Source organism: Pituophis catenifer, unplaced genomic scaffold (assembly GCF_029215685.1).
Source record: "Pituophis catenifer annectens isolate HBS135680 unplaced genomic scaffold, rPitCat1.0.hap2 SCAF_1, whole genome shotgun sequence".
NCBI lineage: Eukaryota > Metazoa > Chordata > Lepidosauria > Squamata > Colubridae > Pituophis > Pituophis catenifer.
Genome location: NW_027256881.1, coordinates 25,030,996 through 25,094,315, shown reverse-complemented (window position 1 = coordinate 25,094,315; position 63,320 = coordinate 25,030,996). Strand labels below are relative to the sequence as shown.

General features: G+C 41.5%; 1 pseudogene; it reads left to right on the top strand.

Moving 5' to 3' along the window:
* The first annotated feature begins 49,832 nt into the window (after positions 1 to 49,832).
* LOC139319354 (large ribosomal subunit protein eL30 pseudogene) lies at positions 49,833 to 50,180 on the top strand (annotated as a pseudogene).
* The last annotated feature ends 13,140 nt before the right edge of the window (positions 50,181 to 63,320 follow it).

The following is a 63,320-nucleotide window of genomic DNA, read 5'->3' as shown; positions in this document are numbered from 1 at the left end:
CCTTCCATACAGGTATTCATGGAAGTGTTTAATGCCGGCTACGATGGCGAGGGCTTCCTTATCGAGCTGGCTGTAGTTCCGCTCCGCTGATGACATGGTTTTGGAGAAGTAAGCAATGGGGGCTTCGGTGCCACTGGGCAGCTGGTGGCTGAGGACAGCTCCGACTCCATACGGTGAGACGTCACAGGTCAGGATCAATGGGAGTGACTCATGGTATTGGATGAGGATGCTGTCGGAGGAGAGAAGACTTTTGATTTTCCAGAATGCTGCCTCTTCTTCCTCTTCCCACTTCCAGGGTACCGCCTTCCCTAGCAGGCGGTGGAGCGGTTCAGCAATGGTGGCTTTTTGGTTCAGAAAAACATTATAAAAATTCAGCAGACCCAGAAAGGCCTGAAGCTCCGTTTTTGATTTGGGGACGGGAGCCTCGTGTATAGCCCTGACCTTGCTTTTGGTGGGGTGGATGCCCTTGCTATTGATTAGATAGCCCAGGAACTCGACTTCCTGGACCCCAACAACGCATTTGTCCCTTCTAACTCTTAGGCCCTTCGCCTGGAACCACTGTAGGGCAAGCCTGAGCCATTCCATCAGTTGGGCTTCTGAGTTTCCAGAGATTAATACGTCGTCGAAGTAAGGTACCACCCCAGGAATACCTTGGAGAAGGCGTTCCATCATTGATTGAAAAATTCCCGGGGCGGCGCTGACTCCAAATTGGAGACGGTTGCACTTAAAAGCCCCCCTGTGTGTGACGATTGTTTGTGCCTCCGCAGTCCTTTCGTCTACTGGCAATTGCTGGTAAGCCTGGGCCAGGTCCAGTTTCGCGAAAATGGTCCCGCTGCCAAGCGAATGCAACCACTGGCATGGGATATGCGCTCTGCGGCAGTGCCCGGTTGATGGTACACTTATAGTCAGCGCAGATGCGCACAGATCCATCATGCTTCATGGGAGTCACAATGGGGGTCTCCCATGCCGCATGATCAATCGGTTCCAGAATGCCCTGGGCAATTAGTTTATCTAGCTGGCCATCCACCTTAGGCCTGAGGGCAAACGGAACTCTGCGGGGCTTGAGCCGAATGGGTACAATTTTGGGGTCTAAATTGAAAGAAATGGGTTTCCCCAGAAATTTACCTAGGCTCCCATTGAAGACGTCCTTGAAGTCCTCTAAGAGCTGGTCGAGTGTGCTAGCCTGAATTTTGTTGATTCCGCCAATCGTGAGCCCTAGGGGCTTGAACCACTCCACGCCTAGTAGGGTTGGACGGGCTTCCTTGACGACGGCGATGGGGAGGTGTCCTTCGAAGTCCTTGAACTTCACCCAGATGTTGGTCCGTCCCAGGATGCCGATGGAGTGCCCTCCGAAGTCCACCCACCTCGCTTGGAATGGCTCTAGCTGTTTCCTGGATAGCCGCGGTTGAAGTCTTTTTAGCTGGTCCCAGGCTATGATGGAGTACGGTGAGCCTGAGTCTATTTCCATGGGGCATGGGGCCCCTTCCATGTAGACCGTCACGTGGAACTTGTCGGACCCCTCTGCTGCAGCATGTGCAATTGTTGTCTGGTGGATCCCTCTGCTCTTGGGGTGGCCATCGCCGTCTTGCCGCGGGTACTGGGACCGTTTGGATGTCCTCTGGTATTCGCGGTCCGTGGGTCTGGGAGTCTCAAAACTTGGCTCTGCCGCCCTGCAGGCTTCCGCAATGTGGCCCTTCCTCTGGCAGCGTCTGCAAGTTGCATCCCGCCAGCGACATCTGGCGCGAGGATGGTCCCCTTTGCAGCTGGCACAACGTTCCTCCTGTCCACCATCTTGGGGTTTTTCCCGCCGTTGGGGTCTTGTGACCTTATGGATGGCCATCTCAGAGTCAGAGTCCGACCCTGTGGAGGTCTCGTCCGATGATGGCTGTGGGTTCCTGCGGAACTTGTGGATCCCCTTGGATCTTCTCATTGCGGCTGCTACCCTATCAGAGGACTCGGCGGCTGTGGCTTCCTCGATGACCTCTTTTAGGGACACTTTCTTTCAGCTGAGGAGCTTTTTCTGTACTGTGCTGTCCCTCATGCCGAAGACGATGCGGTCCCGCAGCTGAATGTCCATGTTTTCAAATTCGCAGCTGGCCGCGATCTTCCGGAGCGCCGAAACAAATTCCTTGACGGATTCTCCTTCTACTTGATTTCTCTGGTGGAAGTCGAATCGGTTGGCCAGAAGCATGCTTACTGGGGCGTAATGGTCCTGGAGCACTTTCTGTAGCTCGGACCATGGCATCTGCTCGATATCCAGTGGTGCCACAAGGTCCATGGCCATTTCCAGGACCTCCAACCCGCAGTGCGCCAGGAAGAGAGCCCTCTTTCTGCTGTCATCTAGGTCTGTGAAGCCGCTTCCCGCCAGGAACTGCCTGAAGCGAACCATGAAGGACTTCCATTTCTCAGTGCTCGGGTTGAATGGAGCCATTGAGATTTGTGGTCCAGACATGGTAGTGACTTAGCTCGTGCTTCAGCTCTTTGCTTAAGGTGGCAGTTGGCTTGCAGCTCTTCGTCGGTTCTTCTCTAGTCCTTCGTCGCCAGTGTTAGATCAGCGCTGGAAAGAAACGCGACTCAGCTCTGGTCAGTTCAGCTCTTTATTAGAATGGTGAAAACAGACTGCTGGCAGTGGCTCCCAAGCCTCCTTATATTCTGCTCGGGCCAGCCAGCCAGCCAATGACAGCTGTTCAAACTTCCCACCGGTGGAAGTGACCAATCCCCCGGCAGATAACACCTTCCCTTGTGGAGGAAGAAAGCAAAGGAAAAAGCAGGTGAAGGAATGGAATTACAACTAAACAGCCTTTGGGGTAAGGCATAGCAGCATGAGGCATGATAACACAACTAAATCTGGTCCTTTTTTCTTTGGGAGTAAGGATGCTTCACCCGGGTTGTAGGATTCAGTAGTGCAGACCTGTTTCAGGTACTCTTAGACTTACAACCATTTGTTTAGCAACTGTTTGAAGTTACAATGGCACTGTGAAAAGTGACTTACAACCAGTCCTCACATGTATGACTGTCACAGCATTCCCTGGGCCTCATGATCGAAATTTGGGCACTTGCCAACTGGCATGTATTTACAAGGTCATGTGATCCTCGTTTGTGGCCTTCCCAGCAAGCTTCTGACAAACAAAGTCAATGGGGAAAGCCAGTTCATTTAATGACCATGTGATTCTCTTAACTGAAGTGATCTGCTTAACAACCCTGGCAAAAAAAAAATTGGGCACAATTTTATGTTAGCTGGGTGGAGAAAACCTGGAAGCTTTCAGATTCAGGTTTTCCCAGATGTGCCAACATGACATCTCTAATAAATTGGAACTTTGAGGAACCTCAGGCCTCTGAGTTTTATTTCGTTGGGGGTGTTCCTTGGAACCTAACAGTTACCTTGGTTAGACACAGAAATTCTAGTCCCAATTGTGATCATAAATTAAAGATTACCTGCAATAGGCATATCTCCTTCATCTTTTCTAATCTCTACCTATCTTGTTGGGCGACTTTTGAAAACAGGTTCATTTAGGCCTATTATTAGGCATTCCCAGAAGGGAGAGATGCTCCTGCTTATGGTCAAATTAACTCAGTTCCTCCCTCTGCTGAAGGTCAGAAAAGTTTGTTCCTTTTAAAACTAAAAAAAGTAGACCTCAGGGGAAATCATGGGAAGAGGTTGGTAAAAAATAAGGTTTGTCCATTTTTCCAGTAGCCTCCAAATTAATGTATTGAAGGAAGAAACAGCCAAATAATTGAAGTGTATGTAAGACCTATTTCAAGAGTCTATTCTTTCTTTCTTTTTTATTATTATTTTTTAAATTTTTATACCGCCCCCTCTCCCGAAGGACTCGGGGCGGTGAACAGCCAAAATTAAAAAACATACAATATAAACATTAAAATACTATAAAAACAAAATTAAATTTATATTGGCTTCCCCCAATTTAAAACCCCTTACCCATAAAATTCAGTAATTAAAAGATTTTTAACCCAGCCCGACTTGCTGAAATAAAAAAGTCTTCAGAGCCCAGCGGAAGGTACGGAGGTCTGGGATCAGTCGTATCCCTGGGGGTAGCTCATTCTTCTTCTCTGAAGAAATAAAAACATTCTACCCAGGAATTTGTGCTATTATCAGGTTGATTTATGTTCAGTGTGTTGTGCTAAGTTTAATATTCTTTATTTGTTTGTACAGTATAAATTAAGCAATTGCATTTAAATTCATTCAGGTGTGGTATTGCAGGTATATCTGAAAAGATAGGCTTTTTCCTCTAAAATATTGTGATCCATGATAATAATTTTGAAGTTCTGAAGAAACTCTGCAAATATTTTACTGCAAAGCACTCATTTGTAGTAAAATAGCACTACATTATTTTCTGCACAGAGCATTGGATTGATTCTCTTCTAGGTTGCGTTGTGTTCCAATTTTTAATCTTTTTAAAAAAAACTAAAGTTTGCTTTTATTTCTTGTGAGATCAATTTATCTCTCAAAGAAGACTGAAATTCTTTAGATTCAAATTTCTATTTTATGTAGCCAAGAGCACTATAGAAATTTTCCATATGTTTACTACTTAATTGCTGAAAAAGCAGTCCTATCACACACCAGGGTGAAGGGGAGGATGCTACTTGAATTTCCCCTGGGAGATAGATGTTAGCAGCAGAAACAACCAAGGACCACCCCCAAAATAGGAGGGATGGGGCAATATGTGAATTTCCACAGGGCTTTTGAGCAAGGAGGTTTGAGACCTCTAGCCTTTCACCCTTGGAGTTCAATTGTCTGCTATAAGGTAATAGACATGATTGTTTCTAATCAATTATATCTTCACTTTGCTTCAAAATAACCCCAGGTGATATGAAAGAACTGTGGGAACTTAAATGGCAAAGTAGCTGAGTTAGCTCATGTTCATTGAAATACAGTACAAATTATGTACACTACTGTACAAATTCAGTACAGAATCCATTTGGGTTATTTTATTCGCTTATATTTCATTGGTAAACTAATATCTAGCAGAGTTTTCCTGGGTAGTTAGATCTTTGAATTACTTCCATGTTAATCTTCCCTCATTCATTTCCCTCATTCATGCCCATGTTCATATTCATACCTGCTATCTTGTACATGTTTAACGAACTAATAAAATAAATAAATAATCTTAGTCCTGGAAACTGTATCTGATTGTAAAGTTTTAATGTGTTCTTGGCTGAAATACCGTAGTTATATACCGTATTTTTCGGAGTATAAGACGCACCTTTTTCCCCCCTAAAAGGGGGTAAAAATTTAGGTGTGTCTTATACACTGAATGTAGCCCCGCCCACCCACTGGCCCCCACCCTTTGGCCTCTGCCTTGCAGCAGTTACCTCCTTGCAAGCAAACAGCAAGAAAAAAACAGCTCCTTTCAGCTTCAGCACAGCCTAATTAGCACAAGTTGATTGAATCGGCCTCTCGACTCTCAGCTGATTTGCTCTCAAATGTTTTGCGCAGGCTCTGCTGTTTGCTACAAAGAGGTAAATTGCTGGAGCAGATTTTTTTTTCCCTGTGTGCTAATCAAGCTATGCTGAAAACGAAAATGAAAGTAAAGCAGGCTGTTTGCTGCAAGGAGGCAAAATTGCTCAGAGGCAGAGGGAGATTTCTTTTTCTTCTTTTCCTCACCAAAAAAGGTAAGTGCGTCTTATACTCCAGTGTGTCTTATACTCCAAAAAATACGGTAGTTATTTAAGCTGTAACAAAGACTTTAGCCATCCTGAAGTTAGTTGGTTTCTGTGCTGTTAATTGCTATTCTTAACTGCTGCAAAATGCTGGCTTTACACAGTCTTTCAGGCTGTGTTGGGGGAGGGCAGAATTAAGATGCCTTGAATAGCTGTGGGCTGTTAGCATCCCTGCTGGAGTGGAGGGGCTACTAGGCTCTGCTTCTACTTCGTTTTTCTGCTGTTGATTTCCTGGAATCCACACCCACTCCTCCTTCACCATCAATCACCTGCTGAGCCACATTTTATCCTGATCCTCTCAGCAACTAATTCTTCCGCCCTGACATTCCACACAAGAATCCACTTCCATCTCATACTTACTCAGCATCTTCCTTTTATCATTGGAAATGGGGTGTGATCCAATACCTCCTTTCTAGCAAAGGAATAGAAGTCATGCAGACCACTGGATGGGTTTCCCTGTAGACTGGCCTGAAATCACCTATATGGCTTCTGTTCCTAAGGTAGATCTACAACTGAAGTTTTCCCATTCCTGGTTCTATATCTTAACCATTCGATCAAGCGTATCTATTTTTTTATTCCATTCAATCGTGTCCAATTCTTGGACGCTGCCTGGACAAGTCTCTTGCAGTTTTTTTGGCAAGGTTTTTCATCCGTGGAATTGCCTCATTCCCAAGGCTGAGAGAAAGTCATCTAGTTGGCTTTGTACTCAAGGCAGGACTAGAACTCACAGTCTTTGGGTTTCTAGCCTGATACTTTAACCACTACGGCTCTTGTTGCTAAATTACTTAGCACTTTTTCATTGCTGTTTGTGTTCAGGAACTTATCTTCTCACAAGGCCTCCTGATGAACTCAAATATCTAACAAGCTGTTATATGGAACTTGTCAGACTTCCCATTAAGTCATCAATGCTTTTTAGCATCTCTATGTGACCTCTGCTTGCAGTCATCAAGAGATTTGGTATTAGTGACTATCAAAATGCTACCAATTCCCAAATTTGTTTTTCAACATCATTGTTCTCAGATTACCTCAATCTGTCTCAAAATGCCTATCTATAGGCAGCAATGGGTTGGATCAGGATAATAAATTAAGATAGAAAGAGATGCTTATCATGGGGGGGGGTATTGTTATCTGGAGGGTGGGATGGCGTTATCTGGTATCTCAGATTGAGGTCATGCCCAGGAGCCCAGCTGCAATTAACCTGACAATTCCATTTATTTTCTGAAGACAATGACCTAAAACAAGGGTACATCAGCTAGTAATTTTGAGAATGAAGAAGTATTGCAGTCTGCTCTGTATAAAACTGATGTAATATATAGTTTGGACATTTCAGTTATTTCAAAATGTAGTGGCCAGACTCTTAAATAACTGCTCTGGCCGCCTGTACAGGTAGTCCTCGAGTTACGAATGCAATGGAGCCTGCCCATTTGAATGCGAGGCTCGTTAAATGCACATGAGGTATTTCAAGGTGTGGAAAGTCATGGCAGGGGGGCTAGTGATGGAACAGGCCACCTGCCTAAGACCACCCAATGCCTTCCCAACCCACTGAAATACGTCATGCTCCCCACAATTGCTTTTGCCCCCACCCAGCCTACTGCACCGGGTCACTTATCTTGTGAAGATCTAGCAAGCAGTCTCCTCTTCAGCATTTCAGCCGCATGAGCCCCTCTGACACTCGGTTTGGGCCGCCACAGGCCTCACCTGGCACGTTGCTGGCCAAATTGTTGCAGAGCCTCTGTGGTTTTTCGTAAGGGTGAACAATTGCCACGGTGCTGCAAGATTCTGTTCTGACCTAGGCTTCCTGAGTCAGTAAAACACACAAGTAGTCCCAAAAACCTGTTTTATTTTAACAGCTATGAATTCTGTTCATTCACAGATGAGTCCCAAATAGTTGTATAGAGTCCTTCGGGATAAGGCTGATAATCACCCACCTTTATCTCCCTTGACACGCTGTCAAAGACCTAATTGGCAAAGCCACATGGAGTCCAGAATCAAACAGCTTCAGACTTTAAACTGCACAGAATTAACAAAGTTGCTTCCTGCAAAGGCCCATGTGCCTTTGCTCCTCTTTTAAGTCTTATGGGAGGGGCCAATCATCTCCAAGCCCTACTCCTGAGTCATCCCTTTTGTTTTAACTGTTCTTGCCTTCTGGCAGCTCTGCGCATGCACGCACTGGGAACAGGCTCCCCCTGTTCCTCTGCCTTGCTGAAGTCCGACTCTGGAGGCTCCGGAGGCAGCACATACCTCCCAGATGGCCCTTTCTCTGCTTCCGACACAGAGCCCTAATCTGAGCCTTCCCAGACTCCAGAACTGGCCCATGTTCCTCCCCAGCCTCCTCACTGTCCGACTCTGCTGCCAGCTCCGCAGGCTGCTGGTGGACCACAACAGATTCGTAGTTTCAAGACTTGTTTGTAAATGCTAAGGGGCGCTTATCGTGTAAATTTGAACATTCGCTAAGGGAATGCTTGTAACCGGGGGATTACCTGTAGATTTCTGGGTAAAAAATGAAGTGCTGCTGGTTATCCCCCTTAAAAATCTAAATATTTTAAGCCTTGGTTATTTAAGACAAAGCCTTTCTTTGCATGATTCCAACTGTCCTGGAAAGAGGAGTCATATTTCAGTGTCACCACCATTGGGCTGGGCCTTCTCAGTGAAATGTGTATTCCTTGCAGATTTTAGGATTTCTTAAAACTTTTCTAAGGACTCACCCTTTCTGCCTGTGTTTTTAATATTTTTAATGGCTTTCTGTCACTATGAGTTTTGATCTATTTAGTCTATTTTAAAAGTTAACATGGTTATATTGTAATGTAAACCGTCTTCAACTTGTTTAGGCAAGGTAATAGAAATAATGTTTCTCTCTGTAAATCTATATCACATTGTTCATATCAAGGCAGCCTGCTTTTTGCCTGTCATTGCTTTACTTGTGTGCTTCATTTCACACTTTAGTCCAAATGCCTGAAGGAAGAATCAGGTCTTTATTACTTCATAAAAGACCAACAGGAGTGGGACATCTGGATTTCCAGGTGATGCTTTCCCTTGGAGTAAGCAGCACAACAGAGAAGACACAACTGGTTTTCACAAAATGTCATTGCTTAATGCAGGGGTCAGCAACCTGCGGCTCTGGAGCCACATGTGGCTCTTTGGGCCCTCTGCTGTAGATCCGTCAGGTGATCCCACCACTGGCTGGCCTCAACCCTCGCCCTCCCCTCCCAGTCACTCCTCGCCTGGCCTGAGAAGGTAAGGGTGATGGCGGGGGATGGAGAAGCGGCCAGGGCAGAGACAGAGAGATAGAGAGAGGGAGGGAGAGAGAGGGGGGAGGGAGGGGAGAGAGAGGGGGGAGGGAGGGGAGAGACAGGTATGTCAAAAGGGTTTTATGGTTCCCGGTGTTTTTTAACAACTGGTTCTCTACCCTAATGACCGGCTGGGTAGGTGTGGCTAGGGGGTCATGTGACTGGTGAAAGTGAGTGATATCGAGTTGGCCATGCCCACCCAGGTTTTGTGGCTCCCGGTGTTTTCTTTTCTGTGGGAAACAGGTGCAAATAGTTCTTTAAGTGCTTAAGATTGCAGACCCCTGAATTAATGAAAGAAACCTGGAACACACCCAGCCTGTTGATTCTTCTGATACAGGCAGAAACAACTGAAGAGAGGTGGCCCAACAAATATCCTGCGATGCTGCTGGGAAGACTTTATAGATGATAACTACTGGTAGCATGTTTAATTGAACTAAGAACCTCACTGGAAGCTGATGCAGCCTGCAAAGCAGTGGTATTATATTAGCATAGTGTGAAAGGGTCAGAACCACCTTATTCTGGACCAGTTGCAACTTCCAAATACTTTGAAAGGCAACCCACGTAGAATTAATTGCAGCAATTTTTTCTATTTATTTAATTAAACATAGATGCTGTCCATCTTGCCAAAAGTGACTCTAAGTATCTTACAATCCATCCAAGAAAGTGACAAGGCATGAACTACCAGCTTCAGAAATGAGGGCAATTGGCACATAAGTTGAACCTGTTCAAAAGCCTGCATTTTAGGCTTGAATATATCCAGTTGGTAGCTTTATTTCTGTTCTGTTTTCTAATGATTCCTCACCTTTTTCATCTAACATATGTGGGGTTCATGATTTCATTTGGCTAACAAGCAAAATTCAAACCTTAGTAAGTCATTGTAAGTCTCTTTGTAAGTCATTGCCATCAGGCCATTCAACATATGAAATGTGAACACGATTGCACATTTCTTGATGGAGAATTCTATATGCAGTCTTTTCTAGTCCAATCTGGACTAGAATAGCTACATCTACTTTGGGGGCCTTTTAAATTGCAGAAATAAGGCATTGAAATAAATTGCTGCTACTTTGCCTGATATTAGCTAAATTGTATCTACTTTTGGCATCATCTGATAGTTCCCAGAAGGAATTCTGGGGACCTGAATAGGATGTGTGCAGTATGATTTAATAAACTGTCATTATTGTTGCTAAGTTACTAATATTATAGACTTACAAGTCCTAAGTTTTATGTGGCATTGATAACTGGATAATGAAACTTCTAGATATGTCATTTTGAAAACAAGTGACAGGCCTACAGAGGAATTTTCTACACAATTTTTTTTTTTTAATTTGATTTATATGCCGCCCTTCTCCAGAGACTCAGGGCGGCTTACAATGCGTTAAGCAATAGCCTTCATTCTTTTGTATATTTTATACAAAGTCAGCTTATTGCCCCCACAAACTGGGTCCTCATTTCACCTACCTTAGAAAGGATGGAAGGCTGAGTCAACCTTGAGCCTTGGAGAGATTCCAACCAGCAGAAATTGCAGGCAGCTGTGTTAATAACAGGGTGCACTAAACCCCTGTACTATCAAGGCTCTTTTTAATTTTAATAGATGTAGGATGCCTTTCAGGAATTCTACAACACCCCTTCTAAACAGTAATGATTTAGTAATCACTATGTGACCAGCTGACATAAGAAAAATTATTTCATCCTATCCTATAATATTATATGAAACTGAAGGTTGCATTTTCAGTAATTCTGTGAAAATAAGGAATAGAAGCCCAATTTAATAAACTCCCTTTTCTTTCTTGATAGTTATCTCACCCAAAGGAACTGTTTTTGTTTTTCAACACATTGAGATTTAATCTACGTAATATTTAAAATAATCCTTCCTTTCTATTACTATGGATCTTGAAGCTTTGGCTACATAACTATTTGGGGGAAATAGTAGCAAAGCTACAGGAATAATGTATGATTAAAGGGTGAAAGCATTTGCTTTCTACTTGTGCAATGGGATAACTAGGCATCTTATGTTTTTCTAGTGTATACTGGGAGGCATCTCAAAATGAGGGTTGGAAAGGTACACTTTTATTTTAATTAAGCTGTGAATTTCTGACCATACAGCTAGAGAACTAAATGAATTAGCCTGAAGTTTGCACTGTGTGTGTTGGTATCAGTCTTTCTCATCCATACAAGCTTATATTTATGAAAAATTGTTTCACATACCTCTTATTTAACAAAATTGTTCTGTCTCAGTCCTAATGGACTCTGAATGATGAACAGAAATAAGAAATATGTATTTTTGAAGGGTCTTTGTGCTTGGTTCAGAGAGCACCAAGGACCCCTCATTTCAATCCTGAGCTACAAATGTTCTCCTTTATCAATATGTATTTTTAGAAAATAATCAACACCACTAAATTATATGTTCTTAAAATATCCAGTTGTAGGCTGCAATGGTGCCCACAATAAGTTTTCACTTGCTTACAAATCAAGGTGAGTAGGGGCCACCTAGTCTTCCAGTGGGATAATATTTGACAAACTAGAACCACCACCACAGGAAAGTCATGTTTTTACACCTGTCAGCTGCATGAAATAGATTAGATCAGGAAACAAGTTCCACAGGAAGATGAGGATAATATGTTATTGAGGTAAGCTATTAACAAAATCTTGGAAATCTGCCTGTTTCTACCCTTTTCTTCTTTTTTCCCTAGGAATTTTTTTTTGGGGGGGGGGGAACCAATCTAAGTCTTCTTTTAATATTTTCCCTCCTCTCTTTTGCACTTGTTGCCTTAGTGTCTTTTGGATGGTTTCTCCAAGGTAATTTCCATGGCTCCCTACAACACCCCATATATCTTACAACTGGGGTGGCTCTCAACAGATCTCTAAATGACTGGACTGGATGGTCAGATTCAATTTAGGCAGGACAATGCCTGGTATATTCTAGCTACATAGTGTAAAGCCATAAAGGATGTGAAAATTAGTGACTTTAAAAGATGTTTTATTCTACCTATTTTCATTCTTCCTACTGGTGGGACTGGGTTACCATATCAGGGTTACAGAAATCCAGGTAATTATTAGTTCCATATCTCTTTGCTGCCTTCTGTGATCATCCCAGTATTTTGTAGCTCAGATATGGGAGATATATGGAACGTTGGACTTTCTTTCCCATCCTAGCAAAAGCTGTATCTGGCAAGCTCTTAAATGTTAAAGGTCAAAGATAAGGTATCAAACTGCACGTGTGTAAAACTTTTGTGGTATCTGTGATCATAAATTGCTCAAGGTACCTAGCTGGTTATTATGGTTTCAGACCTTCACTTAATTTTTTTTTTTTTTTAATTTGATTTATATGCCGCCCTTCTCCGGAGACTCAGGGCGGCTTACAATGCGCTAAGCAATAGCCTTCATTCTTTTGTATATTTTTATACAAAGTCAGCTTATTGCCCCACAAACTGGGTCCTCAATTTACCTACCTTAGAAAGCATGGAAGGCTGAATCAACCTTGAGCCTTGGCAAGATTCGAACCTGCAGTAATTGCAGGCAGCTGTTCTTAATAACAGGGTGCTTTAGACCACTGTACTACCAAGGCTACCAATTTTGATTTAAAACCTTTTGTTTTAAGCTTTACTATGGGCTGCTCCTGATGAGGGCCAGCAACACTCCAGGAAATTATTGACAGCATTGTCACATGTCAGAATGATGCTTTGTTGCAAGGAAGATTGATAGCTGTTGGGCAGAAAGGCCAAGTCTTGTAGAAAAATCTCAAAGGGGGAAAGAAACCCTGCTTTTCTCTCTTGCCAAGCATTCACTTATTCCAGGATGCACCTAGGTATTTCTTATTCCAGTCTTGCTTGGCTCACAGTATCATGGGTGTGGTGATTACACATTAATCTAACTTCAATGCATGGTAGTTCTTTTGCCTTGTTATAAAGTACACGAAACTGCTTACTGTTTGTTTAGTTATGATTTGCAATGGCAGCTGTAAATATTATGTAATGCAAAAACCAAATAAAATGTGTTCGACCCATGTTATCCAACAATAGAGGGGGAGAATCTATGGCTCTCCAGATGTTCATGGACCAAAGTTCTCTGCAGCCTGCCATTGATGAATGCTGAATCAGTTCAGTATCATCTAGAGCAGGGGTCTCCAACCTTGGCAACTTTAAGCCTGGAGGACTTCAACTCCCTGAATTCCCCAGCCAGCCACCCCTGATCTTATATACTTTGGAAACAATTTGATATAACAATTTGATTTCCATGATTCATTGAACTACTGAATCTATAAAACTATCAACATGTAAAATTTGAATAGAGAGCCAGTTTGGTATAGTGGTTAAGGTGCCAGGTTAGATTGCGATTTCTAGTCCCACCTTAGGCATGGAGCCAGCTGGATGATCTCAGGCCAGTCATTCATTCTTAGCCCCAGGAAACAAGACAATGGCAAACCATTTCAGAAATCTTGCCAATAAACTGTAGGAACATGCTGTTGCCAGGTGTCAACACTGATTCAAAGCATGCACAAAAAAAGTTTGAATATGAAAGGTACTTAAAATGGTGGTGTTACCATTTTACTTAATTATATTACTCCACAAACCTCTGTATAATTGCAGTAGTATAGAAATACAATAAACTTTGGTTGTTGTTATGAGTAAGCTGCTAAGTAAATGTAAAATACTGGTCTTAACAAATCAAGTTCTTCAGGCCTTGCCAAAAATTACCTTCAGGACTGCAGATTGATTTTCCTGGGAAAGCTATTTTGAGGATGTGAGGCAAGTGGAAGCTAGAGGAACTGCTTTGGGAAATTTATTATATGTCATAAATTTATAACTTCAAACTAATCACAAATGCTTGAATAACTTCTATGTATCCCGTGAACCAACATGTACTTTCTATATTAGGACTGTTAGAAAAAAATATAATAAATAAAAATATAAGTAAAAATTTGCATTCCCTTTCTTCAAGAAATATGGGTAACATACATACCTGGAAACAGATGCATCATCAGTTTAGTGATCTGCTGTTTAATTCCCCCCCCCCAATGTTCATTTTCATTTCACAACATTGCCATCTTTATTTGCTCCAATGCATTTAAATCTTGGGGAGAGGGGGAAATCAGTGGTGTAAAAATTCCAGTTTTCCTGAATTATTTAAATCATTTTCAGTAAGAACTAAAGCACTGCATTTTATAGGCGTTAATTACAAATGAAGAAGGATCTCTTTTTTTACTCCATGTTCCATTTTCTTGTATCTGCTATCCCCTGCCACTTCGGTTTCTTACCTCTGTGTGTGTGTAGTGTAAAAGCATCAAAATCACTGTTTTCTTTTCTTTTTGTTCTTTGTGAAAGAATGAGGGCTGTCTATTTGCAGACAGATGTTACATTTCTGCCTAATACTTCTGTCTTTTGACACAAAATAACGTGACAGTTTTCCAAGATAGTTGGGTTTTTTTGGCAAACCCAAAAACTAATGTTAATATAGAAGCCTTGTCCAAAAGGGGAGGGGGGGGAAGTGACAGTTGGAGAGAAAATACATATACACTACTACTACTGGACAGATTTAAACACAGCCCAATAAATAATATGTATTGCTTTAAATTTAGTTCTTCTCAACCATCAATTTGACTTCACCTGATGAACAAATGTCAGTCAGCTGGGCATTTCGATAAATTAAACTAAATACATTAATTTAGTATTTAAATTAATACTAAATTTAGTATTAAATTTACTAAATATTAATTAATTAAACAGGAAACTCCCTAGGCAAATAACTTTGCTTCTTCGCCCCTCTGTGGCTGAACTCCTGGGGTGACTCGACGGCAGGAGAGAAAACATTTTTTTGAACTTTAGCTGAATCCCAGACGGAATGAAACTAAGCCTGCCGTTCTCACGCCTTCCCAATCACCAGGGCTGAACCTTGTGGGAGGAAAAAAAAAATCAGGGCGGAAAAGTTAAAGCGCAATGCAAAGCGCAGCGCCTGGATCCCAAATCTGCCCGCTCGGTCGGCTGTTAAAAGGCCAAAGCGAGGAACTCGCCGGCGTCCTCCGGGACTTGGTCAAAGGCGCGAGATTCGCCGCGGCGCCCGCAGTGTCCTTTAACGCGGCTGCCGGCCCGAATGGCCGGGACTTTTAAGGTGCAAGTTTCTTCCGCGCAAGAGCGTTTAAGTAGCCTCTCCCTCTCCCCGCGCCTTTCACACGAGAGCGGCCTACAGGGCCGGGCCGGAAACTTTTACCCGTTGCTCTTTCATACCTGTCTGGAGACCGACAGGTGGATCCTCGGAGCTTTTCTGAGGTAGAAGTCTAAGTAACCAGGAAGTAACTGCCGCCTTGCCTTTAAGAAGAGGGAGCCTGCTGCCGTAGCCATCTCCCGGATTGCTGTAGGGAGCAAATTGCAGACCTGGTCCTCGGAAGGAAGCATCCCCCCACCCCCCCCAGCAAAACGTGAAGCTCGGGGAGCCCGGAGGATCCATCGCCGCCTCCCTTGTGGTGAGTGTTGCCATTTCTTCCGCCACCTGCAGCTTCCAAGGGAGATGAATGAACGTCTTGCATTAATGGCACTGGCCTCTCCGAAGTCAGCTTTCCCTAACGGGGTTGCTCCCTAACGGGGTTGCTTTCAAGGGTCTCCAATTTTGGCAACTTTAAGCCTGGTGGACTTCAGCTGAGGTCCTCCAGGCTTAAAGTTCCCAAAGTTGGAGACCCCTGCTCTAGGTATCTCGGTCAGCTTCCGAACCCGCTGAGGGTTGTGACCAGAGGTGGGTTTCAGCAGGTTCTGACCAGTTCTGGAGAACCGGTAGTGGAAATTTTGAGTAGTTCGGAGAACCGGTAGTAAAAATTCTGACTGGCCCCGTCCCCATCTATTCTCTGCCTCCCAAGACCCAGCTGATTGGGAGGAAATGGGGATTTTGCAGTAACCTTCCCCTGGAGTGGGGTGGGAATGGAGATTTTGCAGTATTTTTCCCCTGGAGTGGGGTGGGAATGGAGATTTTACAGTATCCTTCCCCTGCCAGGCCCACCAAGTAACACCCACCAAGCCATGCCACGCCCACCAAGCAACACCCACAGTAGAAAATTCTGTAACCCACCACTGGTTGTGATGTTACTAACTTGGGGGATCTGCTGCATTGTAGAGAAAGCTCCGTCATGGTCTACTACAGGAACCTGCTGAGGGTTGTGAGGTTACTAATATGGGGGAACTGCTGCCTTGTAGAGAAAGCTCTGTCATGGTCTACTACAGCTTCGGTACCAGCTGAAAGTTGTGGGGAATCAAAAAGTGGCTAACTTAGGAAAGACCATCCTACAGGTTATGTCTGGATGAGAATGATCTCCAGTGAGCCCAGGAGGTATTGTTGCCTGAAGCGAAAACAGAAAGCAATTTCTCCCTTCCATTCCACTTCCAGAAGTGGGGTTTTAGCCATTTTCAACACTGGCAAAATGTTAAGAGTCCTCACTTGGAGACAAAAGTTAAGGAGGTAGTTCAGATTTGACAAAAATATTTCAGTTCTGTCCTCCAAGAGACAGGAATGGCTGAAATAACCATGGGACTTTTTAAACTACTCAGTTTAAAATTCAATTATTCTGAGTCTGCAGAAAATCAAAGTACAGTAGAACAGATGTTGCTATCCTGGTTGTTGACATCTATCTAGCCTCTTTTTCCAGCCACTACCTGTGGCTTGATTTCTCTCCAAGGGAATCAGTGGTAAAACTCAACTAACTTTGTGCACTTTGAATTGGCCCTTAGGTATTACTGGAAAAAGAGAAAAACACTATAGCAAAGAATGACTTAAGCCTGTCTCAATCATGGTTTAAGGAGGAGATGAAGATGTAGGGACTAGCAGGAAATAAGTATTTATTTAAACTAACCTGCTTTGCCCTCCCTTCTCCCGTTCGTTGTTTCCTTCACAATATGTATGTTATAGCAGTTATAACATGCCTCCACTCCCATCCCTGAGTGGCCCTGGTGAATTATAAGACAGATGCATTCTTGATATTTGGCAATAAACATATTGCCCAATTTTACCTTTTATTTTGGATCAGATGGGGAGTTCATAAAGTCCAACATTCTGTTTCTTGCAGCTACCAACTGTGGATAGAGGCAGGTGATAGCCTTCCACAGATATACATAATTGTTGTTAGTCGTGAAGTCGTGTCCGACCCATTACGACCCCATGGTCAACGTTCCTCCAGGCCTTCCTGTCCTCTACCATCCCCTGGAATCCATTTAAGCTCATGCCTACTGCTTCAAGTGACTCCATCCAGCCACCTCATTCTCTGTCATACCCTTCTTTTTTTGCCTTCAATCGTTCCCAGTATTAGGCTCTTCTCCAGTGAGTCCTTCTTCTCATTAGGTGGCCAAATTATTTGAGTTTCATCTTCAGGATCTGGCCCTCTAAAGAGCAGTCAGGGTTGATCTCCTCTAGGACTGACTGGTTTGATCGCCTTGCAGTCCAAGGGACTTGCAGGATACATAATAGATATTAGTAAATATGCTGCCAGGGTATGAAAATATGGTAGGTTTGGATAGGTTCATGAGATACGCTGTTCACAACTTAGCCAACTAATCAGAGTTTCGCTAGTATTTGTATGAACCTGGCCGGTGTAGTTGGTTTACATTTCAGATTGTGCATACTTGGAGTAATCCATGGTTTAATTTATTATGGATTAATTTCATGAGAACAAAACATTATCTTGGCCTATTGTTATTAGTCAACTGGTAGTGTTTTTCTGCCTAAATTAATTTTCCAATCTGCCAGAGTATGGTGGGGTTGTAGTTCAGTTCAGAAGACACCAAATTGTAGTACGTTAAACTCTTATTATTTTTTAAAAACTAGCTAATAACATGTTTTGGAGGAGGGATTTTCATGCCTAACAAAAATCGCAATATGGAAGGGTCATAAAATATACTTTCCCCCTCATTTTACAGATGGGTTGATTTGTCCCATGATTTTCTTAGCCAAAAACGTGTGGAGAATGTGTCTGAATCTTGGATTACTGTCACAATTGATGAAAGCTCCATGAGTTGAGCTAATAATGAAGTGTAAATGTAGTGCAGTGATTTACAAATAATAAAAATGTAGTTAATCAAAAAATTACTTGCTGGTGTAGAGCAATGGATAGCAGCCTGAGTTTCTTACTTTCTTGCAGGTTTAATCTAAATTAAGTTAAATATTCTGTAATTCAACGTTTCTCATCCCAGATACATAGGGACCAGATATTCCCAGAATTCCCATGCTGCTTAGGGAATCTTTGAAGGGTTCCTTCAAATAGCTACTTCATGGGCTTTCCTCCAATTGTTAGGTTGGGAGGAAGACTTGTTGATATACATAGCCTTGTTTACTGTGATTTAAGAATGGGGCTAGGCTCTGCTGTTGTCCAAAGGTTAGCATGGAACACTGCAATGAGTGTAGTGAGTGACTTTTTTGGCTGCATTTCCACCCCTGGCTCATGTCATCAAACCAATTGAAGAAGCTGCCACCGATACATATAGCAGCACCGACACTCTGCTAAACTAATGTATTAGCCACAAGAAGTCCTTCAAGATTGACAGTGATGTGGGAAACTAGAGAAGTCTCATGCAATTCTGGAAAGGGAATGTCAGTTGAAAAACAGTCCCATTTGGGGATAGGGATGGGTAAGGAAAGGCTGACATTTCTTACACTATTGTTCAACTGTTGGCTCATCTATTCTTCCAGAAATTAAGAGGATTGTATCATTCCCACCTAAGGAGTGGAATACTGAGACAATAGCTTCTGCATTTTTGTTTTAAGAGTTATCTTAAACTGTTGGAATCTTTTTTCTGAATATCCACTCTGAAATTCTTTCAAGTTTCACCAATTCATCTAAGGGTCACTGTGTATCCTGGCCTTGCTCATGTGTCTTCATGTCTGCCTTACATATCTTTGATATGTAGGAAGGTAGGTAGATTCTCCTTGAAAATATTAATGCATCATTGCTATTTAAATATATTAGAATAGAGCCAATTAAAAAAGATTGCCAATTTTACTTTGCCCTACAGACTCATGTAAGTTAACAATAACTTAGAAAGTTTAATAGTTACTTAGAAAGTAAAATATTTAAGGTTGGATATTTACGTCTCGGTTTGAAAAACCAGAACCTAAAAAGCTAGCACTTTGGCTCAGCCCTTCTTTGAGTTTTAGCATGCTTAGATGTAAAACCATATCAAGTTCTTTCATGGGGAAATATCAAAAACACACTCTGGACAGCCTCCTCAATAAAGAGGCCTTGAAAGCATAAACCAAGCTGGTCATCGTGGTTTCCTGTTTCTTCTGCCTCTCCTAGCATCCTTCCATGAGCTTCTGTAAGGGTAGATTTCATTGATTAGTTGGTTTATATTTCCGCATAGTACCAGGGAATTTCATAAGCACCTTAAGGTCCCTCCCTTTCTATATTCATGGTTCCATTTTGGTGTTCAGTTGGGAAGTAGAAGGAAAGATGAATGTATGAATGATGGGGTTTCCCCCTTCCCCCAATGTTGGCGTTCTAACTTATTGTGTTTCTAGTGTCAAGACTGTCCAGGTTTCAGGGACTTTTTAGCAGAGTTCCTACCTGGATAACAAGTTCAATTGCTTAGAGGGATAGACTTCTTGTTGAACTTCTTCTGCCTAATTATGTGATGATGCATACTATCACATTTTTTTCATTTACATTTATATGATAAAGATATTTTATGTGAGAGAGCCAGAGGATGTTTACATAGTGATAAAGTTAGCAAATGGCATTTGTAGACTATGTACCTGTTGGATGAATTACTGGCAGGACAAAAGGAGAAATGGGATTGATGCTTTAATCTGAAAGGGGAGTAACGTATTGAAATGTTGTTCTTCTGAGAGCAAGAATAGGAATATACAACTCAATAGTTGCAATAAGGTTCAATTCAGTGCACTTTTCTTAGAAATAAAGCCTGGTGTCAAGGATGGGCTTGTTCATAGATAATTCTTACTTTCTGTTTTTGTACTATAGAATAAATTGTATTTTATCTATTAATAGCAATAGCTATTAGATTTATATACCACTTCACAGTGCTTTACAGCACTTTCTAAGTGGTTTACAGAGTCAGAATATTACCCCCAACAATCTGGGTCCTCATTTTACTGACCTTGGAAGGATGGAAGGCTCAGTCAATCTTGAGCTGGTCAGGATCGAACTTCTGGCAGTCGGCAGAAATAATCTGCAATACTGCATTCTAACCACAGCTTTACTAATGGACTTTTCTGTCTAGTAAGTCAAAATAATATGGCACTCTACATTTGTAAACTGTACCTTTCAGCATAAACTGAGGTTCTAGAAGGGAAACTGATTAAATTCCACTTTTTAAAATGATAACTCAATATAAAAAGAAATCATCTGAATATTTTAAATGATTAACTTGCTAGGTTGTGTCTTTTAGTTATCCATATAAAACCCAATAGCCATTTATTATTTTTTAATTCTAATTAGAATACATGTTTGACTGCATTTCTTATCCATTTAAAGCAGGGATCTCCAACCTTGGCAACTTTAAGATTGGCGGGCTTCAATTCCCAGAATTCCTCAGCCAGCAAGCTGGTTGGAGAGCCCTGATTTAAAGTGTACCTCTAAAACATTTAATGTGCATCTTCAAATAATTTTATGATTGCTATTAAAAATCTATACTATTAAGATTAAGATTCATCATGTAAATTGACTTTCAAGAAAGCAAATTCAGATATATTAATCAAAGGGTAAACCTACCAATTGTGTATTACTAAATTTGCTTTCAGAAACAACAGTTCAGTGTTTGGTTTAAGGGCTGAGTCTCAGGTTGGCTCAACATTGACAAAAACCAGGAAATGAGAGGCTATTGAAACCTGAATGCATATGCCCTCTGGTCAGTAAAGAAATATTGCAAGTATAAATATATAGAAGATATATATAGTTTCTTGAAGGACTCCCTGTCTTCCATTGTATTTTCTTTCAATTAGAATAGAATAGAATAGAATTTTTTATTGGCCAAGTGTGATTGGACACACAAGGAATTTGTCTTGGTGCATACGCTCTCAGTGTACATAAAAGAATATGTATATATCGTCTGTCAACACCTTCTCCTGTAGCAAGACCTGCCCTCTAGAAGGAGGTTTCCTCCAAGATCTGAATCATCCTTCTCTGCTCTTGTTTAATGTGCCTTAAAGTCTTAGCTTCTTCACTGGGATTTTTGCCAAAGGAGAGTGAAGACCATTTGCTTTGTTCTTCTCCAGTTGGTTGTCAGTCTCACCATCTCCTATTTGTTACACTATTAATATTATTTTAAATTGGTCATTATATTTGCCTTGTTTCAGTTATGAGCTATCCAGAGTCATATGGAATTGGGCAGCATTCAGATTTAATTACTAAATAAAATAAAACTGCCAGATTTATCTTTCATAAAGAATTGGTATTTCTGTCTAAACCTATTTAGGAAAATTGGATTTCCTAGGACCAGTAAAGATGTCCTAGATCAGGAGTGTCAAACTCAAGGCCTGGGGGCCAGATCTGGCCCTTGGGGATGCTTAGATCTGGCCTTTGGGGCTGCCCTGGAAACCGCAAAGGACCGGCCCACAGTGCCTCTGCCAGTGAAAATGGAGCTTGTGAGGGCCGTAGGCGGCTCTCCTGAGCTCTGTTTTTGCTGGCAGAGGATTACAGGAGGCTGTTGCAGCTGAAAATGGAGCTCAGGAGCCCATTTTCACTGGCAGAGTGTTCGAGCCACCACAGGCATCCCCATCAAGAGAGATGTCATGTTGACCATGCCCACCTTGGCCACACCCAACCCAGCCCTCCTGAGGTCAAACACAACCCTAATGCAGCCCTCAATGAAATCGAGTTTGACACCCTGCCATAGATGACCATCACTGTGCAGTGTGAAATAGCCAAACCTTACTATAGAAGTAGTTGGAAGATAAGGGGCTTGCCTTATTGCCTTAAGATTGCAGAGAGGAGCAAAAAGGATAATGAGGGGTCTGAAGGGTAAATTCTATGAGCAACAGTTATGTTTAGCTAAAAGAAGAGAAGACTAAGTGAAGACATCACAGGAGACTGCCAATACTTGAAGGGCTAACATAGGCAAGAGGATGTAGATTTATCCTCCATAGTGCCCAAAGGTAGGACAAGAATTAATGAGCTTTACAGAGATGGATCCAAATTCAAAATAAAGAACTTTATGACTATGGGAGTTATTAAGTAATGGAACAGCTTGTCTCCTGGATTCACAGGTGCACTCCATCACTGAAGATTTTTTTTTTTTAATTTGATTTATATGCCGCCCTTCTCCGGAGACTCAGGGCAGCTTACAATGCGTTAAGCAATAGCCTTCATACTTTTGTATATTTATACAAAGTCAGCTTATTGCCCCCACAAACTGGGTCCTCAATTTACCTACCTTAGAAAGGATGGAAGGCTGAGTCAACCTTGAGCCTGGTGAGATTCGAACTTACAGTAATTGCAGACAGCTGGATGTTAATTACAATGCATTAGTCTGCTGAGCTATCCAGGCTCCTTTATCCAGGCTTTTTAAACAAATGTTGGATAGTATTTTGTCTGATATAGTCTGATGATTCCTGGCCACCGTCAAACAAGATCTGTCTATCCCAAGTCCTTGGGTGGGTGCTCCCAATTCTCAACCCATGGAGCTAGCTCAGAAGGATACTGTAGATGACAGTATAGAAAGCTGCTCAGAGATCAAGAAAAACAAGAATACATGCTCCACCATCATCCTGGCTCCACCACAGGTCATCAGCAAGTATGACCAAAGCTGTCTCAGTATTAAATCCCAGTCTGAAACTAGTCTAGATAATCAGTTGTAGGCCAACCACCTTCTCTACAACCTTTGCCAAAAAGGGAAGGTCAAAGACTGGTTGATAATTATTGAAGATCATTGATACTAAACTTTTTTTAGCAGCCACAACTGAGATCAACAATTCAGTCATTAAGGAAAGCACTCACTAAGTAAACCACAACTGTGGTTATAATCTCTTTTCAGCTTTCCTTTGCTTTATAGACCTGCTAAAGTCGTAAATGCAAGTATTGATCACAAAGTTAGTTCTTAACAGTCATAACTGTGAATGGTTGCTAAATAAGGCAGTCACTAAACAAGGACTACTTGTATTCTCTATTGCTCCAGAAGGCAATAGAGCCATTGTATTAAAATTACAAGGAAGGAGGTTCAGGCAAAATATCTGGAGGAATTGGGTGCATGAACTGTACCAGGGGAATATGCTGTCACATGAAGTATGAATTCCCACTCACTAAAAATATTCAAACAGAGACTAGATCACGGGTGTCAAACTCTCTGCATCACGTTGCCATCACATGACGTTTTGCGATGTTTTTCCCATTTGCGGAGCTGGGGTGGGCGTGGCCTGCGCATGACCGGCCCGTGGATCACCAGTTTGACACCCCTGGACTAGATGATAATCTATGAGAAATACACCAGTGGATCCTGCACAAGCAGGGGATTTGGCTAGATAACTTCTAAAACCCCTTTCATTCTTGCAATCCTAATTTCTTAGCAGCCTTTAGCTCCATAGACCTGATTCGGCTTCCTCTTACTGACTTTATGTTTGTGAAACAGGAGAGAGATTTTGAGAGCATGCAGGGTGCTGCAGATTTGATATCTCAGTACACAAGTTCAGTCATTTGCTGTTCCTTTGATCCACCTTGTCATCCTTCTGAGTGGAAATATCGGTTTCTTTTTTTCATCCCAGATTGCAGAGAAAGGGGTGAGCCAACAACTACTGTCACTCTTGGGTGCAGGTATGTCAAGGATTAAAACAAAATTGTTTTCTGAAACAGAAGGGATTTGTTTTTTAGTGTTAATCTTTCTCATTAGTTACACACAGGATACCTACTTTTCTAATAGGTGCTATGGCATAGAAAGCTTCCTTTGGTCAAGTCATTCTAGTGGATCATTTGACTCCAGATTTTCAGCACTGATTAGTAGCAGCTTTCTAACTTTACTTAGAGATAAACAGGGTAGAATATGAGCCATTCTCTTCTAAAGTATTTGTTTTTCCACTGAGCTATAGCCATCTATAAATCTAATTGACTGATTAATTTGCACCGAATGCCAATAAAAAGTTCCTTCTCTTCCTTGCACTTTCCTTCCTTCTCAGCTTGCTGCTCAGCAAGCCACAACTGGGAGGGACAATTAAATCAAGTCTGTCCTGCTGGGATTCCTGCATTGCTCTCTGGCTCACCCAAACTGGATTGTCCTGTTTGTCATTTACAACACATGCCATTAGGGTGACTCCAGCAGCTTCTTCTTGGTGGTCTCTCAGTATTGTACCGCATTCTGGCATGGAACATTTGGACAAACAGTGCCTCTTCCCCCCCCCCTTTTTTTTTTTTAAAAGAGGAGCTTTTTAAAGCAATGCCAGTCCCCCAGGAATGCTGCTTGCCCTAATGTATTACATCTGTGCTGCCTTGTTTCTATTATACCTCCAATACTAATTTTCTTAGTTGTCTGTCATTTTTAAATTAAAATGAACAGACAGCTAGCTAATGGAGTGTTTAATCTCTTTCTTGGGAGAATATGCCACTATTTTTTAACAGACCAGTGCAGTGGTGGAATTCAATTTTTTTTTTTACTACTGTGGATGTGGCTTGGTGGGCATGGTGTGGCTTGGTGGGCGTGGCTTGGTGGGTATGGCAGGGGAAGGATACTGCAAAATCCCCATTCCCTCCCCACTCCTGGGGGAAGGATATTGCAAAATCTCCATTCCCACCCCACTCTAGGGGAAGAATGCTGCAAAATCCCCATTCCCTCCCCACTTCTGGGGAAAGTATATTGCAAAATCTCAATTCCCACCCCACTCTGGGGCCAGCCGGAGGTGGTATTTGCCGGTTCTCCAAACTACTCAAAATGTCTGCTCCCGGTTCTCCAGAACCTGTCAGAACCTGCTGAATAGCACCCCTGGACCAGTGGTGAGACTCAAAGATCATCCCCTAGCATTGTCTCCTGGGTCTTTTTCAACCTGATCTCAGGTGTGAAACTGTAGGATCCTCTTACTAATTCCTGACTATGAGACTGGAAAAGCCTCATTCCTTTATCATGTCCGTGCCTTTCTTTTTCTTTTTAAGTGGATGGGCACACACACACATATTTCTCCAGATTGCTGTAAAACCTCTGCAGTCACATATATTCTCAAGCACCCCTGATTTGCTGGGAATGAAGTTTTGCTGGTGGACCCCAATAAAACATTGTTCTTATGTAGTTCCATATTTACCTTGTGGGGAGATCTTTAGGAGATGTGGGTTACCCCTCCCCAATTATATATAAATGAGCATTAATGCCCACATGACACCCCTCCTGCACGAGCTGCACTGGCTCCCAGTGGTCTTCCGGGTGCGATTCAAGGTGTTGGTCACCACCTTTAAAGCGCTCCATGGCATAGGACCCGGGTACCTTCGAGACCGACTTCTGCCACCAATAGCCTCCCACCGGCCAGTTCGCTCCCACAGAGAGGGTCTCCTCAGGGTGCCATTGGCCAAGTTATGTCGGCTGGCGACACCCAGGGGGAGGGCCTTCTCTGTGGGAGCCCCAGCCCTGTGGAATGAACTGCCCCCGGAAATACGTAAGATCTCCGACCTCCGGGTATTTCGCTGTGCACTGAAGACCCTGTTGTTCCGCCAGGCCGGGCTATCAACATAATAATTTTAAATTGGGGTATTTTAAATTTCTGGGGTTTTAAATTGAGCCGAATTTATTTAATAATTTTAAATTTTTAATTGATGTTTGTCTTGTGTTTTTAAATAGGCTGTACACCGCCCTGAGTCCTTCGGGAGAAGGGCGGTATAGAAATAAAATTATACTTATACTTATTAATGCTTTGTTAAATTAGAGTATCTCACCACCCATACTGCAGTTACCAGCATTCATTCAAATTACAGCTAGAATAATACCATTACAGAAAAGAAGAAATAATAGTACTTTTAAATCCAGGGTAGGAAATAAATGAATAGGGGATACAGAGAAAATAAATTATCAGTGGGTAAGAGGATGAATGGAGCCCATCAGAACTTTTGGTGTTAGAATTGAATTGGAGAAAGATGCTTTACAGGTAGTCCTTGACTTACAATAGTTCATTTAGTGACCATTCAAAGTTACAGCAACACTGTAAAAAGTAAGTTACGACTGTTTTTCACACTTAATGAATCTTGCAGCATCCCTCTGGTCACGTGATCAGAATTCAGGTGCTTGGCAACTGATTCACGACCGTTGCAGTGTCCTGAGGTCACGTGATAGTCTTTTGTGACCTGACAAGCTAAGTCAAATAGGGAAGCCAGATTCACTTAACAACCGTGTTACTAACTTAACAGCTGCAGTGATTCACTGCAAGGAAGCTCGTAAAATGGGGCAAAATTCACTTAACCAATGTCTTGCTTAGCAACAGAAATGGGCTCAATTGTGGTCTTAAGTCGAGGTCTACCTCGGTTTTTTTCTCTGTTGAGCCCAGGAGCATCTACCCTGATTGGCAGAAAGCTCTTGGGCTTATCTGTAGCAGTGACTGTTATCAAGTCCTTTTTCATATAGGTGCCAGGAGCCAAATCGTACCTTTCTGTGTGCAAATTATGACTTCTACCATGGAGACATGGGCCTCCTGAAAACTGCAATGGGGAAGGTCTTAATTTGTGATCCTTACTTTGAGAAGAAGTTCTGCAAATATACAATAGTGGATTTCTATGAATTTCATTTGTTATTGTAAAATGCACCATGTGCGTCACACACATAACTCCCATACAAATCCTTTTGTATTGTTTTATTGTTTTTTTTTTCTTTCAGTTTCACTTCCCTCTGTGGATTTATGGCTGCTTATCTGACAGAGAACATGGAGCTCACATCATTCTTCAAACTCCCATTTTCCCAACTCATTGGAAGTTTAGGATCTGTTGCTCCCATCGTACTCATGATCCTCCTTCTGCTTCTCTGTTTTCCCTTTAAAAGGTATGTGACTGTCTTGGGATGTCATGGGTGGAGAAGGGAGAAAGAGACAATTGGCAGGCAGGATGTATATTACTGAGATAATGGGTAGGTTATCTGATTCTTAACTTGCTTTTGTATTTTAATTTTTTTGGACCAGACATTCATTCAAACTAGAAGCATGGAACGGGCAGGCATAATCATTCTTTTGACCCATTCAGATATTCCTATCAGGAGTGAAACAAATTTTGACTCAGTCAGATAATTAGTTCCGTGTTCTCTGCTTACCCCAAATTATAAACTTGAGGACCCTCCCTCTTGTAACAATTATTTGTATACCTTATTAATAATATTGTACCATTCCTCTGAAAAGAACCCAGGAGTTGAATTCCAAGCAATAAGAGTGCAGCATAATAGCAAATCAGTTGAAACATCCAGAAAAAAACAAAAAGCAAATACACATGTCAATTGTTGCAAAATAATAATGCAACAAAATATTTTTTAATGTAACATTTGTTGAATTATAGTATAATTGCTATAACGCGACAAAAGTTGCATTCAAAATATTTTGTTGCACTATTATCTCAATAATGGTCTGACTGAAAAAAATATGTCCTTAACTGTTAGCTAAAATAAATATGGAACCACTTCTGGATGGTCCTATCCTTAAGACACTGGATTTTGGATCATGTTTTCTGATAGCTCCATAATTAGAATCTTCTTGTTCAATCAGGTGATGTGGAGATAGGAAGTGTATCACCTTCCCCAATAAAAGTATTGTACAGAGTTTGTGCATTCTGATGTGTATCCCACAAATAAGTGGGGTTTAGCCCATTAAGAAGCACACTTCTTTGGTACACATTCTACATTAGAAACAGCATGTGACCTTAAAGACCAATGGATTGTGATATAAAATATTGTAAAAAGATGTTGCATCTGTGATAAAATAGGCCTTAGCGCAGTTTTTTGTTCTCTCTGGATGTGTTGGATTAATGGGCCATGCTGACTGGTAATTGTGGAATCTGCACATGTAGAAACCACTAGATTGGGAAGTTTTGCTCCGGACTATAACTTTTAAATGTCTTAACATGACTGCCTAAAGAGTAACCTGAACATTCATTCATGTGTATACAATGAAGACACTTTAGGGGATTGCCATTGAGATGAAGTATCTGCCACTTGGTTTTGCTAAGCATTGTTAGCACACTTTTCAGAACTCTTTTTGTGGGCATCATGCAATTGACTAAGTTTGTACAGTAATTAGCCCCTTATTTAGTTGCTGGATATCCTGAGTAAAACAAAAATGCAGCAGTAGGGGGGACTCTTTGCATGGAGAAAGTCTGTACTTCAGTTCCTGAATCACTTGTTGGACTGTAAAATATTCCTATTTCAAATTGTAAATTTAAATTTAAGTAAGTAAATCCAAGATTCACTGTTTGCTCAAGAAACAAATTGGACTAGTACTCTGACTTGTATATTACAGCATCTTATGCTAAGGTCTGAAGTATATTTTCTCTGTTATTATGAATGCAGTCCCTTCACAATCAAATTTTTGTGTTTTTATTCAGGAAAAAGCATCGCTTGTCAATCAGAACCAGGAAGAAGGACTTAAATATGTCTGAACTAATCGATCTGGTGAGTGTTTCTGAAACTGGTATTAAAAACTGATTGAACAAATCAACCAATTACTTCTAACCAGTGTGAGATGAATTGGAGTATTTACAGTTATAAAATGATGGCAGTTTTTCTTGCTTTTTGATCAGAGCCTTTGATTCTTACATTTATTTTACAGATTGGGAGCTGTTTTCCTGTGTGTTGCAATGAAGTTATATCAGTTGTACAAAGAAACAGGATCTTGCTGGTTGTAGCCTCAAAGCTACAGAATACATTTCCCAATGCATTTCTTATATATCTACAGGGTGGATAAAAATCAATGATTTTTTTTAAAAAAATAAAAAAAAATGGATTTTTTTTAATTTAAATCGGATTTTTTTTTATTTAAATCGGATTTTTTTATTTAAATCAGATTTTTTTTATTTTTATTGAATTCATTTTAATAAAAAACTTTTGGGGTAAAAATCTATCGTAAGATAGTTTTATATTTAAGATACATAAATAATTTAGTTTATTCAGCATGAAATGGAGCTTAGTTATGTAGCACAAGGCTGTATATTCTGTAACACTGGGACTATCGGTGAGTCAACAGCGGGTCAAAGGAGTAGCAGAGATGACAGTTGCTCTTTAAAAATTATGATTTAAATCGAGTTGATTTAAATCAAGTCTTTTTACTAGTGATTTAAATCATGATTTAAATCACTAGTAAAAAGACTTGATTTAAATCAACTTGGGCTTTTTGAGCACATGGCAATAAATCATGATTTAAATTGACTCGATTTAAATCAAATCCACCCTGTATATCTATAAGTGGAATGAAAAAAAATCCCTCAGAATAAAATCATAATAAAAATTCTTTGCAGAATAAAACCTCAATAGCAAGAGTTGGATGAACCAGTTCAGCAGATACATTTTAATAATCATGGAGAACTAAAATATATATAGCTAGCAAATATCTTTCGGAAAAGGATAGACCACAATCAAAAAAGCTCTTTTTTAAAATGACAATTTTTGTAAATCCAGAAAATAAAAACATCTGGAGAAGGGTTCTTGGTGGAAATTTTATTTCCAGGTCTCTCAAGGAAAGCACCAATCACATACCTGTAGATATTTCAGTGTTATAGTATACATGGATTCTTCAATAATTTTGTAAGCTGATCTTCCCTTTGCAGCATAGGGCCATATATAGTGAAACTGTTCAATTGTTCCTTTGATCAAAGTAGTAGTCCTGACACTTCTAACCTTCGGAAGTTGTGGGTGCTTCATCCCTGGAGGCTTTTGAGAAGAGACTGGACAGCCACTTGTGTGAAATGGTATAGGATCTCCTGCTTGGGCAGGGGGTTGGACTAGAAGGCCTTCAAGGTCCCTTCCAACTCTATTATTCTGTATTCTTAATAGTAAATTCAGGCTTCATGGAGAGCATTCCCTGTTATTCTTTACTACGAGCTTGCAATCTGTGCAGTCCTGTATTTGTAACATGTTAAATGAAGAGAAATATTAATGTTTCAGTGAAATACATGAGCCAAGAAGGTCTCAGAGGTGCCCTGGGTGTTACTAAGACTAGTAAGCTCTCTAAGGTAACGTGGCTGTGCTCGGTTTTCAGGCTGCCCCTCTCATTGGCCAAGTAATAACCAATGCAGACTCTTCTAAAAGTTGCTCTACTCTTCAGAAAGGCATGTTGGAACTATTAGTAGCCTCTAGATGGCAATAGAAACTCAACAATATGACCATCCTGCTACATCAGAGCACAGGAAGAAAGCCTCCAACTTTTTAAAAGATTAGGATATGTGCAACTAGCCAACTAGCTTATCGACATGTGACTCTGGAATAAAAACAGCAATGTATCCATTTCAGTTTTATAAGGGCAATCACCTCTCCTTTTTCCAATTTCATTCTTCTGATACTTACACTGCCACTTGTATATCACCTAATATAGGCATCATAGTGGTAAAAGAATGGATGTGTAGAATGCAGCATTTATGGGAATTGTTGTTGGGTTCAGTGTGGTTTGTCCTGATGGATGTTCCCCAGAAGAATTCTAAGCTCCTGGGCTCAAAAATGCTTCCAAATTAACTTCAGGTAGAATTCTGTCCTACTATCTTTTACTGAAAAATTATTCTAGGATGGTATTCTCTTGACCAGTAGTTGACCACTGATTAGCACTTCCTCATTGTCTAAACATCTAAATATTATTATTTTTATCTCCTTTTACATTCTTGCAACTGTTAGCAGCAGAGGAGTTGGTATCCAAGTTCCCTTGATGCTGCTGTCAAAAAAGAGTGGACTATGGTTAGAACTTAAGACTTTTTCTAAAAGTCAGTTTTTTTGTGCAGTAGCAAAAAAGTATCGCATAAGAATAAGAAAGTGGCTTGAGGAGATAACCAAACAACAAATAGAACTGAAACCGGAATCATTCCTACTAGGCATACTTACAGAAAATTATGATAAAAAAATACAATACTTAATATTACATGTCATAACTGCAGCCAGAATTGTGTATGCGCAAAACTGGAAAAATAATACTATACCATCAGAGGAAAGTGTGATAAGAAAAGTGCTAGAGTGCGCTGATATGGATAGACTAACAAAAAAAATAAAAGATAAAGGAGAAATGGAATATTATTTGGTATGTAATGTATGGTATAACTGGTTAGAGGATAGGTGCAAAAGTTAAGAAAACATCAAAGAAAGAAGACTTAGGAGTTAGAAAATAGTAATAAATCTGTATAAATATATATGACACAAAATGTATGTTTATAAATTAGTATATTAATATACTAGTATGTATAAAGGATAATGGAACCACATGTATACCGTGTTTCCCCAAAAATAAGACTCTGTCTTATATTTTTTTGAACCCTGAAATAAGCACTTGGCCTTATTGCCATGTGCTCAAAAAGCCCAATTGGACTTATTATCAGGGGATGTCTTATTTTGGGGGAAACAGGGTAGATATATAGATGTAAGGGGAAAAATGGATATATAGCGGATGTATACCGATGCGGTAATGTTGCAAAGAGGAAAACTGTTAAAAACTATTAAAAACTGTTTAATAATTTTTTAAAAAAAAAAACCTTAGACTTTTTTGCTCATGTAGCAGTCCAAAAGCAATCACAAGAAGGCTGTTTTGACTGTTTCTTGCAGAACTACAATCCCACCCAACAAACCTATTGGGAATTATTTATTTCCTTAAAAAAAGAAATCTTTTGCATATATGGCCTTGTTAAGCCCTTTGTTTAGCCAGGCTGTTGCTTGGCAATGTCCTCTTATTTAGGAGCTAAGGAGCTAAGAATCTATAACTTGACTCATTAGTCTGTTTGGTTTCTTACGCAGACAAAACTGGAAGATGGGTTGCCTCCAGAAAGGGAGCCTCTTTCAGATCAAAGTTTACACAAAGGTAAGGTGGCTGGACATGGAGTGCTTTGGATACTTAAAATAGGCTGTGTGTGTAAATAAGTACTCTTTTTGCAATACACATTGCACAAGGAATCTCATTGACTTGCAACTTCTCTCCCAAATTATTGTCATCATTCAAACATCAGAGGTATCCACATTTTTTCCCTGCCTCCTTTCTCTTCCCAACAAGAAAATAAGTATCCCAATTTTTTCAGGAGTTTTATTTTTCTCTATATTAAGCCTTCCTCAAAATACAATGACAGGAATGTGAGCTTCATTGGAGCTGGTCACTGGAAAACAGACAGTAACTTGAACTTCCCCTGAGTGAACTTTACCCCTTGTATGAGTAGATGTCATTCACTCATATAATGAAAGCACAATGTTGCACATTTCCAAGATTTATTTCTGATAAAAATGTGTGTCTTCCTTCTCTAGGCTAGAATAAGGAGTATTAAGTTAAAATTCCTGTGTGTTTTGAAACAGTTACTCAGCCTGAATCCATGAAGTTATTAATGCGAATGAAAAAAAGGCAGGAACTAAACTGAATGTGGGCTTGTCTTAAGGAAGTGTGGATTACAATAACAAATTAAAGATTATAACAAAAACACACGTAATAGATTTACTTCTGCATAAGCAAGCGCATGATTGAGCTGCAGGTGGGAATATTTTGCAATGACTAGAGCAAGAATAGATGCCTCACTCTGCTATCTGGTTGTACATAAACCTCACCTTTATTGTGATGGACGGCATTTTGGTAATAATTTTTGAAATCTCTGTGAAGTTGTTGCTTTGGTTATGGTGGCAATTAGGATTGGGAACATTGTCACTAAGCAAGGTAAAGCGTAATATTACAGGACCACTTTGCTTAGCAACAGCTGTTTTGGCATTTCCCAGTTACCAACATAGAGCAAGGATTGGGGTGGGGGGGGACTGTTACATGAGGCCCTCACATGAGTGCAACTTTCTGCTGGCTTCCCCACTGACTTTGCTTGTGAAAGTCACAAATTATGATAATGTGACCGGAGCTGCAACAATCAGAATTCTGAGTTGGCTGCAGAGTGCTTGCTTCCAGGGTGGATTTGATTTAAATCGAGTTGATTTAAATCACAATTTAAATCATGATTTAAATCACTAGTAAAAAGGCTTGATAGTACAGTGGTTTAGTGTACCCTGTTATTAACACAGCTGCCTGCAATTTCTGCTGGTTCAAATCTCTCCAAGGCTCAAGGTTGACTCAGCCTTCCATCCTTTCTAAGGAAGGTGAAATGAGGACCCAGTTTGTGGGGGCAATAAGCTGACTTTGTATAAAATATACAAAAGAATGAAGGCTATTGCTTAACGCATTGTAAGCCGCCCTGAGTCTCCGGAGAAGGGCGGCATATAAATCAAATTTTTAAAAAAATCATAATTTTTAAAGAGCAACTGTCATCTCTGCTACTCCTTTGACTCACTGTTGACTCACCGATAGTCCCAGTGTTGCAGAATATACAGCCTCATGCTACATAACTAAGCTCCATTTCATGCTGAATAAACTAAATTATTTATGTATCTTAAATAGAAAACTATCTTACGATAGATTTTTACCCCAAAAGTTTTTTATTAAAATAAATTCAATAAAAATAAAAAAAATCTGATTTTTTTGATTTTTTTAAAAAAATCATTGATTTTTATCCACCCTGCTTGCTTCACAGTCATGTGATTGTGGGATGCTGCCACAGTCAGAACTTTGAGGACCCATTGTAACTACCACTCATTCAACACAGCGGCAAGTTTGAATGGTTGCTGAATGAGTAAGTCATTAAATGAGGACTATCTGTACTGGGCTTCTTACTGAGTTAACTTTTTCTTGTCTACGAAAAAAGCTAGGAGCCCCGGGTAGAATAGTCCATGGCAATGCAAAGAATGTAACATTAAACTAGTTGTGCAGATCAAAATTAATTTTAGTAGAGAATGTGTGATTCTTCAGAATAGCCAGAAGAGTAGTTTTTTGAAAAAAATTAGGCCATCTGAACTTTGATGAACATCTCCTATAATGGGGGTTCACAGGAATCTTCTCTTAATTGGTTGGACAGCCTATCTGTGCAGTTTCCATGTATACCACAAGCATGACCTGTCCGGAAAATTTTCTCCTGTTTAGCATATTTCTGCTACTGAGATGGCTTTGGCTTCATTGTATGGCTCCCAGGAGTCAGGAATAGGCAAACCCTTTATTTGCAACTGCAAGACAGCTGACAATTGGAATGTGCCTGAGCCTTGACAGAGGATCAAGATTGATTATATCTTCCTGTTGTTTAGCAAGCATTTGTCCTTTTTATTGCTAATCATGTGTAATCTCTTTATAATGTTTGTAAAGTACAAAACAGTAAAATGGATTAGAGGTTGTGTTGGGTTTTGTTGTGTTGTTCTAATTAGGGCTTCTTCCACATGAGCTCTGGAAGTGGAGGGTCCAGAGTGGGCAGGAGGAGAGTAGACCTCTCCGTAACAAGAGGCAGTCTTTTGACCAGCTGAATAAAAGGTTACTTATCCCTTTGGTCTCTAACTATGACTTTTACTGAGTTGGCTCACACGTCTTGAATCCTGCTGCACTGTGTGGCTGTTTTTTTGGAGGGAGATCTGCTAGAATTTAAATCCAATTGACCTCTTCTCAGAATCTTTGTGTGCACTCTTCCCTTCTCTCCCTCCCACTCCCAAAGCCATTGGGATGTGATTCTTCTGTATAGTAATAGGAAGCAAGATCAGGATAAGTATGTGCTGCTATGGCCATGCAAAGGCTAAGGAGTTGAAAACTAAAACACTGAAGATTAACAGGCTGAATTATCTCTGTTTTAGGAACTGCCCACTGCTTTGGCAGAGTTTCAGACTCCTCCATTTAATCTCCCTAAGGGCCTTTCTCTCTTTGTTTCTTAGCATCATACGAACATCTTCTGGCAAGGAACATTTATTCTGCCACCATGCCTTAGCTCAAGCTTGAGATGGCCTCTCTGTAGTTAGCTGTACTGGAACTAACATATTGTCTTCCTCTTAAGTCAGCAGCAACCAGTGGCAGTTTAAGGGTGAGGGGAGCAATGTGTCATGCTTCCTGTTTGTCTTCTAGGGATGGCCCATAGAAGGCAGGATGGCCCACCACCTGTCATTTAGGCTGGTTTTTCATATACTTCCTCCCCTGGAGCCCAGGCGGCTGTCCTTTAGATCCTTTTTCTTCTGGAGGGAGATAGAACAGGGAAGAGCTACCAGGTGCTTCCTATTTAAAGCTCCTTAGAAACGCTGGGCAGCTAATATATGGTGTGGAAAGGTTGCATTGTCAAGACTGCTTTACCAGATAGCATCTTCATGCACACACAGGCTTTTGGGTGGTTTCCTTTGGCAACAAAACAGCTGATCTGTTGGCTATTACACGGAAAAGCAGCCTCTCCTGTTTTATCATGCAATACCCAATATCTGCAAACCTAGCACTTGATTTGTGTGGTAAAGGAGGCCAACTAGTGAGGAAGGAGTGTTAGTTTAGTGGTCTTTTGAAAATCCACTGAAAAGCCCACCCAGCAACTGATAGGTCGGGAAAGCTGGCTATTAAAAACCAAAGTCATTCTTGCTTTACAAACAGCCCTGACGCTACATATGTCAACTATCCAATGCCTGTAGCTCTATCAATAGAGTATGATAGCTGGCAAAACAGAGATATCTAGCCATTTGCCAAACCATCCGCTAATCACAGCAGTGTTGTGATGTTTCCTTCTGGCTAGTGATAGTGATATTAAGGAAAGGGGAGGGAAGTAAAACCACATTTTAACCAACAGCTGCACTCAACGTGCTCTGGCACACCCGAGACACTATTATCTGGCAGTAAATCAGAACCATAGAGGAAGATAAAGACGGGCAGTGTAGAGAGTAGATTTTTATGCTGGTTTAGTACTTTTGGCTCAAGGATGAGCAGAGAGCAATTTAAGAGATCTGTGGAGAAAAGCGTTCTGAAAGTTGACCAAGAATAATTGGTGACCCAGAGGGTTTTGGTGATGCTTCCCCAAATTGATTCCTTTTATTGGCTTCTAAAATAAATGTTGGTTGTGTTGGACTTGTGTGACATTTCACTTTCCACAGGAGCGTGAGAAAGAATTGTTTTCCCTCCTTGCCTTTGGCCAGCAGTGCAGGCCAGCAGTGAAAGGGGAAATTCACTTTCCTGCTGAAACAATAGCTTTTCATCCGTGAATAGCCTTATGCCTTTAAGGCAATGCTCCACAGAGATATATATCCTTCCCTTCCAGATCTGAACTGGGTGTTCAGTTTATACGCTTGCCAACTTTTGGAAAATGAGAAAGTATGATCTTTAGGAGCTTTCCTCCACCATTGTTGCTTGAAGCAAAATTCCTACATAAACAAGGTGTGTGTGTGTGTGTGTGTGTGTGTGTGTGTGTGTGTGTGTGTGTGTTTTCATATTTTTAATGGAAGTTGAAAGCACACACATTTGAAGGCACACTCACATCTCCAGGCTAGTCAGTTGGTATGATCTAAAAATGAAGGCATCTCCCGTTAAAGCTTGCAAGGAAAAAAAAATATATTAAATTAATTCAAAAGAAAGAAAGATGGCTAAACCAGAGCCACAACTATTGGCTATAAAACAACTATTTTAGATAAACTTTGTTGTATCCTTGTTGCTATATGAAATGCTTAACTTTACAGCTCGGGTTTTACAATGCTATTTTTATAGCATTGACTGAGGCTGCAGCCCTCTGAATCTCTGGAAATAAATTCTGTAGTACCCACTGAATAAATACGACATATAAATTACACTGCTAACTTGAACAGTGGTCTGCTTTGATTGGACAGGTTTTTCAATAAGAATAAATAATTCACAGTTTAGAGATACTTTGATGCAACACTCCTACTTTTGCTTCTGTCCTATCCGCGAACAATATAGTATAGCATTCTTTTCTACTACAATGGAGAAACGTAAAGGATTACAAGACAAAATGCAATGGAAAAACAGTAAAAGCCATGCTAAATCAATAAAAAACAACCACAAAAACTAAAAGCAACCAACAGATTATTTTAATCTGTTATTGAAGAGCAAGTGGCAGTTGTGGCTAGAAGAGCCTTTGCACAACTTCATGTTCTGAACCAGTTACATCCTTTCCTGGATTGTGAGGCTCTGTGCACAGTCACTCATGCCCTGGTCATCTCCCAGTTGGATTTCTGCAATGTGCTCTACATGGGGCTACCCTTGAAGAGTATTTGGAAGCTACAACTGGTACAAAACTCAAGAAGATGGATAGTTCTGGAGGCACCTTGGGTGGCACATGTGACACCGCTATTTTTCACTTTATGGGTATGTTACAGCAGCCCCACCATCATATGATAAAAATTCGGACCCTTGGCAACTGGCATGTATTTATGACAGTTGCAGTGTCCTGGGGTCACGTTATCACCTTTTGTGACCTTCTGATAAGCAAAGTCAATGGGGAAGCCAACGTAACAACTGCTGGAAACCGGAAGAGCAGCCACCCAGTGCGCGCATGTGCACCGGGCAGCTGCTCTTCTGGTTTCCGGCATGCATTTGCACACATGTGCATTCCCGTTTCAGCACTCAGTGCCGAAAAGGTTCGACAACACTGTCGTAGTGCCACCATTGGCCGGCTCTGTTTCCTGACTCTTGACTAATGGCAGAACTGATCCTGAGAGCTGCCGTCCGTTATGGAAGAAAACCTGACGCTGTAGCATGTCAAATATTTTGTTAATAGTAGGAGGATAGTTTCAAATTGTGTCATTGGCTTGATGTTGCTAGAGAAGAAAGTCATCAAGAAGGAAGGAGAAGGTTTATTCCTTTGATAAGCCTTTCCAATCAGTTGGAATTTGGGAACTGATTTATGTCTCTAACCCTTGTACTCTGATTAGATCTGAGGTGTGGTAGTGCCCTTTTCTCAGGTAAAGGAGAAAAATACAACCTAACCCTATGCTTTACTTGGGAGAAAGTCTTGCTTTTAGTGAGGTTTATCCTTTAACACATATGTGTGAAACTAGCAGTTGAATGTTCATTTACTGTGGTTTTAATAACATCCTAATTATTCTACCTGATGCATCTGCCATGCTCTGCTTATCTATTATTTTATTTATTGCATTTCCATTCAGCAGCTCTAAAAGTTCAAGGCAGAATGCTTGGATATCTCCTACAATGTTATCTCTATGACTAGTTATTTAAGGGAGTATAACTAACTAACTCAATTATCAGCTAGAGAATTGTGGATGATTTTTTTCCAGGAAAGATTGTTGTCCCACAGGGGATCTGAAAGCAATTTAAAAAAGCAAAGTTTTACAATGTAAAATATGTTATTTCCTCATCCTGTAGAGTTTAAAATTGTGCCTTTCAAAAGCAACTTAACCTAACCCATTTCTCCAGCTCCTTTCCTATGCTGGAAGTCAGAGCTGTTCGCCCCCCAATCTCTCATGAACTCTAAAATTAGTTTGCCACCTTAGGTGCAGTAAAGAATCCAAACCTATCACTAGTTTTGAAATTAGATTCATCTTCCAGTTCAAATGAGCTGAGGTGGCGCAGTGGTTAGAGTGCAGTACTGCAGCTATTTCAGCTGACTGCTAGTTCAGCAGATCAGCGGATCAAATCTCACTGGCTCAAGGTTGACTCAGCCTTCCATCCTTCCAAGGTGGGTAAAATGAGGACCCAGATTGTTGGGGGCAATATGCTATTTAATATACTGTCTTTGGTGTAAACTGCCCAGAGTCCTCGGAGAGTGGGCAACATAGAAATATGAATAATAATAAAAAAAATTAAGTGGAATATACAGAGTCCTTCCTTCCTTTCTTCCTCCCTCCCTCCCTCCCTCGCTTCTTTCTTTCTTCCTTTCTTCCTTTTTTCTTCCTCCCTCCCTCCCTCCCTCCCTCCCTCCCTCCCTCGCTCCTTCCTTCCTTCCTTCCTTCCTTCCTTCCTTCCTTCCTTCCTTCCTTCCTTCCTTCCTTCCTTCCTTCCTTCCTTCCTTCCTTTCTTTCTTTCTTTCTTTCTTTCTTTCTTTCTTTCTTTCTTTCTTTCTTTCTTTCTTTCTTTCTTGATAGAAAGAGTTAATGTTCCACTCCAGGGCTGAGCATGTTTCTTTCTTTGCTACTGTTTCCCCAGAGACTTCTACATGTCCAGCGTAACTTAACACCAAACTGCTGTTGGCTAAACAGCACAAGCCCTGTGAGACCAGGTTTGCAGCCAGCTCAATTCCCAGCCTTAAACTACAAGTATGGACACCTACTTTGCAGCAGGGCTGAATCCCCAACTCCTTGTTCTGCTTGTGAGCAGGGCAGGGAATGGGGAGAGAAGTAGGAGACAGGGTGGCTCCAAAGCCTGCAACTGTAGTGTGTCATTTGTGGGATTCAGATGTGGGGTGGACTCTATCTCTGTGAGTGTGAGTGTGTGTGTGTGTGTGTGTGTGTGTGTGTGTGTGTGTGTGTGTGTGTGCACGCACGCTTGTGTGGATTTGGACACCCAAGGCACAAAGCTCTGCCAAGTCTGATGAGTCATTGTGGTTTTCTTTGCAACTTGGCTGAGAAGACACTAGGTTATTGGGAGAGTTAAAACGGCAACAAATTTAGGGCAAATGGTCCTGGCTTGGACCAGGTGTTGTGTATTGACATGACTTCCCCACCCTGGCTGCAGAGCAGGAATGAAGACTTGGCACCATGCAGAGCTCACCCCTTTTAACTGAAAAGGAGGGAGTGGAAGTAAAACTAAATATCCCACTTGCTGCAGGAAAATGAAAAAAAAAAAAACGTTGCCGTAAAGAAATATAAAGGATACCAGTTGGAGTACAAATAGGCAGAAAGAGGGGAAAGAAGACAGGCTGATACTTGTAATCCTAATAAAGGGAGAGGCAAGATGCATATGGAAGGCTAGATGGAGCTGCATTGTGGGGATTGTTCCAGAATGAAGTCAGGAAGGAACTGAGGCAGGAAGTCAAAGTCAAGGAACAGATCAAGGAAGGGAGCTGAGGGAGATTTGAAAACTGGCATCAGAGAGCAAGGCAGGGGTCAGAGCTGAGGTCAAATCAAGAAGAAAGGACACCCAGAAGCAAACTGGCTTGGAAAGATTTTGTTGCTCAGCAAAAATTAATTCATACTGGAAGCCCTTTAGGTATTCTGGCTTATCCAGAAAATTCACGGGCCAAACTGGAGAAGAGTTGAGGGCTGGCTGGGAGCTGAGGAGATTTAATAGTCCATTAATTACTCTTCCCTTAAACTCTAACACTCGCGGCATAGGGAAGTTACAGATTCAGAAGTTTCTGGTTTGAATCCGAACAGTTCCTGACATATTGGGGCATTATTTTGGCAGATTAAACCTCTGGAGAAAAGTTGGTGCTAGTGAAGAAAGATTGATAAAATAACAAACAGCATGGGAAAATCTGTTCAAAGATAACTTTATTATGCATGGGCAGTAAAGAAGAAGGCTGGATAGTATGCTTCAACTTTCACAGAACAAGTGATTGAGGTAACAGAGATGCAATGAAGGGCTAATTTATGCACACAAGGCATTATTCCAGTGTGTATTATTTATTTATTAAATTTAACCCCCCCCCCAATTTTGTTGTTTAGGGCAACTCTGGGTGGCTTGTATTGTTGATTTCGGTTTTACAGATTATGTGAATCCAGGCACTGTGGATGATCATAGTGGTTTTATGGTTTAGCAGTATATATGAGAACCAGTTTGATGTAGGGGTAAAAGCACCAGGTTAGAAACTGGAAGGCTGTGTGTTCTAGTCCCGCCTTAGGCTTGAAGCCAGCTGGGTGACCTTTGTGAGTTGCTCTCTCTCAGCCCTAGGAAGGAGGCATCTGCAAGCCACTTCCGAAAACCTCTGCCAAGAAAACTGCAGGGATTTGACCAGCCAGTTTTCAGGAGTCAAGATTAACCTGAAAGTACCAAAAAAGAGAACTCAACAAATAGTTATGTGGTGAAAAACTATGGTTAAAACAAACAGATATTAACAGATTAACAGAGATGGAAGGGACCTTGCAGGTCATCGAGTCCAACCCCCTGCCCAAGCAGGAGACCCTACATCTGCCTCTATCTAGGATCAAACTCACAACCTCCTGATTGTGAGGCAACAGTTCCACCTCTAGGCCACCAGGTCTTGTCATTTTGCAGTAACCTTCCCCTAAAATGGGGAGGAAATGGAGATTTTACAGTATCCTTCCCCTGCCACACCCACCAAGCCACACCCACAGAACCAGTAGTAAAAAATTTTGAAACCCACCACTGCCTGGTACATGCACCAGACTCGGCCATGGCATGCCAGAAACCAGGCCATGCAAACACAGCGAAGCCCCATCTACAGGATGCTGGCAGCACACAAAATCACGCTCCCTCCTGTTTGCAGAAAAACCTCTCTCCACAGAACCGGTCCCTGGTCCCCAAAAGGTTGGGGGGAAGGGCACTGCTATAGTATGTACATTATCAGAGTGCTTAGCCGTAGGATCAAGTGAACCTCAGTATCTAACCTAAGCAATAGCACTTATAGGTTTCAGTTCTTGCAGCAATAAAGCAAATTTGCAGCAGGAATTTTCCTTCAGGAATGTTTCACAGTGAGGAGACGGGACATTTAGTGAGCAGACAGAGGGGAGAAGATGATGTTGGCCAGTTGGCACAACTACTTCTTGGCCTTCAACGAAGCCTCTGAACCTCTTGGCCTCTCTGCCTTCCTTCCGTCATGGACATCCGTCTCCTGTTTATATTCTTAATAACAGGCTGGGTCAATCAGGTGGTGGGAATCTATTTCTTTTGTGTTCCTCTCTTTAAACTTATTAAGATGGTTTGTGAATTCTAGGGCTAGTAAATTCTCATTCTGCTGTGCAGCAAGTAGTTTAGATTTTAACAGCCTTGCTCTCCCAAATTTTATCATTTGTGCACAGAGTATATTATTAAGTAAATGATTAGGCACAAGGGTGAGGGACAGACCATCATCACCAATAGAATTTGTGTAGCTGTTACTCATTTCAGTGGTGAAAGTTAAGAGATAGGATTGGGGCTCCTGCTAAATTAGGAAAGTTTTTTTTCCATATTTGTTATTGTCTTGGCAATTAACTTTTTTTTTAGACGATTCAACTGGCCAATTCTAAGTAGTGTACAAGTTTTAAAAAGTGCAAAAACAAAGCAGCATTATACAGTATAATATTGTGATAGAATAAGATGCTGTGATTTGGAAGAGAATTGTAACATTTGTCTATTGTCCAAACCATACAAATCCTGCCTAATTATGATGCTGAGGGGTGGGCCCAATTCCCTTTTTATAAAAACAGATTAAAGGACAGGTAATGGGAGAGGTTGTTAGACGAAGCTGGTGTTGTATTTGTGATACGCGGATTGAAATGCTATGTGAATTCAGGCACTGTTGGAGGAGAAATCTGCAGCTGAAGATCTGACAGGAGCAATCCGGTTAAATACAGATTAAATACATTAAATATCTTAATAAATTAAATATCTTAATAGATTAAATATCTTAATAGATTAAATTAATAGATTAAATTAATAGATTAAATATGGATTAAATACTAAATACAGATTAAATCTAGCTCAAAAACAGTAACTGTGGGTTCTGACCTAGGCTTCCTGATATAGTAAAAAGCACACAATTAGTCCCAAAACCCTTTTTTTTTATTTTAAAGGCTGTGAATACCTTTCATTCACAGCACGTGCTGAATCACCAGGACTATAAATAGTCCAACAGAAGTCTGCCATAGTCCTTTGGATAAGGCTGGTAAACACCTACCTTTATCTTCTTTGACACGCTGCCAAAGACCTAATTGGCAATTATCTTGGCAAAGCCACACGGAAACATAGAGTCAAAAACGGAGCTTCAAAGTACAAAGCGACTCCATCCACAACATTGCTTCCTGCAAAAGCCCATGTGCCTTTGCTCTTCCTTTATGTCTTATGGGAGGAGCCAATCATCTCCAAGCCTTACTCCCGAGTTGTCCCCCTTTTTTTTTTTTTTTTTTTCTGTTCTGGCATGTGTGCACTAGGAACAGGCTCCCCCTGTTCCTCTGCCTCTCTGATGTCCGACTCTGGAGGCTCCGGAGTCCGCACATAACTCCCAGATGGCTTTAGCCCCATCTCTGCCTCCGACACAGAGCCCTCGTCCGAGCCTTCCCCAGACTCCAGTACTGGCCCATGTTCCTCCCCAGCCTCCTCACTGTCCGACTCTGCTGCCAGCTCCACAGGTTGCTGGCGGACCACAACACTGTGAGACTTGGAGTCCTAGTGGATGATCACATGAATATGAGCCAGCAGTGTGTGGCAGCAGCCAAAAATGCTAATATAATCCTTGGTTGTATAAACAGAGGCATAGAATCAAAGTCACGTGACGTATTAGTACCACTTTATAAAACCTGAGTAAGACCACACCTGGAATACTGCATCCAGTTTTGGTCACCACATTACAAAAAAGATGTTGAGGCTTTGGGAAAAAATACAGAGAAGAGCAATTAAAATAACTAAAGAGCTGGAAACTAAAACTTATGAAGAATGGTTGCAGGAACTTGTATGGCTAGAGAAAAGAGGGACAAGATAGCAGTATTCAAACATTTGAGGGGCTGCCACAAAGAAGAGGGGGGTCAACTTATTTTCCAAAGCACCAGAAAGCAAGACGAACTAGAAGACCTCCAAGGTCCCTTCCAGATCTATTCTGATTGATTGAAGGTTCAAAAGGGAAGATCTATAGAGGGAATTGGCTGATGAGAAAGACTGCAATTCTTGTGGGGGGGGAGAGACTGGGAGTGAAATGAGGAAAGCTTGACTAAGGGGCAGGAATTCAAAGGAGCTCAGGAAAGAGTTATTTTTTCTTCCTCCTCTGTAGGCTTAAAAGCAGGCTTGAGAAGCGAAGGTATTGAAGCTGCCAAATGGAATGAGCATATCAAAGTAATGTTAGACAGACCCACGTGAATCAGGAAAGGTGAGGCAGCTAAGAAACTATCAAAAACTCCATATTGAAATGCCTGCCTAGTTTGTTCAACTAAGAAGACCATTATATATTTTACAAATAAACACAAAACACAAGTGGGAAAAGGACTTTTGGCTTCGGTTTGTTTGCATGCTGTCCTATATTTGTCCATGGAAAGAAGCCCAGAGAAAACAAATCTTTTCCAGTCAAGTAAGAAATCGGATTTGGAGGAGAGAGAAGAATCCATACACACAAAGGAAACAAAATGAAGGGGGGGAAAAGTAGAAAGTAAGAAATATGATCTTGACAGAAATGTGCAAGAACCATTACCTAGGCAAAAGGGATTGAAATGTTTTTTTTAAGGCCAGAGCAACAAGTTACATGTCTTCTTGATTCACTGGAGTATAAGAAGGGGGAGAAAGTAAAGCTGTTCAGACTCGCAAAATTTTGTTGTTCTAGCCAATCTCAAAAAAAGTAGCTTACCCTTTACGTAGAGTTGATTACCTAGTCCGGTCTACCAAGTAGAGCTGACAACAAAAGACATTCAAGTATAAAGTTTGAATGGACTTTTCAAGTCTTAATTTAAGAAAAAGTGTTTGTATAGGAGGGCAAGGTACCCTGATTACTAAACCTGTAAATCTCAAATCCATCCAAAGTGTCACATAGACAGCTAGAAGCTTCCTGTACTGAAAATGAATAAAAGACAGATCTGTTATGAATAAGTTGTTGGATATTACTAATGTTGCATTTGTGTTGTGTGGACTGGAGGTGTGATGTGAATCTGGAATGTAGAAGTCCTAACCCCCCCCTCCCCCATCTTCTGGATTGAGGCCGCTCTCAAGATGGCCCCCACCTGGCTATTTGTTTACAAGACTGGCTCTTCATTGAGGCATTCAGTGTGAGAGCATGAGATCCCTTCCTTTATCATGTTTGCCATTTTTTATCTTTATTTTTTTTTTATGTTTTAGTGATTTTATTATAATTTCTTTGATATTGCCTCCCAGAATCATTGAGAGTTGGCCTATGTACACTCTAGAAATTCTAAGATCGTTTAAAGGCATTTCAAATACATGTTGGAAATGCAAACAATGAGAAGGAATATTGTACCATGCTTGGTGAATGTGTAAAAAAAAAAAAAAAAACTAAAAAATTCTGGATTCAAATGCATACATTCAGAGGATTTTAAAGATTAATATACAATTGAGCCCAGAGGTCATTCTTTTGGGATTGATGGGCAAACAATTGGAAAAAGTCATGGAATTTTGTTTTAGTATATGATAGCTGCAGCAAGATTATTGTATGCACAAAGTGGGAAAGATTTACAAATCCCTACAATGGAGGAATGGTTGGTGAAGATGGAATTCACTCAGATGGCCAAATTGACTTATTTAATTAGAAAAAAGACAATATCCACATTTATTGCTGACTGGAAACCTCTTATGGACTTTATGTATAAAACAGGACAAAAAACCTTGTGATTTATGGTTTTTATGATTAGATAGGATAGATTATAGAAAGAAGACATTGGTGGGTTTCAACCGGTGTAACAACCGGTCTGCACAAGCGCTTTGCATTTCAGAACAGCTGAGGCGCGGCAATCTGCTCTGCTACGCCTATGAGCTGGGCTGTTGTTGTCCGCCGCCGGCCTGCGGAGCTGACTGCAGAGTCAGACAGTGAGGACGCTGCGGAGGAACATGGGCGGGAATCTGGGGAAGGCTCAGACGAGGGCTCTGCATTGGAGGCAGAGATGAAGCCAGGGCCATCTGGGAGTTATGTGCTGACTCCAGAGCCTCCAGAGTCTGACATCAGCGAGGCAGAAGAACAGGGGAAGCCTGTTCCCAGTGCATGCATGCGCACTGGGAACATAAGGCAAGAACAGTTAAGACAAAAGGGGCAACTCGGGAGTAAGGCTTGGAGATTGACTCCTCCCATAAGACATAAAGGTGGAGCAAAGGGACATGAGCCTTTGCAGGAAGCAACTTTGTTCGTTCTGGTTGGTTTAAACTGTGAAGCTCCATTTTGACTTTGTGCTCTGTTTGGCCTTGCAAAGCTAATTGGTAATTAGGTATTTGGCAGTGTTTCAAGGTGGGTGCTTATTAGCCTTATCCCGAAAGACTGTGGCAGACTTCTGTCAGACTATTCACAAACTGCTTGGGACTCATTATGGGCTATGAATGAACATAATTCACAGCCGTTGAAATAAAAAGAGGGTTTTGGGGACTAAGTGTATGATTGTTACTGTCTCAGGAAGCCTTGGTCAGAACATGGGCAAAAAAACGAACAAATATAGGTAGATATAGCACGCGGGCGGGAGGGCCCAGCTGACGGTCAGAGCGAATTGGTTCACTTTCAGCTCACCATCGGAGCTACCGGCTTGCCCGAACCAGCCCGAACCGGTAGAAACCCACCACTGAAACAAGAGAGACATGTTGCAATTTTATAGAAAGAGGTAAATTTATAATTGTACTTATAATTGTTCTAAAGAAAGTCAGAAGCCACAGTATCTTTTTTTCTTTCTTTTCTAGTTTGCTTTTACTTTTTTCTTTCTTGCACTTTTAACTTTCTCTTTGATTTTATCTTTTTTCTTTCTTTATATTAGTTTTTATTATTGATTTTTAATGTTCTTTCATAAAATTTTTAATAAAATGATAAAAATGTTGGGTGACATATAAGTTTAATATATTTGTATTATTATTAAAAAATAAAACAGCATTTTGTAAAGTCTCAATTGCTGCATGAGGACGCTTTTCATTAGAAGCCTGTGTGGCATAACATTCTTTTACCTTTTTTTTTTTAAGCCACCTGTGATTTTTCAACATAAGAAAATCCTGATTTTTTCTTTTTGTCCCTTACTGTTTAAGATATCTTTTGTGAATTGCAGCTAGCTACTGAGTTATCCTGTTTCACCTCCCATAATAGTTTTACCAGTTTGGGAAGAAGGACATTTTTGACATTTGTGGAGCAAAATATAGAAATGCTTGCCGCCTTTGATGTACTGGGGTGTGTGCATGAAATCTAAGTGTTAAGTAACTAGAGACAGAATGACAATAGAAGAGTTTTACTATGCTTTTAAGTTTTCACTGTTTCACATGTAAAAAACAGAGGACAATATTATTATCAAAGATAGAAAACACCAAGATACTGTTCCAGCAAAAGTGAGGCATGGTAGAATCTTCTCAAATGTTGTGTTGACTTAAGAAAATGTCAAATTCTGATTTTTATCGAAGCTGCTGGACTGGATCAGAGGGTTAAGCTTTCCCATTGCAATATTTCCCTATTTCACCCCCCCACCCTCCACCCCAGGCCAGCTGCTGTAAGCTTGTGGGGTTGGGGTGGGGGGAAGGAATACAGGAACAGCCTTTAAAGTCTTACTGGTTCAAGGCCAGCCTGCTAGACACAAATGCTCTTAGTTATTTTATCTTTAGGAGAGGAAACCTGCTCAGCAAGTCTCTTGACAGCTTCTGCAGACAGTGTTGAAACCTGCTCTTTCGCTTAAGTACTTAACAAAAGGAACAAACTCATTACAAGTATTGGCCTTCAGCCAAATGTGCTTGGCCGCTGTGGTGCAGGGAGAATTGACAACCTACAAAAGGTGCCCAGATTCTGCCCTGTGCTAATTCTTTTGCGTGCCTCCTGAAGCATGTGTTAACTGGCACAGAAGCAAAACGTAGACAAGACCCCTCTCAAGTTAGGAGGGATCATGTGGCTTGCCTCATTGGATTTTAATCCCCCCCTCAAAAGCCCCTTAAAATAGAGTTTGGCTCTTTAGCATGCTGTTGCTCTTCTCAATGGGAGAAAAGGTATATAATTTTTGACAAATACATTAGTTGTTCTTCTCTTGATCTGAGCTCCCCTTCTACAGTTTTGTTCTATGCCTCACTTTCCTGGATGATGCTCATCACAACAACTTTCCTGCTTTAATGCTTTTTTCTCTTAAGGGCCATTATACATACTTCCCTATGCGTTGTTAAGTATTTATAGGTCCCTAAAAAGAAAGTCAAAATGTCTATATCTAATCTTGATAGTAGCTAACTATTTAAATGACATAGAAAGAGGAAGACTGGTATCAATTTGAAGATTGTTTATTTGTTTATTTGTTTCGATATTGTAAGCTCCATAAATTACTGGTAATTTCTACCTTAAAATAAACATGTAAAACACATTTAAATAATCCAAAAATAATTACATAAAACGGTATGATAAGATTGTAGACAAGTTTTAAAATAAAAATAAAAGCACAGTTGGTGGCTATTTCTATATCTGTCTCTAACCATTGATTTTGTTGCCTCTTCTCCTGTCTTACTACTCTGGTGACATTGATAGACAGCATTGTAATAATATAATTTTCATCCTGGACAATTTCAAGGTCTTTCTCCCAACTTCAAACTTTTCCTTATAACTTCCTTCTTCCTCAGTATTCCATCCTTTTCTCATGTATCATTAGCCTATCAACATAGTCCATATCTGTCCACATTCCTCTTCTCTATTTAGTTCTCTAACAAAATCCATATGGATCCATCCCAACTAAGCCTAAAAATCTAAATCTTATACTTGGGAATTAGTCATCTTTTGAGAGATGCTCTTAGAAATTACAGCTTGCTGACACTTTGTAGTAGGAAGTTGGTTCTCATCCAGTTTACTGCTCCTTCCTTTTACTTTGTCCCTGCTATATCCTGAAGCTTTTCTCATTTATGGCAGCAAGACTGTTCTGGATGGCCTAACAAGATTTTATTCATTTTGTGCTGGTCTCTTGAATGTGTTTTATCAAAGCCAACCTGCACATGTCTGCTGACTGGGTTGGTTGCAGGAGGGATCGATCCTTTGGGACAGAGGACGGTGCATTTCTAATGTGTATTAAATTGCCTAACCCATCTCTTGTAAAAGCATCTCAAGCAATGTATAATTAAAGTAATATTTTTCTGTACAGGTAACACTTTGCCTAGTCACCAAGCACAGGAGCAATCAAATGGATTGTCTTCAGAGCTTCAGCAAGGAAATGCAGACTCTCCAAAATACACAGAGGTAGTTAACTCAAGCCAACAAACAATGGAGAAACTGAACATGAACCAACAAAGGAACTTGAGTCCACAAGCACCAGGTTCCAACGTACCATCCCCAAGCCCACTGCAGTTCAGGAAACTCCCAGTGACTCCCAAAGAGGCCTGCCTATCTAGAATGTTACCATTGACACAGAACCTAGACAACCTAGTTTACGAAAGCATTGGTATTAAAGAACAGGAATTATATAGCAAGGATAGGTTGGAAGGAAGGACAGACTGTCAGATGGCAGCTAATGATAATCCAATCTGTGCCACGACCAATGGATTTGGAGCAGGGTCTGCGGTGCTTGCTGGGAAAGATTCTGAAGTTGCAGGATCCAACAACGTGCATATGCAGTTGTCTCCAGCTCAGCCATGCCAGGAGTCATATGGCCAGTTGCAGGAAAGGGCACCTGAGAAAGAGGCCCCTCAGGCTCAGCTTGAGCCTGACTCAAGGAGACTAAGTGCCATGTATGCTCGAGTGTGCAAGCGAACCAAGGCATCTCAGCCAGTGCAACCTGAAAATCGTGATGAGCCTAAGGAACAAGAAGAGGAAGAACCACCACCCATTCCAGAAAAATGTTTTGAGCACATCTATGAAAGCTTGAAGGTTTGTGGTGAGATGCAGGATGGGGGCTTGTAGGTGCATCTCTTTCTAAACTGGAAGGTGTACTGTATGTTCTAATTGGGCAACTTTTAAGTGTCATCCATTATGCAGAAAAGTCAGTTATGTACATTCATATGGTATTCATAAATCTCTGTGGTATATCTGTGCTAGTGAAGAGTTGTCTGAAATGTAAGCTTTTTTTAAAAAAAAAAATAGTTCAAATTGCTACTATTTTCCATCTTCCCAAAAATCCTGGTACTGGAAAATTCTACCCTCTTCTTCCACTTTTGTAGCAAACACTTTTTTCCATTCTGACTTCCCTGGGCCTTTTTTCATTGCCCGGCCAATTTAGAAGCATTCTTCTGGCAACGGCAGGGCCAATGTGAGCTGGCAAGATGGTGGCCACCAAAACGCTGAAGAGGTCTTTAGAGTTGATAAACTCAAGACTTCAGTTGGTTCCAAAAAGTGTTAAATATGAACTTGGATATAAACAAACTCTGAAAATGATTTGGCAGGGCAAAGCCAGGTTAGTTATCCTAATCAAGAACTGTCCTGCTTTGAGAAAGTCAGAAATTGAGTGCTATGCTATGTTGGCCAAAAACTGTTGTGCATAACTATAGTGGCAACAATATTGAACTGGGAACAACTTGTGGGAAGTAGTACAGAATATTGCACTTGCTATAACTGACCCAGGTGACTTTGACACGATTAGAGGCATGCCAGAACAAAACAGCGAGAAGTAAAATTAATAAACTTAAATTCTGTATAATAAAGCTGGCTATAAATCTAAAATGATGTTCATCATATGATAATACCCCTGAACTCATTTCAACCCCTAATTTGATGGATGTGGAAGAAAGCTGATAAGGACTGAACAACTATGTGCATAACTGACTATATGTTCTTGACTCACCTGTCTTTCATCTTGCAATTAAGGAAACTAGCAGGATTGTTATCAGTAGTGGGTGGAGCTTGCAGCTTCATAGAAAGCAAGAGTGAACTGTACATTCAAGGTGGGAAGCAGTCAATTTCAGGGGTTTTTTAGCAGCTTGGTACTTTCTGTGAGTACAACCCTCTTGTCATTTCCACAAGGGAGGATGCTGTGGACTCCCCAAAATCTGGGTCCTTTCTTGGAGAATACATTGGGAACGATAGGTTTTATAATCCCAAACCTTCCATAATCTGTAAACATAACCCGGATGATGGCACTGGCATACAGAACACCCCAAAAAGACTTGGGAAAAGTAGTTTTAAGTAACTCTAAACCGGGGTTTTTAATGTGAGATTTTACATCCCTACTCAGTTGTGGCTCTCCTGTTTGAATATATATGTTCAGAATTGTCCTACACTCTGCCACAATTTAATTCCCAGAACTCATAAAGAGGGGAGAGGGAAGAAATCATTTGAGTCTTGGAACATACATTCAACTAGCTACACCTTTGGGTAATTATTTTGCTCACTCAAATGAGAAACTGCATTATACAAATGATAGGGGACATTTTGCATTCTGTCAAATTGTAATATTCAAGATACACCAAATCTATTGCATGTGTTTTAAATATGTATTTAATCTATTTTTTTAAATAACTTATCTTCACTTTTTGCATTGACAAAGGAATCAAGACAGCTAATAAAATTAAAGTGGATTTGAATACCAGCATTAGTAGCTTGATTGTTGTTTGTTTATTCATACAGTTTAAAGGCCACGCAATTCCCAATTATTATGGGGGTGGGGGTGGTATCACCAGACCAAGGAATTCATAAGTGTTCCAAAGACAAAATATACCTACTGCACAGGGAAGGCACACTGCTTAATTACTTAGTGGGACCTGAAGTACATCCACTTTGTCCAGTCTCACTGGATGATCAGAAACAACTGGAGACAATTGGTTGCTCAATCAGGCCATGAAAAGCTTTATGGGAGAGAAGCAGCCCCCACAATGGGACAAAAATTTAAAAATTGGCAGTGTTGCAAAGACTCTGCTACCTGAGTCCCAAGGGCAAAACCAACAGGTAGGTGTCCAACCCCAGCACAGAGAGCAACTTTCCAACACCAGTATGGTTTCAAGATGGATGAAATAGGCCCACAGATGTCTCCACCCAGCCTGGCAGTGCTGCCAGGTCACCAGAAGTCTCTAGCTCTTTTTCAGGGACCTGTTCACTGTCCCCCTCACTGGACAAAAGCATCCAAAGAGTTAAATCAACTACCCTGGCCAAATTTCCTACCCTGGTACTAATGGGACAATAGAAAGTCTCAGACCCACACCTCACAAAGCTGGCAATCCTGCTCTAACCAGCCACACACTGCCAGTTGATGACTGTGAACCTTTCCTAATCTTCCTGTGTTCACCACATATTCAGCTGGCAAGGAAACCAAGTCATGCTCAGCTTTAGACCTCAGGACACTCCTTCAGTGGCTCACCAGCATGCTCCCTGCTCGCTTCCACAAAGTGGCTGCAATCCAGTGCAAACGTAAGCATGGTCCCTGGCATTACATGCTGGTTTCCAACCCAACTCCTTAGTCTTTCTGATTATCCATACCGACAGTCCCAAAGATGGTTTTTCAAGACGCAACTAGACTTTGTTTTTTTCATTGAAGATGCTTTGCTTCTCATCCAAGAAGCGAAACGTCTTCAAAGAAAAAAAACGGAAAGTCCAGTTTCGTCTTGAAAAACCACCTTTGGGACAACCATGACCTGGATGACTGAGAATCTCCATAGACATGCATATTGATAGTTACAAAAGAAAGGAAGCTATATGTGCACGAAGGTTCAAGCATTATGGTTCTATAGAACTGGTTCTTTACTCGTTTCTCTGCATATCACAGCACTCCATCATGTTCCTGGTGGTGCTTTTGATTAGAGCAGGATGTTGGCTAGGCCTCTTCAACTAAAGAAGGTGACCCAGATCCTGTAGTTTGAGAATTGCAAGGAAGGTCGGTGATGGCCAGCTGCTCTTCAGGCAAGACTGTCTATGAGGCTGCCAGTTTTGTTCAAAGTGTTACTTCCATTTAGTTGAACAGATTTATTCAGTAAAGCATTTGTAGTGAAGGCAGACTGAATTATATTTTAAGTAGCTGTATGAAATAGAACAATGGAGTAGAACTATGGCAAGTACTCTTAAAAGTAATTTAGATCTCAATATTTGTAAAAATCTAGATTATGCATTGAGCTTTAATAAAGTTCAGTAAATTCAGACATTGGCTAACTTCTGGGTGGCTAACTCTGGCTGGCTCACAATAAAGACAAAGAAATACAGTTTTAAAAAAAGAGAACAGGATGGCAAAAATAGTAACACCTACACAAACATCTCTAAAGGTCAGCCATCAACCACCTCAGCTCAAGTCATGGCAGAAGAGATAAGTTTTTAAAGCTTTCTGGAATTCAAACATAGTAGGAGCCACATAGATTTCCTGGGGAACCTCATTCCCAGAGTGCAGGTGTTATAACAGGTAAGCATGTTTCCAATGTTCTTATACATGGCATCAATTTCATTGATCAAATGAACCCAGAGTGCATCAATGCTATTGACTCAAACCAGCCTGGCCAACGTCTGGTGAGATAGCCAATCCCTCAAGTAACCAAGTATTGTCCCATGTAGGGGTTTATAGGTCATGACTAGCACCTTGGATTGCACTCAATGGCATATGGGCCACCAGTGCAGCTCACATGTCACATGAGCATACCAAAGCACACCCAAAACTGCCTGCGCCGCTGCTTTCTAGACCAGATGAAGCTTCCAAGTGGTCCTCAAGGGCAGCCCCATGATTAATGCATTGCTGCAATCAAGCCATGAAGTGACTGAAGGGTCTCCCAAATGCAGGAAAATATTTTAATGCATTGGAATTCAGTTTTCAGATTTCAATTAATAGTAGAAATAGACTTGCAAAGAAGTGCTGCCAGTTCAACAGCTAAAGTGAAATAACTGTACTGAAGTAAAATAAAAGTGTTTCCAAACTTGTTCTTTCTCTACTTCCTCTTCTTCTTTAATGGAGGGCCTACTTTTCATTTAGTCTTGGTGACTGCCTGGACAGGTCCATGTCGTTTAGTTATCAATATCCTAGATGTGGTTTATCACTGCCTTTTTTGCAAAGATGAAAAAGAAAGCAACTGGCTTAAAGTCACCCAACTGGCTTCATGCCTCAGCTGGGACTGTAACTCACACTTCCAGTTTCTGGCCTCATACCTTAACCACTATACCAATCTGGCTCTCCTGTGTAAGTAAATCATAAAACTTGAAACTCTTATCATCACTTCATTCACAAGCTTCCATTATTCTGGCTTACTATAATTTTAAGCCACACTCCTTTCTGAATTTTTTTTCTTGTAGATGCACTGTGCTGAACTCAGTGAGGTATCCCAAGTTACCAGAAACACAATTTTTAAAAAATTGCTTATTACCTCAGAGCAGGCCATAATTTTGAGGCAAGTGCTTATTTGATGAAAGTTTTGTAGTATGCTGTGCCTCGAATAAAGGGCATCTGACTGGGGATTTCTGGGAGTTGAAGTCCACACAACTTAAAGTTGCCAAAGGTGAAAAATGATAAGAGCATTTGCACTATATGCAAAAGGTTCCTACTCTAAAAGATTTTAGGTAACAGAAGTGGAAGTACCTCTATCTAACGCTCTATCCAACCCTGGGTTAGCAGAAACAGCTTTCAGATTCCAGCCAGGTTTATATACTATAGTTGTTTGAATAAGCTTTTAATAAAACACATTTGGCTGGTTCACGCAGCACAATTTGCCATAAACCACGGTTTGTATAAAACAACTGGATTTGCAAAACAAGCCCTGTTTTAACAGATTAACAGAGTTGGAAGGGACCTTATAGGTCATCTAGTCCAACCCCTCGCTCAAGCAAGAGAGACCCTATACCATTTCTGACAAATGGCACTCCAATCTTTTCTTGAAAGTCTCAAGTGATGAAGCTCCCACAACTTTCGAAGGCAACTTCTGTTCCATTGGTTGATTGTTCTCACTGTCAGAAAGTTCCTCCTCCTTTCTAGGTTTATGATCATTTAAGCTTTGATGCATGAAGCAGCTTTATATATTCATAGAAAAATAAATTTTGTGGGGGGAAAAGGAGCAAAAACTTAGCACAAAGTCTTAGACTAGTTTTTTTCCTGATCTAATATTTTTCAGAGAGGTTAAACTATAGTTTCTACAGTACCCAATGACCACTATACTTAGTATTTTGGAAGCTGGAGTTCACTACAGGGAAGCACTTTGAAAGGTATTCTTTCCTCCTTATGTTTTTTTGTCCCTCCCATTTTTTTTTTCCCCTGCAGGGAGACACTTACAGTGACTCTTCCAGAAAACTAAGAAACAGGAATCAGATAGAAAACTCCAGCCCAGTCTATGACCAGCCATCCCATTCTTTGTAGAGCCATGGGGCCTAAGCAGGGACAAAAGAAAAAAAAAAAAAAACCTTCCAGAACTGGATATCCAAAGGGATTCTGGAGTTGAAACAGGAAAGTTTGGTCACAACCCCCATTATGAAATGCCTAGGTATTAGCGAATCTAGAAGATGCAGTTTCCACAAATGTTCAAGATCCACTTAGAAAGACATACCACCCTATAGCTTTTATTGAAGACTTTGATATTTTGGGGAATGAAAGAGAAGAACATGCTTTCTCAACCATAGCAAGCTATGCCTGGTTCTCTGATCTTCTCACATTGAATTGACAATGTGATTCCATCTAGTAGAGGGATGGAACCAGGAGTGAAATCCAGCAGATTCTGATAGGTTCTGGAGAAAGGAGCCTTGGTGGCGCAGCAGACTAAAGTGCTGTTAAGTAGCACTTAGCTGCCAGCTGCCTGCAATTACTGCAAGTTCAAATCTCACCAGGGTCAAGGTTGACTCAGCCTTCCATCCTTCCGAGGTAGGTAAAATGAGGACCCGGATTGTGGGGGAAATAAGCTGACTTTGTATAGAACAACACCGCTTGGGGGGGGGGGCGAAAGCTCTACTAAGCAGGTATATACAAAAGTATGAAGGCTATTGCTTAACACATTGTAAGCTGCCCTGAGTCTCCGGAGAAAGGTGGCATATAAATGGAATAAATAAATAAATAAATAAATAAATAAATAAATAAATAAATAAATAAATAAATAAATAAATAAATAAATAAATAAATAAATAAATAAATAATAGGTAGTGGAAATTTTGAGTAGTTCAGAGAACCCGCAAATACCACCTCTGGCTGGTCCCAGAGTGGGGCGGGAATGGGGATTTTGCAATATCCTTCCCCTGCCACGCCCACCAAGCCATGCCCACCAAGCCACACCACGCCCACAGAACCAGTAATATAAAAAATTGAATTTCACCACTGGGTGGAACCTATTGTAATTTCCAGAGTGTTTTGCACAAATGTATCTAGAAAACAAGAGCAGCTTGGTTTTGACATCTTCAAGAGACTGGATGCCTTTTTATCTTCTCCCCCCCACTCTCCTTTTCCCTCAGTGCTTAGACATATAATGTAATTCTTTGAATATCATGACTAATTCATAATGTGGAAATTAAATAGCAGAGCCAGCCAAATATTCATCTTTGTCGGCTATGTATTTTGGGAATTAATGTTTTTAATATGACTAATCTCCTGAGCTTTGTGTACTGATGTACTCTCACAACAGGTGTCAGCGATCAGCTGTTCAAGGCCTAATTCTCATTGATGTCCTGGTGACCTGTCTCTGAACTGTATCACTTCAGATTATAGGTGGGGGCTTATGTAATTAATTGAACCATGAAATTTTTGTCATTGTTTTATTCCTTTCGAATAAAACTTCTCAGGGAAAATCCTTCTCATTCAACATGCTAGTCTTCTATTATTTGAAAGAAAAGGCTACCTAGAAGGCCTTTGGAAACACATTGGCACTAGCAATAAATGTGGGTCGTTTTTATAAAAACACTGACATTTTATGTACTGTTTTATTGATATTTGCACTGTTACCGTTGCTCAGAAACACCGTTTGCCATTTTGAGCCAATCAGACTGATGAGCTACAAATACATAATTTACAAGTAAATAAAACCCTGCATTTTACTTGAATGTTTCTCAGTTAAAATTAATCTTTGGGACTAGTACCTGAAATCTGCAGTGGTACGCTGCAGAGAAAAAATTATTTCGATGAGAATTAGGAAATTAAAAGGGAAGAGCTATTTCCAATGAAGGATTTAATCTTTCTTTCAGCTGGATAGCTAACTAGAAGATGTTTGGCTAGATTCATGTGTGGTTAATAGAAATACTTTTAATAGAAAAGAGATCACTGAAGATAACTCAGTATCTCATGGCTATAAAAGTGAAGAGTTTTGCTCTTCGTATTGCTATGGCACAATTACTATGCCTCCTAAAGCATAATAAATTGGTTCTTTGCTTAGTTTTCCTGAAACAGTGCATCACATGTAATTCCATTTATAGAAAAGCAGAACTGATGAAAACTAGATTGTGTATTTGTAATTCCTCAAAAGGTCGTAAGGAAGGTGCGGTTAGTCTCCAAATAATTTCTATTTTGTTGGCTAGACCCAGGGCAACACAGACAAGTGCATTGACTTTGATAAGGCAATGAACAGTCACTCTCCCCCAAAAGGTTGCCTTACATTTGCATCCTGGACTTGATTTTTGTCTCTGGACAGTGGCTGAGTGATCTCGAGATAGGGGACATAGCCATCGAGCCCTTGTCATGGTCGGATCACTCTCTCCTTCGCCTTGATCTTTGAACCGCTGCTCCCCGCCGCAGGGAGGCGGAACCGATAAGATGGTACCGCCCCAGGCGCCTGATGGAACCTGATAGGTTCCAGATGGAGCTTGGGCCAATGCCTGAGGTCCTGGCTCACGCCTCGACTGGAGACTTAGTGGCCGCCTGGGATAGGGCGGCCGCTGGAGCTCTGGATCGAGTCGTGCCTTTGCGGCCTCTGACCCGGCGCCGATCTCACCTGGCTCCTTGGTTTACCGAGGAGCTGAGGGAGATGAAGCGCCGGAAAAGACGCCTAGAGAGTAGTTGGAGGGCCAGTCGCACTGAATCTGACCGGACACTGGTAAGATCTCATATTAAGAATTACCTAGTGGCGATAAAAGCAGCGAAATGTACTCATCTTGCTGCTCTTATTGCGTCATCAGATAACCGCCCGGCCGCCCTGTTTAGGGTGACCCGCTCCCTGCTCCACCAGGAAGCGAGGGAGGACCCCTTGGAGGGAAGAGCCGAGGACTTTGTTCAGTATCTGTATGACAAAATCACTCAGATTCGGGAAGATCTGGACTCCGACTGGGTAGATCCAGTGGGGATGACGGAGGCAGGTCCTGAGAATGTTATCTGGGATGAGTTTGACTCTGTGACCCCTGAGGACGTGGACAGGATTCTGGGTAGACTGAATGCGACCACATGTTTGTTGGACCCGTGCCCCTCCTGGTTAGTGCTGGCTTCCCGGGAGGTGACGCGAGGCTGGCTCCAGGGGATTATAAATGCTTCATTGAGTGAGGGTGTCTTTCCCGCCGCCTTGAAAGAGGCGGTGGTGAGACCTCTCCTCAAGAAGCCTTCCCTGGATCCGGCAATATTGGCTAATTATCGTCCAGTCTCCAACCTTCGCTTTGTTGCGAAGGTTGTTGAGAGTGTGGTGGCACGACAGTTTCCCCGGTACCTGGATGAAACGACGTATCTAGATCCGTTCCAGTCGGGCTTCAGACCTGGGTTCAGCACGGAAACGGCATTGGTCGCGTTGGTGGATGATCTCTGGAGGGCTCGGGACAGAGGTTGTTCCTCTGTCCTGGTCCTATTAGATCTCTCAGCGGCTTTTGATACCATCGACCATGGTATCATGCTGCACCGGTTGGAAGGGTTGGGGGTGGGAGGCACCGTACTATGGTGGTTCTCCTCCTTTCTCTCCGACCGGTCGCAGTCTGTGTTGACAGGGGGGCAGAGGTCGACCCCGAGGCCCCTTATATGTGGGGTGCCACAAGGATCGGTCCTCTCGCCCCTTTTGTTCAACATTTATGTGAAGCCGCTGGGCGAGATCATCCGTGGTTTCGGGGTGGAGTACCATCAGTACGCTGACGACACCCAACTGTACATCTCCACCCCAGACCACCCCAACGATGCCCTTGAAGTGATGTCCCGGTGCCTGGAGGCCGTACGGATCTGGATGGGGAGAAACAGGCTCAGACTCAACCCATCCAAGACCGAGTGGCTGTGGTTTCCGACGTCCCGATATAGTCAGCTGGTGCCATCGCTGACTATTGGGGGCGAAGCATTGGCCCCCACGGAGAGGGCTCGCAACTTGGGTGTCCTCCTGGATTCACGGCTGTCTTTAGAAGAGCACTTGACGGCCGTGACCGGGAGGATTTTTCATCAGGTTCGCCTGATCCGCCAGTTGCGTCCCTTTCTGGATCGGGACTCGTTACGCACGGTCACTCATGCCCTCGTCACCTCCCGTCTGGACTACTGTAACGCTCTCTACATGGGGCTCCCCTTGAGGAGCACTCGGAGGCTCCAACTGGCGCAGAGTGCAGCTGCGCGGGTGGTGATGGGAGCGACGTGGCGCTCCCATGTAACGCCCCTCTTGCGCGAGCTGCACTGGCTCCCGGTGGTCTTCCGAGTGCGCTTCAAGGTTTTGGTTATCACCTTTAGAGCGCTCCATGGCTTAGGACCTGGTTATCTACGGGACCGCCTGCTACCACCAATAGCCTCCCACCGACCAGTACGCTCCCATAGAGAGGGGCTCCTCCGGGTGCCGTCGGCCAAACAATGTCGACTGGCGGCCCCCAGGGGGAGAGCCTTCTCTGTGGGGGCACCTACTATCTGGAACGAGCTCCCCCCCGAGATACGGAGGATTCCGGATCTGCGTACCTTCCGTCGCACGCTTAAGACGTTCCTATTCCAGCAAGCCGGCCTGACCTAAACTTCTCCGCTTTTAAATGGGAATTTTAAATTTGGTTTTAAATTATTGGGGTTTTAAATATGGTTCAGCCAAATTTATTTAATTTGTTTTATCTCTATTTTAAATTTTGTACTTCCATGTTTTATTTTTATGGCTGTTCACCGCCCTGAGTCCTTCGGGAGTAGGGCGGTATACAAATTCAATAAATACAAATACAAATACAAATATATAAAACTGTGGATTCATGGAACTGTGGATAAATATTCAGGAGGAAGAAGGAACACAGAGAGTCTATCTAGAACAGGGGCGTCAAATGCAAGGCCCAGGGGCTGGATCTGGCCCGTGGGGCGCTTAGATCTGGCCCATGCAGCTGCCCTGGAAACAGCGAAGAAGTGGCCCTCAGTGCCTCTGCCAGTGAAAATGAAGCTCCGCTTTTGCTGGCAGAGGATTGCAGGAGGCTTTTGCAGCCGAAAACAGAACTTGTGAGGGTCTCATGCAGCTTTCCCGAGCTCCGTTTTTGCTGGCAGAGGGTTGCAGGAGGCCATTGCAGCCAAAACGGAACTTGGGAGTCCGTTTTTCACTGGCAGAGCACTCAGACCACCACAGGCGCCCCCAACAACAGCATGAGTGACGTCAAGCTGGCCACACCTGGCCATGGCCCTCCACCCCCCCAAGGTCAAGCACAACCCTGATGTGGGCCTCAATGAAATTGAGTTTGACACCCCTGATCTAGAAATATACAAGCAGAAGGCCCAGATGTCCCCTCAGGAATGAACATGTGCTAAAATCCAAGAGCGTAATCAAAGAGGTAATCAGTAATAAGTTTAGCTAATTCTGTGTGGTTATTTTCCCTATTGCTAATGAAATTTGTCTTTGGCTTCCTTGGTTTTAGAAGGGAATTTTGGTCTTTTTCACTTGTTCAAGACTACATGATCATAGAATTATCTTTTGTGTTTCATGATTTTTAAATTCAGTATTTCTAAGCTTGGGGTAGGAAGATTGAAACCACTGTCCTTTCTATTTCCTAGAGCTGTGCTGAAGGGCCAAGTCTGGAATACAATGTTTAAGATTCCTCCAACATGACAATCTAAGAGGGTGAAAAGGATCTTTTGCTGAGCACTTTTGGAAGAAGGAATCTGCCTGATGTTAAATAAGTGTTTACCAACTTGGGCAGCTTCAAGATGTGTGGACTTCAATTCAGTGGTGGGTTGCCCCCGGTTCAGATCGGTTCTATAGAACCGGTAGTAAAACCGGTGGGAGGCTCCGCCCATCGACCCCGATGTCATCTGGAAGCTTCTGCACATGCGCAGCCCCGTTGCAAACCGGTAGTAAAGGTACCCACCCCTGCTTCAATTCTCAGAATTCCCCAGCCAGTATGGCCATTGTTAAGGATTCTGGGAAGAGGCTACTGTGATGTTCCTTCTTTATGCACTGTTAGGCTAGAAGATCTGTTGGAAATCATAAGGAGACTTTTCATGCTAGAAAGCCTCAAGACCTCTCCACACAAGAGGGATTCCTATAATTTTAACAAATTCCACAATTGCTATAATTGGCTAATAACAATTATAAAGTTCTGGGAATTGAAGTCCACACTGACCAGGTTGCTCAGCACTCAAAGGTGACCAGGTTGCTCAGCACTATTTTAGATTACACATACCCCGTCTCCCCCACTTTATAGGAGACTGAAAAATAGTGGCCATTATTATGTCATTACTATCTAAGTCTAAAATATTTGGGTACTTAGAATTTAAAAAAATTACTATGAAAAAAAAAGTAAAAAAGATTCCCCAGTAACCTTTCAGTTGCTAGAAGCACTTCAGGAATAAAATGTGTGTAGAAAAACTAACTGCTTTCAGTTTGCAGTGTTACCCTTGTCCCATCACTCTGAGATCAAAGAGGATATTGTCTTCTGCCCTAATTCCCCTCTCCCTCCCAACACTTCTAAATACTGGCTGCTATCTGTCTTCTAAAGCAACAAAAGAACACTATGTTAATGTACTGGCCAGCCCTGGGCTAGAACAAAGCGAGAGCATTTAGAATTAGGGCTCTGGGATAACCCCCAATGTTGCCGCCTGGTTGGGGGCTGGCTGGCAATGTGAATGGAAAGCCTGGCGTGGAAGAAGAGCTGAAAGTGAGACGAGAGGGCAGCCTCATCACCTCTGCCCTAAAGGTTGGGTTCCCCCCCCCACCCTTCCTGTTTTTCTCTGGTTAAAACAGGCTTTGCAGGTTTGGGGAAGGGTACAGACAATTCTATCCCCTCCCCATGTTCTGGCAATGACCATGGTACAAATACTCCTATCCAGATAATCTTTGTTATTCTGCAAAACTTTGGGCTTAATCTCCTGCTTCTAATGGGTAGAAACCTATATTTATTTCACATGGCATTCTTGAAGCCTACTGATTTGACAATCAAGTAAGACTGGGTGAGTTTACTCACGTACACCTGTAAGAAGTATCTTTGCCAACTGTCTGCGTTCTAGGCTTCTGAGTCACAATTCTATCCTAATTGAATAAGGAAATGACTCCTTCCAGTTGTGCTCAAAAACTCTTGATTTCATGGGCTTGTCCATGCAGTTTTCTTAGAAACAATATGGAAAGTGTTTTTTTTTTTAATTGCCTTTTTTCAGGCTGTTTTTCAACTTCCCATTCTAGTCTACAGCCTTAGTATTCTTTGATAGTTTCACTTCAGAGTACTAACCAGACCTGACTCTGCTTAGATTCGGAGCTGAGGAAAAAAAAAAATCAACCCCTCAGAGATCAAGTAATTAGTCCATTTTCCTTTGATGTGCACATGCAGCAGAATTTGGTACTTTGAGTAAGAAAGAGATTGGGAACTATTCAAAGATGCAGTAGAACATCTTCTCAGTGCTCCACTATTCGGGAAGTATTAGAGACCCCTCAATAAGCCACAAAAGTCCTTCAAAGTGCAAATCCAGTCCCACACGCCCATCCTATCCTCACAGTATATGGAGCCGAAAAATGATGTTATGTCTCTTACATTACTTCTGTCTGAACAGATCCATTGAAGTCATGAAATCTAATATCCTGCTCAGTGCAGGAATCCAGATTAAAACACCACTTCTTAAACAGATCCAGTAAAGGGTTGCTCACCACCTCTTTCTATTCGAATAAGAAAGGTTGGAGAAAAGATCATTGGGCCACAGCTTCAGCACTGGGAATAGTACTAAAGATAGTAGAATGAACTCTGTTTCCATCAATCATGGTTCTTTGGCAATCCATTCAATTTGCCAGCTGCCATTCAGTCTGTGAATCCTCATAAATCTAATCACCTTTATACAGATACGATCACTGAGCCAGGTTTCCTGTATCTTGATTTCTTTTTTAAATGAAGAAATTTGTATTTATCTCTATTAAATTGCATTCTGGTATTTTCAGCCCACTTTTGTAATACTTTTGTAATTATATTTTGTAATATAAAAAGATATTTCTGAATGTTATTTTTGTTTCAGGGTATTAGTTATTCTTATAATTCTTATCAGCATTCTCTTGAGTTCTCCATCAAGAAATGTCCATGAAGAAATTTTGAAGAGTACCAGACCCAGATCAGAATCCCATGACATCATACTTTACCTTACTCCAGTTTGATGAATAACATGATAAGTGTTCTTCAAATATTTTTTTCTGCTAGTTATAGCTTCACTAAATATACATACCATCTTCCCTACAATTAAATAGGTTGCAAATCAGAATGTTTTAAACTTTTTATTTTATTAAATGCTTTGTTAATCAAGATATATTACATCCACAGAATTCCCACTATCTACCGGTATTAAAGAAGTTACTTAAAAATGAAATAAAGTTAGTTTGACAGTCTTGTTCTTTTTTTTTTATTGAAAAAGTTTTACAAATACAAATTTTCCCCCTTTCACCCCCCCTTTCCCTCCCTAGCCCTCCCTTGCCCTCCCCTCCCCCCATGGCTTCCAACATTCTTGTTCTTGATAAACGTATCATTGAGTTGTTTCCGAGTGCTTACAGATCAATCCATTTTATGAT